This window comes from Prosopis cineraria, unplaced genomic scaffold (genome assembly GCF_029017545.1).
Source record: "Prosopis cineraria cultivar Desert tree isolate PC_DT_omini unplaced genomic scaffold, ASM2901754v1 PC10, whole genome shotgun sequence".
Classification (NCBI taxonomy): Eukaryota; Viridiplantae; Streptophyta; class Magnoliopsida; order Fabales; family Fabaceae; genus Prosopis; species Prosopis cineraria.
In genome coordinates this window covers 27116234-27188322 of record NW_026555341.1, presented here as the reverse complement: position 1 = coordinate 27188322, position 72089 = coordinate 27116234, and the positions used below count along the sequence as shown (strand labels likewise).

General features: G+C 28.8%; 1 protein-coding gene across 4 annotated transcripts; it reads right to left on the bottom strand.

Moving 5' to 3' along the window:
* Positions 1-43442: 43442 nt before the first annotated feature.
* LOC129322167 (uncharacterized) lies at positions 43443-51227 on the bottom strand. 4 transcript variants are annotated; one of them, XM_054968271.1, is made up of 8 exons: positions 50976-51227; positions 50787-50850; positions 48641-48692; positions 48146-48383; positions 46818-47798; positions 45831-46043; positions 44943-45125; positions 43443-43837 (listed from the first exon to the last, which is right to left on the bottom strand). In XM_054968271.1, the coding sequence occupies exons 3-7, from the start codon at positions 48679-48681 to the stop codon at positions 44994-44996; spliced, it is 1605 nt and encodes a 534-aa protein (XP_054824246.1). In that variant the 5' UTR covers positions 48682-48692; positions 50787-50850; positions 50976-51227; the 3' UTR covers positions 43443-43837; positions 44943-44993. The 4 variants fall into 4 exon arrangements, with proteins under 4 accessions (XP_054824246.1, XP_054824247.1, XP_054824245.1 ...); XM_054968272.1 differs by having other exon boundaries at positions 50787-50832; XM_054968270.1 differs by lacking the exons at positions 50787-50850; positions 50976-51227 and adding an exon at positions 44473-44524 and having other exon boundaries at positions 48146-48491; positions 48640-48698.
* Between the last annotated feature and the right edge of the window lie 20862 nt (positions 51228-72089).

The following is a 72089-nucleotide window of genomic DNA, read 5'->3' as shown; positions in this document are numbered from 1 at the left end:
AAGAGGTTTAGAAGCATTTTTGCAAGCCTTGAACTTAACCAATTAAGCACTCAATATCCATATTATTGGGTTTTCCTCTCATGCAGAAAACTCTTCTTGAATTGGCTCGAGTTGGGAGTAGTGATGATTTTTTTTTTGGGAGCCTTCTATGCTTGAAAATTTCCTTTCCAAAACGAGTAAAATTTTGTTTGTGAAAAATGTTGAAATTAATTTTAGCACTCCTCTTTTAGATAAAATTTCAGTTATGGCTCCTACATAATGATTTTTGGATTCGTCCTTGGTTGAAAGAATTCCTTCAAGTTGACATGGCTGCTCCCTCTGGCTTTATTGTTGTTGTCGTCATCGTCGCTATTTCTTTATTAAGCAAGTTGAATTGAGTAGAATAAGCTTAATTAATTTCTTTTAAGATTTAAGTTGCAAATATTGTAAATAAGAAATTCATGTTAAAAGTTTTATCTACAATTGGATTTGATGAGGCTTAAATTATAGTTTAAACTAAAATATGATTTTTGCTCCAAACACAACTATTTAGGCTAACAATGGCAATTTTGGCTCAAGCCCACTTTAGCTTTTGAAATAGGGGTGGTTAATGAGAAAAACTTGATCAAGCATGCACCATTTCATAAAAGAAATAGTGGAGGAGATTCTAGAAAAAACTGTAGCCACTGGTCCTTAAAAAAGAAGCATGGAGTCATCGGAAAATTATTATTTCGTGCCTATAAAAGGGAAGCCACCACACACATACGGGTTAAACAATTTCTTTGAACACTTTAAAACCTCAATCTCAAATCTAATTGCCCAATAATGCAAAACTCACACCTTGACTATTCATTACCCTAAGCTTGCCCAATGCAGCCACCTTTATCCTTCAAAAAATTTGACATAGCACCCTTAATGCACCACACATTCAACATGTGTACCAATGGCACCACCATAAGTTGGATATTTTGAATGCGAGGATGATTTTTTTGACCTTGATGACTTAAAGGATTGTCCTGAGTATTAGAATCCCCAAGAGCTGACAATCTAGGAACTATAATACCTAGCACCATATATGGATCATCACCTACAGAGATTTAGCGATCCATATTCCAATAGAGCCATGGATCAATGCACCTATGAAAATAATGACCTAGCCTTCCAAAGAGACAACAATATAAGCACTAGAATACCTAAAGGTTGGCTCTCTAATATAGATATAGACCAGTGCGCCCTTAGAATCAGTGACTGGGCTCCTTAAGAGCCAATGATATAGGAATTGGAATCTCTAAATACTGATGCTCTAGCAAAGTTGTGGATTGGTGCACTTATGGAATCAATGACCTGGGCTTTCTAAGAGCTAGTGACATGTGAACCAAAATACCTAAAAAACCATGCTACAAAGATCCGTACTCCAAAAAAGTCAAGGATCTAACCAAAAAGGAACCATGTCCTGGTTGCACCAACATATAATGGCACCTTTGAATGAAAAAAATGATGAAAATGGTACTAGATCTTAGGATCTAGAATGTCATATTGCAAGTGTTGTACACTACTCAACTTTATTACAGTCCATGAACAAGTATGATGAGTAGAGCTCTAAGGCGTAGGCCAACTTGTCAATTGCACATCAGAACCTTGAACAGATACTAGGAACCTTACAACACAACATACATCATCAAGTAGGGATCTAAGATCCTTTATTAAGGCAATGCATCTCGACTTTAGATAAGTACATCAAGTCTAGCAATAGTGTATTGGAGGAGCTTGAGGCACCCTTCTTATAACTTTAAAGATGATCTATATAGAGATGAGGAACTAGAGGTTGACTCTTGGCCTTTAAAACCAATCTTATTTGAAGAGCTTGAAGGGCCACCCTCTTATAGCTTTGAGGATGAGCTTAGTAAGGATGATGAGCTAGAGGCCAACTCATGGCCTTTAGAACAAAGTGTATCTAAAGAGCTTAAGGGGCATTCCTTGGATGACTTTAGGGATGAGCTTAATGAGGACAATAAGCTAGAGGCCAACTCATGGCCTTTGGAACCAAGCGTATCTAAAGAGCTTGGGAGGCACTATTTTGATAACTTTAAGGATGATGAGTTAAAGACCAACTCATGGCCTTTGGAACTATTTACAGATGAAGAGCTTAAAGGGCAACTTCCTGAGAACATTCAACTATCTTAGGTTGATGAACTAGAGGTGAACTCCATGCATTTAGGATCAAATGAAGAGTAAGATCCACACCCAAAGCCCTTCATTAAGAATGAGCCAGTTGACAAGGTTAATCACATATTTGTCAAAATAATACTAGTTATAAACCTAATGTAATATAAAGTCAACCTTAGGTCATCTCCCTAGTGAGTGTCTCAATTTAATTTTAAAGTTATTTAAGTAGACAAATTACCTAAAACTTTTGGAGAGATTAGCTACTAACTAATGAATTAAAATGCTAAAACCTAGACTAAAGAATGAATGAAGTGTTTACCCTTTTAATGAAGTGAAACCTTAGAGTTATGATAGTGGAAGAATCATTGTCTGTATCAATGTTCATTACTTATATAGAAACAAGACATGTAAAACCATTATGATAACCAAGATTAATTAAATTTCTTATATTAGGTTATTATAACATAAGAGTTTTAAGAGTAATTTAAAAAATTAGGATCCTAAGAAATTTTTTTTTGAAATGATGTCTGAGCTTAAACAATGATTTAAAATAAGTATAGAAGTAACAAAAGTATGGAAAACTAAATAACATCACAATAAGCACCAAAGAGGACAATATGAACATTGCAATCCTCTTATTATGCAGTGCGCCACGATGCACTCTTACTGTCATAATAGCACTTCGGGATCACCGTTTGGAGCATGCTATTTTACCATCCAACATTCAATTTAAACGATTCAAGTGTTCACATATAGCTCTTAGAGCCACTTAGTTATTAGCATTGGTTTCACATCCACATGCTTAACTATTTAAAAGTTGGACATTCAAACACAAAATTGATCATTTTCAATTCAAACAATCAGAAGGGTGTCTAAACTCACCAACCTAATGTCAATAATCTTACAACCACTTGGACTAACTCAGATGGACTATAAATGACCTGGTTGAACAGTCATACATCAACAATTGCAATCTAAGCATATTTTGGCCATGAAAACCCTGATTTCACATATATCAAGGGGTGTGCACAAAAATCAATATAAGCATCCCAAGGCCATCCACACATATCAAATCACAATAACATCACTTGTATTAATATCTCAACCTCTTACAACATTTTCATTACCAATACATCAATCTAGGTCAAGATACCCTAAATACATAATGTCATGCAAGTGAACCCAAAATCAATGTATGATCTTAAGTTAGCATAATTAATACATATAATTCATTACAACTATAAAAACAGAGAAAGAAAAAGGACTATACAAACTCAAGCCTCTCAAATCTTAGTGTCATTTTCCTTTGTTTTACCCTTATAAGGGCTTTCACCTGTACAATATAATCATAGGAGTGAGTCGAGGACTTAGCAACCAAATAATCTAACATATCCACAAGCATAACAGAATAATATAAGTGTGTGAAGTAGTAAGTAAAATAAGTTATCAGATATAATTCAAACATATATTTTTATATAACATTTCGTACAATGCATCATCAATACTCTCTACCTTATACCCTCTATGTTACCTCCAACTGATTCTGTGGGCTAACAACATAACAAGACCTAATCTATGTGAGTGAAATAACTTAAGCTCACTAATCATGGAAGGCAACCTTGGCTAAAACCGCCTTTGCTACCACAGATTTTCCCTTTCCTTGAATATATGGGGTGTCATATGCCTAATCTATCTTAGATAGTATTGGGACTTTCAAACAATAATAAGACTGTGTACCGAGGCCTCTATAGTGCTAGTGTACCATATGAATTTCATACAAATAATTCTTAACAACTTTAGGGTGAACTCTTACCCTCTTACAATAATTATGTTCAAACAATGCCAATAGTATATGTCATTCATAAGAAATGATCATACAACGCTTAACGATTCATGTTCGTATTCGATTAACAATTTTTACAAAAACATGTAAAAAGGGTTTTATGTCTAGAGTAAAACTTTAACTCAATACCAATTCTCACTAGTTTTTCAAAACTAGTAAATCATACATAATTCAAGTTTTTATAATAATACATAATTATAATTTTGCAAACCCATAACCACTCCAATATATAAGTAAAAGGATTAAATTATCTCGTTATCTCAACTCTTTGATTACAAAAAGGTTTACTGTGGCCGAATTATAACTCCACAAGTATTCACTTGCGTAACAACACCAATCAATATTTAATCTACATGATTAATACTAATAATCAATTATAACTCTAATTAAATCTTCTTTTTACTAATTTTAGGTACCCACTGTACCCAAACTTTTACATTAACACTATTAACACTTCCAATACACTCCACTAATTCCATTTAACACCTCAACACTTAGATAAACACAAATTTTCACCCATATTTCACCCATACTCTCAAATTTCACTTAAGGTTTGTCCAAATCCTAATTAAAAAAATCTCAAATCACTACAAAACCCTCAAATTAAGGTTTAGAAGCTTGATTTGACTCTCCATGACCTTAACTAAGCTAATAAATTCAGTCAAAACCTAAGGAAAAATGAAATCAAACCTAAACACTACCTAAACCTACCTAAAATTTGCATAGAAGAGAAGGGAGAGGTATAAGAAGCTTGCCCAAGGATGACTCTTACTCAAAATGCCTGCAAAATGCACAGAAAACAAAGCCCTTGTAGGTCTCAAGCCCCTCTATATTGCCCTTTCGCATTTTTTTTTCTCCCTTGTATTTCAAAAGCGTGTGTGATTTGATAAAATTAAATTTTTGTGCATCTGCAAAGGCTTATAATGCGTCTACCACAATAGAAGTACAAAGAGATAGCACCATTTGGGTCTCTCTCTATGCCCCAGTCTACTTGAACTCCAATTAATTCTTTTCTAAGACTGTCCAATAATCCAATAACTTTATAAGTATTCCAAAAATATCATTACTCATTAATTACTAACTTTTACCATTTTAACCTTTTTAAACATTTAGAACTTTAAAATTAAAAAATTGAGGATGTTACATTTATGGCTTTAGTGGATTGTTTCTCTTATTGGCCTTGTGGTAGTTCCTCATAAAGACTATTTTAAGAAACTTGATCTAGTTAGTTTAATTCCCTAAGTCATCAACTAACATCCTTAGGTTATTTCCCTAGTTTGATTTTATAATGAATAAGTGTTTAGATTAGAGAAACTTTAGTGAAACCATAGCACATCAATGGTTAGATTGAACCCTAAGACTATGGTAGCTCTCTCTAATGTCTTAACTTTACCCACAAGACTATGTATATTTCTAGAGATAGCTGAATCAACTAAGAGAATTCACAAGAATATAATCAATCAAACAAGTATATCTCATTACTTCAATATGAATTTCAACTAAAATTACAAACCAATGATAGGATAACCCTAGACAAAAGTGTTAAACATTAAAACAAATGAGAGAAACTAATAGACTAAGAAAGTCTTAGCCATTAGAAGATCATTGATTCATCCTCCATCCATCTTCCTTTTAGGATCCATTGAGAAATATAGCAATCCATCATCATCTTTAAAGCTTCCAAGAAAGAAAACTAATGGCTTTACCTTTTAATCTCCTCCGAATAATGATGTGAGACTTCAATCCTTGATTTGATTAGAGAGTTTGGATGAGAATAGAGAGAGGAGAAGAATGAACGTGGTTTTGTATGATTTGTGTGAAAAAAGAGAGGTATAGATGATTGATTGGATGGAGAAATTGAAGAACAAATGAGAAAGTGAGAGAAAATATTTAAAGATGGGAAAATGAGTAAGAGATCTAAATGGTAGGTGAAGAGCACGAAATTGGCTAAGAGAAAATGAGAGAAAAGTGATGGCAATATAGGCAACTCATCTGGAAAAACATTGGGAAATTCTTTAACTATCAAATTTGTTCCAAATTGGAAATTGGTTTCTCGATATCCTTTACCAAAGCCAAATACCCTTAGTAACCCTTCATCAAAAGTCGTTGAGCCTTTAGGGTTGAAATTAGACTAGTCAATCTATTAATTTGGCTCCCTTACAAAATAAAAGGAGTTTCTCCAAGAATCTCAAATCTTACTACTTTCAAGTAGTAGTCAATAATGGCATGACAAGAGGCTAACCAATCCATGCTCAAAATTACATCAAAATCGGTCATACCTAATATCATCAAATCAACTAAGATTTCTCTACCCTCAAGAGATACTTCACAAGATTTATATCCCTGTGTAACAAAGAGATATTCTCCTATTAGAGTAGCAACCATAAAAAGATCATAAAGTTTGATAAGTTCTTTACCTAACTTCTTTGCAAAGTACACAAAAACAAGAATGTGTCGAACCAGGATCAATCAATGCATATGCACTTTTAGAACATACAAAATAATACATGTAACCATATAATTTGAAGCTCGAGCATCCTGTCAAGTTATAACATAAACATATGCTTGTCCTTACCCTGAAGATTATCCTTATTTTTCAAATATTTTTCTCGACACGCCCTTGCTAGCAGTAGCAGAAGTGCTCCTATAAAGGTAGTCAAGTAGGGAGGTGGTCTAACAAATCCCTGAATAGACATCAATTGAATAAGAGGATAATTTCTTCTTAAATGACCTACTTATCCACACTCAAAAAAAGTACCAAACGCCTTGCGACAAGGCCTAAAATGAAAATTCCTATAAGTAACGCAAGGAGATCTAACAGAGCTTAGTTGATCTAAAGCTGGTTGAGATTGCAATCTAGGACTCTCAAAATTACATCTGGAAACTGGGGCACTAGTAAAGGGAGGAATATAAGATCTAGATATCTACTACTTTCCACGAGAGTAAAATCACTCATGAAATTGATCACTTTTAAAAAAAAGAACCCTGAAATCTAACTTCATCCTCTCTCGTACTCTTCTCAAATACTACCTTGTTTTCTTGATGCTTCAACTCAATTCTTAGAGCAGTATCTAAATGGCTAATAAAGATCTCATGAAACATACCACACATTTGGACATCTTAAAGTTTGACACCTCTTTTCAATTCCCTCAAGAAACACCACTAGGTTTTCTTTTTTGTTAGTTCCAGAGAAAGTAGGGGGATTCAACTTGATAAAATCAGTCAATTTTGTGATAGTTGTCTCTTCTCTAGCAGTACTAAAAATTTCTCTTTCAGTACCATGTGTAGATGAGGAAGCACCCTCATAAGATTGAGGGTTCAAAGGTTCGATCTCAAATAAAATTTCTTAAATATGCTTATCAGTTCCACCACCTCATCCTGGCTCACCTAAGACCCTACCCTTAACCACGAAAGGGCGATTCATTTTATAGAGTAGAGGACCTATTAGATGTCCTACTGCTAGTAGAACTTTTACTAGAAGGACAATGCCTAGGTGGCATTTTTACTATATAAGGAAACATAAGAAATATTTAGTTCAAAACATAGTAGTTAAATAGGAGGCACAATAAATAAAGAAAAGGAGAACTTTTTAGAACTTCCTAAAAGGCCTTCAATGAAGTCTCTATTATTATTATACTTGAGTTCATAATAACAATTAGGACTTCATGGAAGAATTCTTACTCCACGTAACCATAGAAACCTAGGCTCTAATACCATCTATAACACTCCAATATTAAAGGTATGACCACTAAGGAATATAAGATGAACTCATATTCCACAAGCCTAGATTAGCTAAAAGTTATCAGTATATAAGTTTATATATATATATATATATATATATATCTTAAAGTTCATAACATTTCAAATGTTTTGAAGAAATTTTGACATAGTCTCTCCTCTAAATTAGAGCTCCCTAAAATTTCTACTATAACAAAACCTATCAGCCAAACCAAAAGGAGACTAACTCTATTTTAGCAAATTATATACCAGCAAAAAAAGATTAGGACCTAACTATGGTATACATGGAGTACTAAATTATGATCATATAATACAATACAAGTTTTCACTAAAGAGATTATCAAAAGGTGCTTCCATTATCCAAAAAGCTATGGGCCTCTAATTGATTAGTAGAAGGCATAAAATCAACTATAATATCTAAGACAAAAAAAAAATTTCAGTGAGTAACGTTCCAATTCAAATTATAATTAAAAATATGAAGATAGTAATAAGTAAATTTAATTCAAAATGACTTAATGAAATAATGAAAAAAAACACTTAAGCTAATAATAAATAACGAGTTTCCTTAATAAGATAACCATGAAATTAAACAATTCTATTAAAATCACATAAATGTTTTAAAATTTGTATTACTCATAAAATATAAAAATCTCTAATAGCAGTACACTTCGATAAAATACTTTCATAGAATTAACAGAGAAATGATAAATTTAAATTTAAGAGGGCTTTATCAAAATAAATAACAAGCATGGACCTACAGTCCACAAAGGTAAATAATTAATTAAACATGGACACATAATCTACAAAAGTAAATAACTAGTCAAGTATGATAGAAGCCACGAATCAAGTGTAAGCATGAAATCCACGAAAGCAAGCATGAGTACGATACTCATGAATAACCATCCCTCCATTTCATATGCGTTGGTGTATTATAGCTAGTCAAGTAAATAGCTAGGTGTATTATGACATGTCAAGGGCTAATGAAATTGCCGTTAGCATCCATCGACCTGATCTCAATCCCCTTAGTAAAATCAAGTCTATATGAATTAAGAAAATAGTTTTCAAATTTTTCACTTTCAAACATTGTTCAACTATCATTTTTCATTGTTCAAAATTTTTATTATTTCCTCCATATATGAATCATTGCATTAAAACTTTTACATCTACATGAAATTAAGTAATTAGACTGCTTTTGAGAATAATCTTATTTATCATATATCTGGTTCAATCTTTACTTATCAACAATATAAATTATCAATAAAATCAATGCATTTTCATTAATGAAACAATTATTAGAAAAATAGGATTAACAAGAATATTTTGTATAATTTATAAGGGAATAACCATAAAATTTAAATAAAGGGATTTTATAAACATTTACAAAAAAATTGATTTGGAATGCTACCCACTCACCTAAACTTCTAAAAATCTTATAGTCAAACTTTTTTAATTTCTTGCTCACACTAATGATGCCCCAAATTAATTAACACATGTTATATCATCATGATTTCCATTCTTAATATAAATAAGCAAAATTAACATTCAAACTCTTCAAATATTCTTTAAATGTGTCTCATTAATCCCTTAAATTTTCACTAAACCTTTCAACAACTCTTATCAAATAGTTAATAACACTAACCAACAATCAACGTCAACCATTAGCATAACTCTTGTAATATCCTCCTTGACATTACCAAAATATAGAACACGAGACACAAGATGCCATTATGATAATCAGGATTAATTAAATTTCTTGTATAAGGTTATCATAGCACAAGGGTTGAGAAATTAGTTTAAAAGATTGGAATCCCGAGAAACCCTTTTTGAAAAGACATTTGAGCTCAAACTATAATTTAAAACCAATTAAACAAAGTAGCAGAAGCATAAGAACCCAATAATATCACAAACAAGCATTAAAAAAAGTATTTTGGAGCACCCTCAAAATGCTCCATCTATTACGGCAGATGGCATGAAGAGCTCAAAGCTCTTACTGTATAATGCATTGTGGCACAAGGTAATATAATCTTGCTATCATAATAGTAATAAGCTATCATGATAACACTCTAGGACCAACTTTCGGAGCACACTGTTTCATCGTTTGATGTTTGATTTGAGTGATTTAAGCATTCACACATAACTCATTTGGCCTTCTAGCTATTGGCATCAGTTTCATACTCATATACTATACCATTCAGAAATTGAACACCTAGACATAATTTAATCTATTTTCAATTCAAAACCACAACATGGGTGCCTAAAACCACTAACCTAGTACTAATAGCCTTAGAATCACTTAAACCAACTCAAATACAAAGAACATGATAAACCAATCACATAAAAAAATAGCATTCCAAATACAAATTGGCCATTAAACCCTATTTTGCACCATAATTCAAGGAGTAACAAGAATTCTATTAAACATTCTCTTAGCCATTCCAACACATAAACAACATAAAAGCATTACTTGCACTGGTATCTTAGTCCCTTACAACAATTTTATTAAAGTTACAACATTTTAGGCCGAGATACCCATAATTACACAATATAATACAAGTGACTTCAAAACAAGACATGTTCCTAAGTTGGCATAAATATCAAATAATATTCATTACAAAACTACAAGATAGAGAGCTATATAATACAAGTCTCAATTCTTTGTGGCACGTACTTTTCCTTTTCCCCTATCAGAGTCTTTACCTATAAAATATAACCACAGAATGAGTGAAAGACTCAGTAACCAAATAATCTAAATAGACCACTCATGTGTGAGAACAGTTAGTGAGTATGTAAAATGGCATTTAAATATATACTCTATTTATATCAAGTAACATCTACACATGACTATACAATAGTGATATGCATGATTAATACACTATCTTATATCCTCCTTATTTTCTCCAACCAAATCTATAGGTTAACAATTTAATAGAACCAAATCCATATAACTGAATTGGCTCAAGCTCACCAATCATGGAAGGTAACCATGACTAAAGGCGCCTTTACCCCTCATAATACCAACTTCTAAAGCTTCTTTCCAAAGCTTAAATGGTGCCAAAATCAATGGTTTACAATCAATTTACAAGGATATCATCATCATCTCATTCTTGGAAATTTACCAACATTAGACTCCACATTCTCCATTTTTATTAACCTCATAACTTCACTACCATCATACCTAATGGGTTTACTAGGTCCCATTGACCCACATTATCACTAATGAGTCATTAAAATATCATTAATGAGCACCAAATACTCCCAACAACCTCATTTATTTCAAAAATCGTATATTAATGGCTCCCAACTACTAACCACTTATAGAACTATTAATTTTGGGTTTAAATACCTTAAACAACTCCTTTAGTATTCATTTTAACTAATGAGTTTGGATCCATAAATCATATGGACCAAAAATTATCATTAACACTCAAACCTTAACTCAACTCCTCATAAATATGGTAGAGAAGGAAAGAGATAGGCATAAACTACCAACCTTGGGTGTTAGAAAGCTTTTAAATATCCTTAATAGGCTCCAATGTTATGCCCTAAGAGAGCCAAATTCGTGTTCTTTATTTTCCAACTTTCTCCTCTTTTGATTTTACACACAGACATGAACTAATAAATGTAAATTTTTGATCATGTATCGCGGCGCATGCAACCTTTTGCCACCGAGTGTGACATAAAGAGCTCCAGTTCACATTGATGGCCTCCATACATTGACGCGGACATTCCTTGCACCACAGCATGTGGCATAAAGGACTTTTCTTCAAATTTTCCTCCTCCTTCCTTACCCGAATGACCCAATTCTACTTTAGACCCATATTTAGGACTGAAATCAAGGCCAAACACACTTATTAGACCTCTCTAGCCACATACTTCATTAATTCACTAATTATCCTCGTTAAACTTAATTAACTATGCTTAGATTTCTAGGATTTTACAATTTGATTTTAAGCATAGAGTTAGAAAGGATATAAGGTGTTGTCATTCTAAAATATGATTTGTTTAGTTTTGTTCATATATCTATTTTTTGGAAATTATCTTGTATGTCATACTTAGCAATTGCATAATAAGTTGCATTACATGAAAGTTGCATATTAATTTTGATTACTAAGGTTTTTACGTCTCACTCCCTGTGGTTAATGTTTTTATAGGAAATAGTTCAGTGGGAAAGCACCGAAAGCTTGGCTAGGGCTGAGTTGACACCATTTGGCCAATTCGGCCCTTTTTGGTTTAGTTTATATACATTTGCCAACCTTAAGGCATTTGAATTGATATTGAGCATGTGACTCTAATATTTTGATAAAAACTTGTAATTGATTACCATGAGGTTAATTTTTATGACGTTCATGGCTTTTAAGTTTTGATTCATGATTACCAAGTTTTAAAGTGAAGGCTATTGCAACTTTACCGATATTATGCAAATTCTCTTTTATAATTGTGTTGGGTGACTGTAATCTAACTATAAGAATATCTCATGCATATGTATGGTGACCATGAAATGTTGTTGTTAGCATAGTGTGTGAGTTAGTCAAGTCTTCTATAAATTGATTGAGGCTTTGGTTTTGGTTCAAAAGTATTTGGTGTTTAGAAATTAAGTTTTAAAATAAAAATGGGATTTGGTGGATAAAATCCTCATTTGGTGGAATTTTTCTACCAAACCAATGCCATTAGCTAAACTTTTAAATAAACTTCATGTGAATACTTGAATCACTCAAATTCAAATTACATATGAAAAGTTGCGTGGGTTTAAAGTCAATTTCTATCAAATATTGTCACTATTACTAATGCACCTCATGTGCCACGGGCATGCTGCTGTTTGCTATAACATGAGGCACAGAGGAGGAAGGCATTCTTTGTGCCATCTACTACGACACATGACACTTTAACCACAGCACATGGCCATCATTAAGGCCAGAGTCCTCAGTGTTGTTTATTGTAATGATGACATTTTATGCACGACAAACGTGTCAGTTTTTTCCATTTTGCCCTAATTTGATAATTAGTTTTTAGAATGTTCCTTTTTGACCCTTTTATATTTTTTACAACTTAGTTTTGGACAAGTTATCCCCTTAGGAACAATGCCTTACTTCTTATTCAATTGCGAAATGTTTTTATTGATAATTCATCACTTGTTTTCAATAGGATCCCATTAGATACTCCTTGATATGGACAATTCCTAAATTACCATGGTAAAGTTATTTTACTGTGTTTGATACTTTCTATCATGGTAGATCCTTTTATATCATAGTGATCTAAGTGTGGAATGTTTTAATGTAAAAAAAAATTATTTTTCTATCATGGTTTGTTTCAATGATAAATGATTTATTTCTTAATTTACCATGGTAGCCTCTTTTCTATCATGGTAAGATTTGAAATTTACTATTCAAAACTCTTTCTACCATGGTAAACTTTTATTTACCATGGTAGGGTTTTAAACAGGAAGTTTTACTCTTTATTATTATGATAGATTCTTTTCTGATAACGATTCATGTTATTAAAATGGCTTATTAAACTATTGATTTGCCAAAAACCAAATTCATTTAAATCACAAAAAATGACAATTATTTGAAAACCTTTCATTTTTTGTGAACCTCATCATTTAATTTGACTATTAGAAGACCAACAATCTCCTGGGGAAAACCAAATATGACGGCTTTTTATTTACGTTGGAAGATTTGTATGTTAATATGTGATTTGAATCGTGAACTATAGGCCCAAAAGTGATTTGAATTCTAAACTTTTAAAAGGTAAATTATGAATCCTAAATAATTAAAGTTGGGGTAATTTTGCCCCTATCATTAAATTTCAATAAACATTCATTAGTTTTTAAAAAATTGGGAGCTAATGTCATTTGAGAAAAATTACACATTATGCCCCATTTTGACGAACATTTGTTTAAATTTAACAGTGAAAGCAAAATTGCCCCAATCTTAATTATTTAGGGTTCAAAATATATCTTTTAAAAATTTAGGATTTAAATCGCATTTAAACTTATAGTTCGAAGTTTAAATTACATATTAACCCAATATTTTTTATCCTATTTATAAGTTATGTCATTAAATTTTTAACACAAATTTTCTCTTTTTTTCTCAATTGAATATTAGAGAGAGAAAATATATTGTTAAAATATATATATTTAATAAGCGCAAGTTTGAAAACCTATTAAATTTTAAGATAGAGTTAATAAATTTTAAATTTTTTTAATTTTAGTAAAACATGTTAGAAGTGATTTATAAATAGAATGAAAAAACATAAAATAATTTAAAAAAATTAAAATTTTATTAATGATACTTTTTAAATATTACCCTTTAAGTGAAGATAGAATTTAAATAATATTATAATGTAATGATTAAGAATGTGTAGGGGTATTTTTGAAATTTTATAGTTTTATTTTAAGAAAATAAGTTTGTGAAATGTTATTGTTAAACTTTATTAATATATATATATATATATATATATATATAATCTTATTTTAAATTATCTTATAATTTAGGAATTTGGGACCGACGACGTAAATGAATATGTATGTATATGGGGATCCAAGAAATATCTGTTAACTTTGACTGAATAGTCCAATCCAATAGAAAGGTCGTAAAATGGCAGGAAAATGACGTATAAAAAAGTGAGATCCTGTGAAGACAAAATGATTGTGCGTGTGTGAATAAGTGCCTGATAGGTGAATTCTATAGATGACTCTCCGGTCTTATTTACAATACAATGAGTGATTTTTATCCAATTTATAAATTATATTATTAAATTTGTTATAATTTTTTATCTTATTAAATATTGATTGAAAAAAGACCATTATTAAAAAAATATATATATATATATAATAAAGTTTCAAGTTTATTAAAATATATATATATAATAATAATAATAATAATACATTTTATTAAAATATATTTGAAGTGATTAATAAATAAGACCAAATAAAATGAATATATGTTGCTACTTCTATGTTCACAAAGAAAAAATATGTTACTACTCCAATTCTAAATATAAGACCTAGTTGAGTTTTTTTAAAAAAAAAAAACTAAATACAGGATCTGTGTCTTCTTTGTCTTTCTCATTTAATAATTTTTCCATATTACCCTCGTTAATTTCACAGTTTTTTCTTTCCCCCATTATTTCTCACATTTAATACTTTAATTAAAAGAAAGGTATTTTCGAAAAAGCTTTTCACATTTTTAATCTCCTCGATTAAGTTAATTAGCTCTTATACTTAAGATCGAATGGTGTGATTTTTACCTGAGACAAAAAATATCAGCTTCTCATTATTTTTTTTGGGTAAATACAAAAAGTATGCTCTATCCATTAGTAGAAAATATCACTGTCAACATATACAAGAGTTAGAATTCAAATCGCCAACTACTTATTTGAAGAGCGAGGTTCTATCACTTACACTAATTTTAATTAGTTAATCAATTTCTTACTATTAATGATGGCATTTTTCTGTTCGGCAATGCTGTTTCCACTCTCCATTGTCCCCCATCCTTCATTTATTACTCACTCTAATTGCGTTCACTCAAGATTCTTGTTTCCATTTTTATTGTCATTTCCCATCAGCAAGCATTTTGTTACTTATACTCCACTCAAGTTCACTACTTATCCTCTTTTAAAATGATTTTCATTCAAAATTATGTATATAAATCAAGGCATTTATCAAATAAATCAATGTCAAGGCGAATTTTAATTATTAAAATATTAAAAATATTATAGCATTGGAACATCACCTGCCACAATTTTCAGTAAAAAAGGCAAAAAAATGATATAAAATTAATTAATTTTTATTAAAATTTTAAAATGATAATTATTTAAAAAAAAAGTAAAAATTAGTTGTAGCAATTATTTTGAAAAATAACCACAACAATTTGCATTGATAGAAATTTATAATATATATATATATATATATATATATGGATAAATGAGTAAATTACTTCCTAAATTTAAATCCAGTAATATCATAGATTTTAAATTTTTTTATTATGTAAATTCTTTTCTCAACTTTTAAGAATGCTATCATTTAACCCCTGTCGTTAACAAACGTTAATTTTAACTATTAGTTGATCAAAAAATTAAAAAAATAATATCAAAAATTATAAAAGAATGATAAAATTTTTTTATCATTTTTTAAAATTTTTGGATCTTTATCTATAATTTTTGAATCTTTTATTGTAATTTTGTATTTTTTTTGATAATTTTTGAGGCCATTTTCTATCATTTTTTAGTTAAATTTTGTTAATGGCTTGGGCTAAATTATGCCATTTTTTAAAAAATAAAAAAATAATTTATACAATAAATAAGTTTAGAGTTTATGTTGCTACTTGACTTAAAGTTTAGGAAATAATTTGTTTATTTACCCTATGTATATATATATATATATATATATATTCTCTCCAAAATTTAAAGAAAATCAAGTTTTGAATCTACCAAATTTAAATCAAGTAGGGCTCAATAATATTATTTAAATAACACAAGTGTTTTTTTTTTGGACCATGAAAAGCATAGCTAAATTGAACTATTTATAATCTACTGTACATAAAAAGATAATTTAGTCAAGCGCCTTTTGGATACATGATTTGAATGAGCAACTTTAGGCACAACCTTTTTTGTGAAGCTCCATGCATGATTTGATTCGACCATGCCTCCCAAAGTAATTAAAGTAAGCAATAATGGATTTGATGTCACACAGTAAATTAGTGGATCCAGTTTGATGAGTTTGCAGTAATTATTGTTCCTACTCCACCATCAATGCCATTGCCTATTCCTTAAACCTTTTCAACCGCTAAAGCATGACTTCAAAATATTTGTAAGAAAATATAATTTTTAATCCTTGAATTACAATAATTTGTAAAACTCAATTCATATAATTTTTTTGATTTAAAACAACTCAATCTTTATAATTATTTGATTTAGTATAACTCAATTCTTATAATTTTTTAACTCAATAAATTACAATGACTAAATTTTACTACATTAAATGTTAAAGATTAAATCAATAATTGTAATAAAAAAAGTTAGGGATTAAAAGTTATACCATCCCAATACTTTAATTTTTTCATTAGTTTTAATTGTTACATTGTACTCCCTGCTTTGTATTCAAGTATTCATTTTGTCCCATTTTATAAGACATTTTTTAAATTGATTTGATATTCTAAGATATAAGACATTTGAAAAAAAAACCATTAATGATAATTATTTCAATATTACCCCCATTATTTCAATCTTTAAATAAATTATTTTCCTTCTTTCTTTTATTAATGAAAGATGAGAGTTTATCAAAAAAATAACCACTTTTTTTGTTTTCCTTTCCTTTCCTGGTAAAGTCATTGAGAGTAGTCGTGCCTTAATTAATTCATGATGGTTAGATAAAGGACAAAATGGGAAAGGTGCAATACTTAATTACACCACAAACTTCTTCTAATTCTTTTATATTTTGGAATAAAATAAGAACCTAACAATTATAATCGGTCACTTTTAGCATCTTCACCTAAAAAAAAAACTCTAAGCTTAATTAATTCTATCTTAAATTTTAATAAATTTTTAACTTTAATCCTGTTAAATATACATATTTTAAAATTAAAATATTTTAACATTTAACAGCCTTCTCAACATTTAGCAAGAAAAATAGGTAATGATAAATATAATAATTATTGAAGTATCCTATAAATATAACTAAAATAAATACTTTTTATTTGTTTTATAAATAGAATCAGAAGAGTACATAAGAATCAATTTTTGCATTGTCAAGTTTGATTGAAAATAACTCTCCTTGTTATTGTAATTTTTTCCATCTAACAAGATTCAAACCTTCAATCTCACATAAATGGCTAGGTGGAGAATGAGAGATTGCCGCAACCATAAATCATTGGATCGAATTTTATGATTCAAATTTAATAATGTTTAAATATAAAATTAATATGTTAAGTAAAAATTTGATATGAGTAGTGTAGAATTACAATAAAAAGCCAATGACTTTGTGACCTGATGATATGTAAGTTTTTTTAAAAGTTAAAAAATTATGAGTTCAATCTATTTGTAATCTCTCAAGCCGTTCATGCATGTCCCTTTAATTAAAAAAAATGGCTCTAAAAATGCATTAGAGAGAAAGTGATATTAAGTTACATTGTTTCTTATAGCCAATTACAAAGGAAATTAAATTCCTCCTCCTCAACGTCTCAACCCAATATTGATTCTTTGGAGAATTACTTACTCCCTTCATTTAAAAATATAAAGTATTTTTAACTAAATCTCAACCTTCAATAAAGTAGTTACTTATTTTTAAACTAACTTTATCTTTTTATATTTATCCCTATTAAACACCCTACAATAAGTATAAAATTATTTATCAATAAAGGCACTTTTGAAAAAAAAAAGATAATGATTATACTCAAAAAATTAAAAATATCTTACATTTTTAAATATTTATTTTTTAAAAATATTTTATATTTTTGAACGAAGGAAGTACATTATTTCATGGAGCGGAAGTTTTTGACCTAAAATGATGATTTGACTCGATCTGTTGGCCCAAAAAAAAAAGTTAAAAAAAAAAAGATTCGAATGGTGATGGAATTAGGCCTAATACATTCTGACAAATGAAATGGTTTGTTGAGCCCAATTTGGAAAACTAAAAAGTTATCACATTGTTTAAAAGGAAAAAAAAAACAGTTTATTTTAAATCCTGAAACTAAGATATCAACGAAATGTATTCGAAATTTAGGGAAAAAAAAATCCGTGTTGCATGTAAATAGAGGTGTTCACAACTTGGGTCAGGAAAGGCTTAGCCTGAAACGTCCATCGGTCTAATTTTTTTTTTTCCCACTCAAAGACAGTGTTTCGAAAAGACCAAATTAAATGATCAAAGTCATGAATAACTCCATTTGCATCAAAAAACCTGTTTTGATGATTGAATTAGATTGAACAGGAGTTGAATCTTTATTAAGCAGGAAATCAAAATAGTTTTCAGATAATCTGATGGCTTTAAATATAATATTTAAAAAAGCTTAAAAAGTTTAAATAAATTAGAAAAATTAAAAAATTAGATCACTACTAAAAGATAACTTTATTTTTGAACAATTCACATGTATAAAATATAATGTATGACTATTTTTTATAAATTTGTTGACAATTATATGTACAAATATATATACTTTTGTATTTGCTCATATTTAATTTAATCAATATTCACCTATATTTAACAAGTTATAAAATTATAATTTATAATATTGTTAACTTACAATCATATTATGCCATTTTATTATCATACTATAGATTTGTTTCTTATATTTATATATATATATATATATATTTAATATTATTTTTATTTAATTATTACATCATCGATTTAGTCATTGGTCTAACCAATTAGACTATAAAAACTAAATTACTAACTTTTTTGGTTCAATGTCTAATGCAACTTTTAAAACATTGCTCAAAGACACGCGAGCAAGGATAAGTCTAGTTGAAAAGTCTATCAAAAATAAATTTATAAATTCTAATTCTATATTTTAAAGATAATTTTTTGTGTGAGAGAGAAAATCTAATATTATTTATTGAGTTATATTCAAGTATATTAAAATTGAGTTACATGATTATGTCATGTTGGCAAAATTTCAGTGAGTTACATATTTAAGCAAAATAACTATTAACCTTTCTACTTATTTGTAGGGTCGTGTGAAGAAGTTTTGAGGTTTAATACAAAATTATTTAAGAGACTTAATATATTATTATTTATTTATTTTTATATTATTTTTTCTAGCTTTTTGATAGGACCCTATCTCTAAAATTACATCAATATTTTTCCATTGCCCCAAATCATAAATATTTCATAAACAATTTCTCCCATTAAATCATCTTCATTTAAATTTTTATCATCTTCTCATCTTTAATTGGAATTGAAATTACTAATATTTTCACCATCATCTATAAGAGATTCTTCTATTACTTTTTCCATCAATTGAACTTGTTGCTACATCTTTTTTATTATGAATAGTAATAAATTTATTAAGAGCATCACCTTGTCATTGAATCAATTTTTCAACTTTTCTCTTTCTTTTTTAATTTACTAAAACCATATTTAAATTTTCTATTTAATATTTTTGACACTTCAAATCCTATAAAAAATTAAAACAATCACAACTTCAAATAAAAAGTAAAAGAAAAACAAACACACTTGATATGGCCAATATTTGATTTTATAATTGGTGTTTTTTGTTTATAAGCAAAACTCCCATTTTTAAATAAAAACATATAATTAAAACTAATGCATAATGGAAAAAATAACGACCAGTTACATAAAGTATAAGAGAAGATTTTTGAAGACCTAAGGCAACAATCTCAGTCACTTAAGAACACACTCGATCTTGCTTATCTGCCATAACTATCTTGTCTTTTTCTTTTTGAAGCCCCATCCATTCTGCATTTAAGGACTTTGATTTAATGTTTTGATTTTTTTTTTTTGCCTTCTATTCATTTTTTATACAAGTCAACATAATTTTAACAAGTCAGCACAATAAGCAGTATAATTCACGTACACGGTAGCTATTATTAAATCCTCATCAAATCATATTTAAAAATATATGGACTAACCTTACAGATAAATGAAACTTAAAGGACTTGGAGTTGGAGCAATGAAAAAAGTATAAAAATTAATACCAAAACATCCTAAAAATATAAGGATATACAATTTTATATATATATATATATATATTTTATATATATTTTATAGATAAGATATAAAATCTCATCTTGCTCAAGAAGAATCAGGTTCTTTTTACTATACTCATACTCACTACTCAGCGTGAGCTCTTGTTTGGCACGAAATATTATAAATAATGAATCTCATCATTTTTGGTTTATAAGTTATTGGATTGGTTATATTTTTAGAGAAACTTACATCTAAATCCTACATAAAGCTGGCCAAAAAAAAAAAGGATCTTACATAAAGAAATTTATTATAAAAACATCCCATAAAATTTATAAAATATTCTTAAGTTTTAAATTTTGTATATTTATAATTTGACTAAAGTATTAACAATTGAATAATAATCATTTATAACTTATAAAAAAAATGATAATTTATAACAGTAAGTTGTGAACGATTGTTATTCAATTATCAATGCATTTAATCTAATTAAAAATATGCAGGATTTATAATTTAAAAGTATTTTATAAATTTTCATTATACTTCTTGATAATAACTTCTTTTCGTGAGGTTTAAATGTAATTTTTTTTTATTTTTTTTTATTTTTTTAATACTAATTTATAGTAAAAAATGTATGAAAAAAAAGAGACTAGAGGAGACAAAAAGTTGGGAGGTGCAAGGCGATGAGTGCCTCGTGCCTCCCTTGAAAGGCTGAAGCACGACACTTACCAGCAATCCAAATCATTGAGGTTTCCATTAATTAAAAAAAAAATATTTCTCTATTTTTACTTTTCTAGATCATTTATCATTCCAAATCCAATCCTTCTCACATCTGGAAGGCCCGGCGAATGACGCTCACTCTCAACTATTTATATTTATATTTTTTAAAAAAAAATTCAAATTTGGGCAAAATAAACCTGATCTTTACAATTATTTTAAGAAACTGACAATTCAAGATTTTATAAAGATATTAATGATAATAATTGAAGATCTTAAAATTTTAAAATATCAGATCATGATCTTTACTTGCAACTAAAACATTTTTAATTATTAAAATAATTAATAAAAGATCACTTATAAATTTAAGAAAAATTACTTATGAATATATGGAAAGTTATTTATGAATGGATAGATAGTTTCATAAATAAATATATATATATATATATATATATATATATATATATAATGTTACTTGTAAATTTAAAGAAAATTGCCTGTGAAGCTTTTGAAAGTTATTTGTGAATGAATGAATATTCATAAACATCCATGAGAGGGTCTGCAAATCATTAATTTACTGTTAAGACCATTCACATTCATTTTTTAATAACATTTCATATATTTGCAATTATCATTCCTTAAATTTACAACCCTAAATCGTAAGCAATGCATAAATTTAAAAATTATACATCCATTCACAACTAAATTTTTATAAATTCAAAATTGACCTTTTTAAAATTTATAAGTGGCTGTCCTTAAATTCACATGTGATGATATGCAAATCCATAAAAGTAACTATTCATTTACAATTAATTTTCTATTTATTCACAAGTAATATTATTTGAATTCAACTTTAATTGAATTTATGAGTCACATTTCATTAGTTATTTTAATACTTATTTTTTAGTTAGAGATAAAGACCATTATCCTTCCATAGTTACATGACGTTTTAATAATTCAAGGTCATAAATTATCATCAATGTCTTTAATTACAAGGTCTATAATTGTTAATTTCACTTAATTTTAAATGTGGTTCACATATATGATATGGAATTTAAATTAAGCCACCCCAGTGTGGTTTGTTGTAATATAAAATATAGATTAGGCAGATTCTCATGTATCAGGGAGAGTTAGGATGGATTGTATTATTCATAATTTATAAATAATACTATTAAAATTCAATATCATAAAAAATTAACACGTGTTGAATCTAATGAAAAGAGTTAATTCCTCATATACAATGTGATGGATCAAGTTCATACCTGGCATCTTGTTATGCTTGGAATATGATTAATAAAATGAAAAAAAGGCTCGATATCACACGTTAGTCATATCACTCTATAAAAATTACTTTTTCTGTTAATAAATATAAGGTATTTTTTAAGGAGTTGGATATTTAAAAATATAAGACATTTTTAATCTTTTAAGATGTAATCATTGTTTTTTTTTTAAATGCTCCTGTTGATGTATAAATTTATACTTATTATAAACTGTTTAATAAAGATAAATATAGAAAAATAGAGTTAATTTAAAAGTATATAATTACTTTATTGAGAGGTGAAATTCGGTTAAAAATATTTTATATTTTTAAGTGGAGAGAATATTTTTTTTTTCTTCCTCTGATGGTTTTAACTTCTTAGCTGTAATTAGAAAATTTGGGATGGTTAATGATTCCCAAACAGCAAGCCTTGCCAACCTTTGAAACCCTGATTTCATTGAGGCTTCTTATGATATATATATATATATATAAATGAATGTTGTTGATAATTCCAAAAAAGGCAGGCCCCCACTAAAGTTGATTCGGATTCCTGGCTCATTTTTTAGATGAGCATGAAAAGGTTCATGCTTTTGTTTTTGTTGAAAAAAGCTTACTATCCTTTAATATGAAAAAGGTTTTTCACTAATATTTTAATTATTTTTATTTCAATTGGTACAAAATATTAAATAAAAAATCATTTTTTACTGTCAACCTCTACATGAAAAAAAAAAAACGAATTTTTAACAAAAAAGTGTCCAAATTTAATTTAAACGATTCATATTGAAACATGCACCAAATCTTAAGAAATTGATTTTATCCAGCTTCTTAATATATGTATATATTAGAGCCGGTAATTCGGGCCGAGCCCGACGGGCTAGCCCAAACTAGCCCGAAAAATTTTAGGACCGGGTTTTAAAAAAGAGATATTTTTTTTATGTTCGGGTCTATTCGGGCTGGCCCGAATAGGCCCGAAAAAATTTGGGCCAAGCCCCCGAATAAATTTTTTTATTTTTTTAAAATATATAATATATAATAAATATTAATTAATTCTTTAATTTTTAGGTTATTTTATATATTTGAGTCCTAGACATCATTTAAGTATTAAAAATATATATTATATATTTTTTTATAAAATAAAATAATTAATTTTAAAGTAAAAAATTAATTAAAAATAATTTTAAAAATAAAATTCGGGTATTCGGGCCGCTCGAAGCCCAAAAAAATTCGGGCAGGGCTTAGCCATTCGGATTTTTAAAAAAACGGGTTTGTTCGGGTTCGGGCCTGTTCAAGCCGGGCTTATTCGGGTCGAGCCCGAATAGGCCCAGCCCGCCCGAATTCTCAGCTCTAGTATATATATATATTAAAAAAACAATAACATGATCTCAGATTAATTCAAATCCATCAAATATCTTTAGATGTAATAAACTGATCCAGAAGTATTGTGAATGAAAATTTGTGTTCCAATAATATGAATGAAGGCAAAATGAAGTCTCCATCAGGAAGATTATTTGTTGTAGGCATGGGGGAGTGAAAAGAAATTGACTTTGGTGCATTGTGCTTGCTCCATTGCCTGCAATATTATGACCCCTACACCTTCCTCATGAACATTTTTTTAAATATATATATATATATATATATATATATATATAAGTTATTTATTTACTTGTTTGTTTGTTTGGGCATGCTAGGAACCCTAGTCTTCAGACTGGTCCACGCTCTACGCTACAATGGAGACACCCAAGTCTCGCCAATATATTCTAAGCACAATAATTAAGAATTAAGGTAATTTGCTTACCAAAAAAAAAAAAGAATTAAGGTGATTTATTTTTTTAATAAGCTTTAATTATAGGTTTTATTTCATATAATAATAATTGCATGTCAAGGCTAGATAAGACACTGGAAGTAGGATGTGGCATGAGTAGAGAGGGTCAGGGTTTAAAAATGTTAAAGTAACAAAAGAAATATGTTTTGTGTCTTTTTTAAAAATGAGTATAAATGTAAATTAGCCTCTAAATTATAAGTCCAGAACATTTAGGATTCTAAATTTCTTTTTTGGTATAATATACTCCTTCAATTTGTAAAAACAATGTAATCTAGTTCTTATTTCTAACAAAAGTTAATTTTAACCAATAATGGATGAGAAAATAACAAAAAAGGACCTCAAAATTACAAAAAAGATCAGTAAAATTTTCTTAATCCTTTCTATAATTTTTTGGGTCCTTGTTTGTAATTTTTTAAACCCTTCATTTTAATTTTTTTGACATTTTTTGTAAATTTTGATATCTTTTTCTATTATTTTTAGTCAATTAATAATTAAAGTTAATTTTTTTGTTAATAGTAGAGCTCAGATTGCACCATTTTTAAAAGTCAAAAGGGAACATTATATAAAAAATAAATTTATGATCCCAAACACTCCTGAAGCTATAGCTTATATGCTAATTTACTTTTTTACCCTTTAAAAATTTTACATAGATCTCTTATATTTGTTTTAAAAGTATATTTTAGTTTAATTTTTAAGTTTTGGTAAAAAAGTTTTCACTAACTTAAATACATATTGAACATTTTTTTGCAAAAAGGATATTTAAAAAAAATAGTGAGATCTACTCTCTTGGATGGTTCAAGTTAAAAAAGAAGGTATTTTTAGTTTAAAAATAGTATTTATATTAATGAAATGTATTTTAACTATCATATTTGAAATTAAACTAAAAATGTAACACAATGTTGATGGAATTAATAATATTCACCATGTATGCATTATATAGGATATTCAGTTTTTTTTTTTTTGAAGTATAAGAACATAACTCAAAATGTATATGATATCAAAATTAAAAAATCTACTTAAATGAACAATAGATGAATGGAGCTTATTCCCGATGCAACTCACTTAATATAATAAATAGCTGGTGGTAAATGATTTTAATTTTATGTAAAATACTGATTATATATATGATTTGATCATCCAAAAAAACACATTCAGTCTAGTTTTTTATAAAAAGAATGCCAAAATAAAAATTAATGGAATTCTTTTCAAAATTTTAAAAGAAAAAAAAATAAAAAAACATATCTTCATTTTCTTTTGATTGAGAGTCATAGTTGTCATAATCATAAATAAATATGTAACCAAGGGCACTTAAAATATTTGGAATAGTAAATGTGGTACATGAAAAAACAAAAAGCCTGATAAGTTATTTATTACTATTATTTTAAGAATATGATGCTTCTGAAAAAATACATCATTAAAATAATGTAGTCTTTTATGATTTGATATGTGATAAGTATGTGGTCATCATTCACAAAAGTAGACACGTCAATTCAATAATTGAAATGAAATAGCTGTCACAGTGTCAACACCATGCGTTAAGCAAGCCAAGGTTTTGGTGGGGGTCACATGTAAAGTAAGCACATTATATTTTTATAAATAAATAAATATTTAATAATAAAAAAATTATATATTTGACATAATGTAATATATATATATATATATATATATTTGATTTTTTACATCTATTTTCTTACTGAAAAAAAATTAATCTTTTAATTATTTAACTTTTAAATTAATTATAACTCAATTTCTCAACTTTTAACTAATTTATGATTCAATTTTTCAATTTTTATTATTTTTTTTGTCATGTGAGTTTAGATCCTGCATCAAAGAATAAGAGGAGTATATTTTAAAATAAGATATGAACATTTCTTTTATTCCTCTTGTTTGATAAGGATAATTTTTTAAAAAAATTTAAAAAATAAGGATCAATTATAAATGAGTCATAAGTTGAAAAATTAAGTTGCATTAAGTCATAGTTGAAAGATTAAATTATAACTGAGTTAATAGTTAAAGGATTAAAAGATTAATTTTTTTACATTTATAATTATTTTATGCTTTAATTAAAATTTTTAATATTTTACATGCTATCCATTATTTTTTACTTAGCTTATCATTGTCAATGTCGGTTTTAGTGAAAAAATTATGAAAGAATTCAAAAGGGTTTTAGAGAGAGAGAGAGAGAGAAAGAAACACAACTATTAATCCTTATTATTTTAATATATTTTGTTATTAATTTTTATATTTTTTTATATTACTTTAAGTTCCTATAATTTTTCTTGTATGTGAAGTTAGTTGATCTATTTTTAAATATACCGAGAGATGATAATATAACTAGCATCGTTTCTCTACTTATCAAAATGTTAGGTTTTATTTTGTTCATATTTACATAATTCAAACTTTCTTTTGCCTCTTTTAATTTCATTTGCTACATCAAGATACTCTGTTTTTTTCTTCTTATTTTGAAGCCATTGATTGTTTTTTCTTCGTTAATGTATGTTGATGTTAAAGTTTATTTTGTCTTCCTGTGCTTAAGTATAATCTTCAATTTCTTCTGCTTGATTTTCACAACTCTGTGTTTTCTAATTACTCTATTTTTTCTTATTTTAACATTTATCACAAAATGTAACATAATTAGTTATATGTCAGATAATTTAACAATATTCATGTCATATTATTATTTCTTTGAATATATTTAAAAATAGAAGGATTAGGGGAGAAGATTTTTGAGAACTCGGAATAACAAAAACAAAAGTACAGGCCAATAATAAAGTCCAATAATATTACAAGGATCTATAGTTGCTTTCCTTGGGGTAAAGAAAAAAGTAAAACAATCACTTGAAAAAATTGAAACCAGTCATAAAAATTTGTGGTAAAAAGCGTTGTCCAATAGCAACAGGTAGCCAGGCCCAGTAAAAAAGCTGACAGCGCAGACTTTAAATTTAAACTTAACCTCATTGGCTAAAATAATATAAAGTTACAACAAAAAATGAAGTATTGTGTGGGTAATAATTTAGGATGAAACTAACAGTCAACTGCAAAAAATATTTTGTGGTACGAAAATAAATTCATAATAATATTATATTATTGTTAAAAATAATGAAATATCATAACTTTTATTAACGACTTTAAAATATTTTTTATTTATAAAATAAAATTTGACTAGAGTGCATGATTAATATTTTAACTTTATATAATATTTAATTTTTTTATTTTATAAAGTGTTTTTTAAAACATTTAATTCTAATATTGTTAGTTTCATCAATAAAAATTTTTTATATTAAACTTTTAAAAATTAACTAAATATTTTTAAATATTAATGTATTAAATTTATTTTTTTAAAATAATAATGGTTGATACAAAAAAATTATTTAAAATTAATAATATTAAAATTAGAGAACAAAAAAAGATACTTTATAAATTTGATAGAACAAATATAACTTTCTATCCTGCACTTTTTTCCAATTTTATTACAAGTTTTTGCACTTTGTTTTATATTCTAGGTTATTTTATGAACAATATTATATGGATTTAAAACACTAAAAAAATAAATATTTAAATATTTATAACACTAAAAAAATATAAAAATTTATAATAAAATTTGAATAAAATATAAAAATATAAAGCTATGTTTTTTCAATTTAAAATACAAAACTAGAATCATTGAAAGTCATAGGCGCAAATATTTAACCATTTTTTTAAATTTTTTTTTTTTAAATGCACCAACAGCCAGGAGGACAGGACAGCGGAAAGGACTAAATGGGTATTATACGGTTGTAGGAAGGGTTGATGCGTAAATTCACGACGCCATTGGTGTGGACGCTTCGGAGATTCCAGGGTTATCCGTACGCATGTCTCTCAAATCCCCATGCGGATTTGCGTCCACGAATCTAGGGCTTCGCAAACGATCTGACCTGTCCGCATGTTGAAATGACAGATTCGCCCTCGCCTATGCCCTCTAATTACGGGACGTGCCAAGGGGCTCTCGTCCCGGGAAACGATGAAAAAGCTTTCAAGCGTGGCTTTATCGAGAAAGTCGCTATTATTATTGTTATTATTATTATTATTGTTGACAGAGAGAGACCAGAGGGGCCTGTGTTTTTTAGCATTCAAAGTTTGAAAGTATGCTTTTTATGGTAATCTTCAAGGCTATTCTCTTTGCCTTTACTTTCCCACTTTTCTTCCTTTAACATTCCAGTTTCTTCCAGAACTTTCCCGCTTTCCCTCCTTAAATCCATGCCTTGTTAGTTATAACATAATTTGTAAAAATTAAGGTAGAATAAATTTAAAAAATTTTAAAATCAAGTTTGAGAGTTTAAGTTTTTTTATTCTCGAGCCTGAGTAAATCCCAATACTTGAATTTTTTATTATTAATAATGTGAAATTAATATTCATCTCAACTTTCACTTAGCTTTTACAAAACTTTTTTAAGATTTTCAATTCACACATTTTTCCCTCTTAAATGAAGTTTTAATTTAATAATATTGTTTGTTTTGATTTTTTTGAAAATATTTAATAAATAAACTCAAGTGGGTTAATTCATATGCTTTCCATTTTACCCTTTAAGTGTTTGGCTTCACTTTAATAAGGATGGAAAAAAAGTATGTTGTAGTATTATGTTATTTGAAAAATCTTTATTTTTAAGATAAAAATTGAAATTGGCTCAAAAAAAAATAATACTATAATATTTTTCAATTGGGGTATTCAAGCCAGCCCAAAAGTCTAAGGTGTTAGGATTGAACTTAATTATCTGTATTTTTTATATGTTTAGATATTTTAAGCTAGTTCAAATAAACCTGATATTAGTTAAGCTGATCCCTATTGAATTACTAGTTCTAAATTTAGGCAATAATGAATGCATTTTTTTTTTGCAAAAATCTTTCTAAAAATACTCCCTCCATATCATTATATAAGATATTTTGAAGGTGATTAAATATCCTAAAATATAAGATTTTTTGAAAAAAATAATATTTTATTAATAATTATTATTCCAATATTACTCTTCATTATTTTAATTTTTCAATAATTTGATTATCTCTCTTATTAATAAATAGTATTTTTGAAAGTTTATAAAATATTTAAGATGGTAAACTATATTTTATAAATTTCAATCTAGTTGATCGAGAAAGAGTGTGAGAGAGAATGAAGTATTAATGAGGATATTATTGAAAAAAATGGGTACTTCCTTAGTTCAAGGTTATAAGATAATTTTAGATAAGATTATGTATATCAGTAAAGTTTATTAAATATATTTCACAATTTTATTTTTTCAAAATAAAAAATAAAATTTAAAAAATTACCTTCATTTAATATTTCATTTGTAAAAGAATATTAAAGGAAGAGAGAATATAATGAAAAGAATAATACTAGAAAAGCATTATTAATAAAATTTTATTTTTATCAAATTATCTCATATTTTAGGATATCAAATTATCATCAAAGTTATCTTCTAAATTGGGAGGGAAAGAAATGAATTAATTTTTTTATGTATGTAGAACAGTTAATTTTATCTTATAAAAATATAATTAGAAGGAGTATTAAGTTAAATGTAGCATCCTCACTTAAGATTATCTTAATTAAACTCGTGATAAAAATATAAACTCAGATAGTAAACTCGTAAGAGTTTATCTCTATTAATAAATAGACATTAAAAATATATAATTAAATAATTAAAATATAAAATATAATTATAATTTAATTTAAATACATTTTAAATATAAATTATTGACATTAAATCCATCTATATTGATAGATTATTATACAAAACATAAAAAGTTTAAAATTGGGTAACTTATTTTTAGTATTTTTTTCTTTCTTTTTTATTAATATTATTTTTTACTTTTTAAGTTTTCCCCCTTTTTGAACAAGGTTTTATCACTTCTATGAACTAAGTTCTACATAATATATCTTAATTGGTTCAACTCAGTAGAAAATCAACAAGCTTAATAAGTTTAACTAAATTTGCATCTATTACGAGTTTATGAGTTAACTGATACGATGCTGTGAGATAAAAACATAAAAAATAATAAACTTGGTAACTTGTTTAAATAAGTTTATATCTAGTCTGAGTTTATAAGTGAGTTAGCATGATTATGTGAGCTAGAAACCTAAAAATGTGAAACTCAAAGAGTCAACTTAGGAATTTAACAATTATGTACTCACTGATATAAAATACGGGATAAAAGGGCAAAAATACTCATAAAGTAATCAGTAAGGGACATTCAATAGTCTAAAGTGGGGAAAGGGCATAACTAGCCATGACATTATGTGAATGGGTGCAAAAATGATCAAACTATTAATTTTGCCCTAATGTTGTTAGTTTCTGATATTAAATGTTAATTATACATGCTATATGTCAGTTTTTGCTGACGTAGACTAAAATAGGGGCAAAAATATTCTTGAAGTCGTTGGTCAAAAGCATATTGTAGCTTAAAGTAATAAGAAAAAAGGGCAAAAATACTCATAAGGTTATTAGAGATAGTGCAAAAGTGATTAATCCATTAAATCTCTTAAATGTTGACTATTTAGTTGATATTTAAGTAGAAATTGACTATTTTTTGCTTATGTGGACAAAAAAATATTCTCAAGTGAATTTCTGTGGAGATTAATCAGCCATCATAAGACTATTATGTAAAAAAAATATCATTTTGATGAATATCAAATTAAATTGCTTGCTTCTTTGTAACAGTGGCAAAAGCTATTTGAAAATTTTAAACCCATCATGAATGAAATTGCTTAAAATTGTGACAATGTTCTTAAGGTAAGGCATCTTAGAAGCTATGCTTAGTCTCGATTTTCAATTGTGTACAATTTATCTTACTATGTTGAATCTCAAATTTACAGATAAGATGGGTACTCATATGATGATCAATCAACCTCCAAAGAAATTCACTTGAGAATATTTTTTGTCCATGTGAGTGAGAAAATGGTTAACTTCTGCTTAAATGTCAACTAAATAGTCAACATTTAAGGGATTTGATGAATTGATCACTTTTGCCAACTCTGGTGATGTTATGGGTAATTTTACCCTTTTTTCTTACTTTCGGTTGCTGGATATTTCTAGCTGATAACTTCATAGGTATTTTTATCTTTTTTTAGTTTACATCAGCAAACATTGACACATTGTATGCACAATTAATATTTAACACCAGAAACTAACGATATTAGAGTAAAGTTAACGGTTTGATCATTTTTGCACTTATTTATATAACATTAACTTTTTATAAAGTGTCATACATTTCTAATAAAAAAAATTAACTTTTTAAAAATTTTACGGGAGTAAGTCTTATATTTTGAATAAGAGAAAGCATCTTGAAATAGAATTATAATGTCTGTGGATGTAATTAAAGCATTTAAGGGTTTAATTTTTTTGACATGAAATTTGAGGATTTAATTTAAATCCTCTCACGCGCATAAATGGTATGCTATGCCATGACATGATCATGCAAGGTTATGTCCAAAAACTTGATAGATTTCTACAGAATTTAAATTCAGATGTATTATTTATAAATTATAAATAGTAATATTTATTATAGAATTATGGAAAAAGACTTCGCACCACACAAATGCTCATGTAATGCCAGCCTAGTGGAAATAATGAACGGGACCCATTTCGACTTGTAATAAAGATTATGGCCCAATAATTAAATTATGGGCCTTTCTTAAGTCTTATTGACCTAGGCATTTGTACACGGACCACTTCATTTCACCAAAATAAAATAATTATTCTTTTTTATTTTGTTTTATCATCTATGTATGTTATAGGATTTAAATTTAAAATTTTAAAATAAGTTGATTCGACCACTCAAACCAAGTGTCCCTAGATAGAAATTATTTTTTTCATTTAAAAATATAAAATATAAAATATTTTTAACTGAATCTTATCCCTAATAAAGTATTTTTTTATTTTTAAAATAACCTTATATTTTTATCATTACCCCTATTTAATAGGGTGTTCCACCCTAAAATCAATATAAATAGATTTATTTAAGAGAGATACTTAAAAAAAAGATAATGATTATGCTTTAAAAGATTAAAAATGTCTTATATTTTTTAATATTGAATCCTTCAAAAAATGTTTTACATTTTTAAATAGAAGGAGTATCATTTTACCATTGTGTTTGATATATATATATATATATATATATACATATATATAATCTTAACTATTAAATTGGTAATGAATATTTTTAGTTTTGAATTTATACAAATAACTCTATTCCATTTCCTAGTGGATTAGATCAATCAAGAGACTTGCTTATGCATGATTTTTTTAAGAAAATCAAATTACATTAAAATGAAATAAAATAAAAGGAAATCATTATACATCCAAGGGCATCTATATATGGAAACAACTAATTAAATCACATACCAAACAATACAATTAATATAAATAAGATGTTTGAGATTTATTTATTTTTAAATATCCATATTAATGGTTTGCCACAGTGATTGCATATTTGAGTTGATGATACTAATTTTATGAGAGTGAGTTAAAAAAAAAAGAAAATTTTTAGTAAATACACAAGGTAACAAGTAGTTGTTTCTTAGATTTAAGTTTAAAAAATGATTTACTTTATTTCATATAAAAATGTTTGGAGAGAGTATCTTGTAATTTTTAAATATTAATTCTTTAATGAAAATAGCTTTATTTGTATTTGTGTGATAATCAATTTTTAGTTTTTTACTTATTACTATTGTTGTTGCTGCAGAACTTCAAGGAACAGATTGATGAGCAGGTGTGATAAGCACTCCATCCATTTTTATATATAAAAATAAATTTATATCATACAGTTTAAAAAATTTAATTAATTATAAAAATTATGTCCAAAAATAAAATAAATAAATTAAAATATTTTATATTAATTAACATAAATATATATTAATTATTTTTTATTAATATAAATTATAAGGAATGATTTAATAAATGTATAATAAATGTTTATTAAAATAAATAATTTTATTTACAAAAAAATATAAATAAGAAGTAATAATTTTTTCAATAATGAAACATAGGGGGAGTAATAATTTGATAGACTTAGAAGGTCAAATTGGTAATTTGAAGTAAGAGGTCAGTAGGGATGGTGGTAAAGGGACAATGAAGTTTGGATCTGACAGCTACATGGCTACGTCTATAGACTACAACTATAATGGGCTCTGTCACGGACAAACACTGATTTCTGATAAAAATAATAATAATAATAACAGTAGTAGTAGTCTGACTGATGGCTCCTTCCCGTCATTTTAATATGCGCACATGAGTAAATTAATTGATGGAAGATTATTTCTCTTCCGTTACAAAATATAAAAATATATTTTTTAATTAAAATTTATTTTTTATATTTATTTTTATTTAATAAAATATTTTATTTTAAAATAAATATAAAATAATTTATTTAATAAAGATACTTTTAAAATAAAAAAATAATAGTTATATTTTAAATAATTAAAAATATCTTATATTTTTAAATATTTAAATTTTTATATTTTTTAATAAAGGAGTAATTATTTTTGTGTAATTTTTTAACTTTTAAAAATAATACAATCTATTTCTTATTATTAATAAAAATTAATTTTGATTATTAATTAACTATAAAATTAATTTAAAAATTATAAAAATTATAAAATTTTTTTAGTCATTTTATTAAAAAATTTTTATTTTAGGATATTAAATTATTTTTAAAATTGTCTTATAAAATAGAATAGAGGGAGCATAAATTTTAATTTAATCCAAATTTAAATATATCTTATTATAATTTTTTTAGAATTTCAAATCTTTTGTACTATATTTTAATTATTTTAAATGCCAATTACTGTCACATTCTTGTTTTTTTCCTATCTTCATTGACTCTCTTTTTCATTATTTTTAAATGAAAAAATATATTTGTTGATCTTTATAGTTTTATCTAATTTTAAATTATGTTCCTATATTTTAGTTTATTTTAATAAGATCCTTATAATTTGATTTATTACACATGCTAAATCTCAAGGATTAAAATTAATAGAAAATTTATAAAAATTTAAAAAAAAACTCTTGGAGTTTACAAAAAAATTAATTTAATATTTTTAGCCAAAAATAAAAAATATTTAATATATTTTTTATATTTTTATTAATTTTTTATGAAAATTTTATATATAAAAAATTTAGAAGACAATCTAATTATATAAGTTCTGACTTATAAAAATTATTAATTAATTTTACGGTTATATAATCATTTAATGAAAAAATAAATTTTTTTAAATTTTTTAAAGAAAAATGTAAGAACTTTAAATTTTATGGATTGCAAAAAATTTAATTGATCAAAATATAAGGATTTAATTAAAATAAAATAAATAGTAGAGATTTAATCTAAAATTGAGTAAAATTGTTTGGACTTGCAAATAATTTTTTAAATTTAAATTTAAATCTAATAACTAAAGTCTAAACAAGAAAATGTATAGAGTCCCTTTGGGGACATATGATAAAATTGAAATGATCAAGAAAAAAAATTAACGTCATTTCTATGCAAGATTGACAAGCTCAAATCGAGAAAATATATGAACTCTATTAGAAAAATAGTACATTGATCATTGTAAAAAATAATAATAAAGTATTGAGGCGGGGTCAGAAACAAAAGGGCTACTCTACTTTATGCAAACTGAATCCAATGCCCCTTGACCAGTGATATTGGGCCCCACTCAATCTGCGATGACGCACTCCGCCGAACATAATCCCCTGCTTGCCCCTCCTACCCCCTTACTCTGCACCCTCGGCGACACTATGCTCTGCTATATTGTCTTCCCATTTTTTAAAGTGGGCGGTGTTAAGTTAAAAATAAAAAAACTAAAAATTGAAATAATAAAAAATAGTATCTTGATTAAAATCATAAAAATCAATTTATTACCATGAAAATATAAAAAACTAATACTGTAAAGCAATTATTATTCATAAAAAATTTTAAAAAATTGAAAGGATATACATATCTTGAAATATGCAGGCCCAACTTCAGTAGCCCAATTAGAATCGAGTTTATTGGGCCTCATTCAAAGTCCTAAATTCCTAATGTCCAGGTGTGAGGCGTCCACTTACAATTAGAATTGATTTTAGGATTGCACTAAAGACTAGACTTTTAAATTGCCAAAAAAAAAAAGACTAGATTTTTGTAATTTTCTTCTAAAGCTTTTGCTTGACCATGTATATGGGAAATAAAAAAGCATAACCCACACTACAAAGGCTAGAGAGAGAGAAAGAGAGAGAATTACATAATAGATCCTATATTTTGCAGTAGGAATTGTTGACCAAGTGCAGGTTATAAAGAGATGCTTAGAGCCCGTTTGGTTTAATGTTATTGCACGTGTAATGATAATCAGTATTGCATTACCATTGGGAGAATAGTTAGCTTTTAGGGTGGACTCATAGAAATCACTATCACACATTATTACTAAAATGATGATAATGTTGGTTCATATATCTTCCTCAATATGAATCTTCATTGCATCCCATTACCATCTCTCCATTCCAAAATAATGTTAAGATTACATTGCATTCCATTGCATTGCAATGCATCTTTTCAAAAGAGTATGGAATTGAACCAAACAGGCCCCTATATGCTTTTTGTCTTGTGCTGAGGCAGAAAATGAGTCTGAGCAAGCCTATGGAGTCTCATTTTTTTAGAATGTTAATCATAATGGAGCTCATCAACAAAATGAATTGCTTGGGAGTTCCTCTTCAGCATGAACAGGTGAATAAGGAGACATCAATTTGTGGTGGATAAAGTGAAACAATGACTGAGTAGCTGGAAGGAAAATTCTATTTCTTTTACCGGAAGGTACAATCTTGCTAAATCAGTTATTTCAACTGTTCTTCTTTATTCTATGCAGACCAGAGACCAGGATGAGTGTGTGCCAAGAACTTGAAAAAAGTACTACAGAGGATTTTTGCGGGGCTCCAGTAATAAACGACGAAGGTTACATCTAGCGGCTTGGGATAAGGTGTGTAAGAGCAAGAAAAATGGTGGCCTTGGTATGAGACATGTAATGTTGCAAAGTAAGGCTTTTATGATGAAATCGGGATGGGGATTAATCGAGAAGAATGACTATTTATTGGCACAAGTTACACGAAGCAAATACAAACATGGGAATGATTTGATTCCTAATATTGAGGGAGCATGTGTGAGAGTCTCCTATTTGACGTGGTTTGAGGGCTAGTAATTGAAATCATGTGGAGAAAGGTTTGGAGAAGACTCAAAAATAGAGATGGGAATGAGATTATTAGGTGGAGAGCCAACAAGACTGGGAGGTTCAGTATTAAGTCAGCTTATAAGATGCTTTGATTGGAATGCTAGTGGACATGATCATCCTATCTAGCACCGTTTGTGGAAATTGAGGATACTTAGATGTAAAATTTTTGTGTAATGAATCTTGGGCTTTAAAGGACAATATGAATATAAAATTGAAGTAATAGAGATAAGAATGTTAAGATGGATATGTGGGTATATACAAAAAGATAAAATTTAAAATAAACATATACAGTGATATTATATCTTGTTTTATGAAAATATTGTGAAGTGGGATAAAAATGTATATATATGATGATAATTATGTTCGGAAGAATATGATTTGTTTGGGATTATAAATATTATTCAAAATTGTGTTAGTTTTATAAACATGTACACAAAACTTGTTTGTATTTAAAAGGGTGTTTGGGGATTTTATTGCTCGAAAATTGTCTAGTACCACGTGATACACCCTCATTTAGATGTAGTGAGCGGCTTTGTCAGGACTTGGGCCAACTTACTTTTGATTGGGCTATTCAGCACCAAGTATGGAGTGTGGACTTAGGTATGGAGAAATGAGGAGATAAGGTTGGTGGTCATGAATTAAAGGTTTGTGAATGTTCTGAAATGTGTTTATATTTATTTTGTATGTTTCATTTAACAATCACATAATTAGTTACATGACATGAATAATTGCATCTTAGTTTTGGTTTTTGGACATTTGTGTCTCACTTCATGTGGTTAACATTTTTATAGGAGACAGTTTGGTTGCAAGAGCACTAAAGTCTTAGTTTGGTGCATGGACACCATTGTTGTGTTTAGGCCTCATTTTTGTTTAATAATGTATATTTGCCAACCAAGGGCATGCTTCATTGTATTGAGCATTATGACTTCATATTTTGATTAAACTTGTCCATGGCATCCATGAGTTTGGTTTTGATACTCATGGTCACATTGGAGTAAATAGGATGCTTAAACTTTGTATGAGGATTATTACAAATTTATGGGATTACTATACTATTTTTATGCAAATTATTGGGTGGCTGTAACTCAACTGATAGTTTTAGTGTATGTGGTTAAAGTGAAGACTTATATGAGTTGTTTTGCATGTATTGAATGTGGTAAAGTGGTCTATTGTCTAGTATTGGCTTTGGTATTGGGAAAAAAGGCAATTCGTTTGGAAAAAAATTTGTTTCGTTACCATAATGGTTTTTGGTGGATAACTCTTTTATATGATAGTATTTTTGTGTCAAATCAAAGCTAATAGCTTGTTTTCTTCACAAGTTTTATGTGAAAACTTAAATCGTCTAATTTGGATGTCTATATCAACAAAAGGTTGATTCAGTTAGTGAGAATAAGACTCATAGTCGACAAAGATGTGGGATCAAATTGCACTACCGATGTAAAGATTTTGTTGGTAGGTAATTTGTAAGTATATCTGCAAGTGTTCTATTTAAATTTGAAAACGTGCCCAGGCCCCAGTGAGCCTTGAGGCTCAATTCACCCAAACTTTTTCTTACCCAAAACAGTTAGTAATTAATGTTCATATTGTCAAAAAGATGATATGATGCCATGTGTCATGACCAACATTACATGTATTGCAATGCTCGGCACCATTCAAGTTGTTTGATAATATGAATAGTATTATTAATTAGTCTTTCTATGTTATGCGACATGGCAGACAAAGCCTTTGCTGCAATGCATGGCCTTTGTGTCACACGTGTCGTGTGACACATTAGCCGTGATAGATGTTATATATTTTTTGAAAATGCCCCTACTCAAATTTTTGCTTCTAGAATGGTCTCTTTGGACTTTTATATCTTTAATAAATTTGTTTTTGGGCCAAATTACCTAAGATACTCTGTTTAAATATTATTTGTAATTTATTTCAATGTTTGGATTATAAACTTCTATTTTGTTATGGGATCTCATTTTGGGTACATTTAATCTGTTCATAAACTTTTTAAATTATCATGATTTTACTATAAAAGACTCTTTTTTATCATAATAGTCATCATTAAAATTGTTTTCTTATTTAAGAAAAATTTCTTTTCTACCATGATAAGATTTTTATTTAATGAATTTGACTCCTTTTTACTATGATGATGGTATTTTTCAAAAAAGTAGTTATATTTTTTTTATTATGATGAATATTTTTCTACCATGGTAAGCAATTTTAAAGGATGAGTTTTGTTTTAATTATCATAATAGACATTTGATTACCTCGGTAGGGCTAAATAATTATGCTTTTAAAGAGTAATGTGTTAAACTAAGCGCGTGGGGCTGAGACAGAAGGTAGTCTTCATGTGCTCGTTTATTGCCCAAAAGCTCGAGATATCTGGATTAGATTGCTAGAACCTAATATGATACAAGTCGTCTCCTTAGCTTCTTTAAAAGATTGGTGTTCAAGAGTGATTGTGCATATGCCATTTATCTATTCAAGAGCTCGAACAGTTATAACCTTCGTGAAGAGTTCAATATTATAGAAGAGATGAAGAACTTGATACAGAGGGAGTGGGAAGTTGACGTGATTAGAGTACTGAAGCAGATAGTTTTGCTAAAAGAGCTGAGTGAAAATTATCGAGAAAATCTATTGCAATGATGAGTTTGATAAAATTAATATTTATTTCAACTCTTTTTTAAAACTTTCACATTTATTTGATATGAGTTTTTTAATAACCAACTTCCTCATTAAAATTACCAAAAAGATAAAGAAACTTATCGTGAGAGATTATATAATCACGTTTGATTAAGTTTTTAACTAAGTAAATAAATGTATTGATTGGCTTCCAGCTTGGAAACAATAATTTAGACATTAAAATTCTTGATATTCCATCCAATGGGTGCATGACTTTATGGTACTTTGACATGACCTTTTTGCAGGGACTTTATCTGCGGCTCGTTATTAAGAAAAAAAAGGGCTATGGGTCTTCTTTTGGGATTTCACACCATCCCTGTGTCTAATCTAGGTAATGTTACTCCAACTGGGCAAGTGATTTAGCCCTGTTTTTTCACTTTGTTTTGTTGTTTTTGGTTTTATTTCTACTCTATTAAAAATAATAAACTAATTATTTATAGGTTTTGTCGAATAGTAAATACTGAAATTTAACATGTAAATATAGAAATTTAACTTTTAAATGGATTGAAGAAATAATTATTATTTTTAGTTGGGACAAAAGAAAAAGCTATACTAATTACCAGTCGATAAACAGTAACAGAGATGATACACAGCACAGCATGAACTCTATCTCACGTCCAAAATGCATAATTAAACGAACCATCATTCATCACAAGAATCTTTTTGACAAGTTAATAATTAATCCTATTTTAAATAAAGAAACATAGCCATGTTCAATATATAATAGTCTCTACCTTCCAGCCTATTTGACGCTTTTAGAGGTGATTTAGGCCTCTTTTATTTTATGTTTTTAAAAAATATTTCTTGTTTTTGAAAATAGAAAAAATTTAAAACTTGTTTAGATAAGTGTTTTTCATTTAATTATTTTTAAAACTGTTTTCATTTTTTAAATAAAAAATAGAAACAATTTCAAGTTGTTTTCATTTTATTTTTCTTATTTTTAAAATATGCTACATTTAATTATTAAAAATTATTGTTGCTCTGACCAATTTTTATCATTAATTATCACCATTAACTACCTATAACTATCACTATTTATTTATTTTTTAATTTTAAAATTATTTTTTAGTTGACATAACCACACAAATTTTTATTTTATTTTGTTTAAAAAATAATTTTAAAAAATGTATTAGAAAACAATTTTTTAAATGAAGACAATTTTTAAAAATAAGATTGTACAGTCTAGTTAATGAATTTTATTGGTATATATAATTTTTTGAAAATATAATTATATTCTCCTTCCGTTAAAAAATGTAAGGCATTTTTTCAGGAGTTGGATGTTAAGTCTTTCAAGGTGTAATCATTATATTTTTTTTTTCTAAAAGTGCTGTTATTGAATATATCACTTTATATATTTTTAGGGTGAAACACTATTAAATGAGGGTAAATATAAAAAAATAGGGTTAATTCAAAGACAAATAATTACTTTATTGAAGGATAAAATTTAATTAAAAATGCTTTATATTTTTTGAACGAATGTAATATATAATTATACAATGTTTTTAACTACTTGACGTATTTTTTGTTTTAAAAAATTGGTTACAACTTTGAACTCAAAAAACACCAATATTTCACTTTTACCTTTAATAAATGAAAGACTAAACCGATTACCGGATGATAGATGTTTAATTAAGTGAATAAGGGGTAAAGTAACACATAGGTTTTTATATATTATTTTCATAATGATATCATTAGATAATTTCAGGATATTTGTCTTCTTATATGATACATCTAAATATAGATATACATACCAGGCCAAAAAAAAATCATCAAATATAAAGCAACTCATGATTTTTAATGAATTTTTCCTCCTTTCATTTAGAAAGAAAAATAAATGGGAGCCTTTATTTGACTAAAACAAAATGGTAAATTTTTCATTTTCTCCCCTTCTAACCTTCCCCTCCAAATTAGAGCCCTTTTATAAATTCATTTATTCTCTTTCCTTGTCTTTCATCCATTAAAGTTTGAAAAATGATAATAAAATCTCTTTAACTTATACAAATAACAATTTGATCCTTTAAAATGCTATAATTTCACTGAAATTCTTAAAATTTTTTTATCATTAATGAATTTATATAAATGATTAAATTATTCTTGTAATAATATCAGAAATTTGACATGCAAAGTTATAATTTTTCATTACATTGTTGTGAATAGAAAAAACAAAGTTGTGATAATTGAAACAAAACTTGTGATTATTACTTGTTATTTTCAACACTTGTAACAATATCAGAAAGTTAACATGTGAACTTGTGATTTGTTGCTGTTTATTGTGAATATAAGAAAGAAAGTTGTAATTAGTTAAACAAAACTTGTGATCATTATTTGTTATTTTTAACATTTGTAGCAATATCAAAAATTTGATATACGAAGTTGTAATTTCTCATTGTATTATTGTGAATATAAAAATAAAAATAGTAATTATTTAAACAAAACTTGTGATTATTTTATTTTCAACAAAGACAATTTAATTATTTTTATAAATTTATTAATAACAAAAAAATCTTTAAAAACTTTAGTAAAATTATGATATTTTGAGAGATTAATTATAATGTATATAATTTTAAAAAAAAATTTCATCATTTTTTCTTAAATTTTTTCCCCCTTTTCCCTTTCCATTATACGATGTTGTGTTAATTAAGGGATAATAGGAATGTTTCCTGTAGCTTTTTTTGGTTGAGTGAGCCTTAGGATCTGTTTGGTTTAAGAGGAAGGAAGAGAGGGGAGAGAGGCTCCCTCCCTTCCAAATTTGGAAGGAGAGGGAGGTTTTGTAAAGGAGGGTCCTCTCCACCAAATCAAAGGAGGGGAGGGTAGGGGAGGAGCTCCCCTCCACCTAACCAAAAAGGGGGGGGGGGGGAGGGGAGGGACCTCCCCCCTAACCAAACATACCTTTAAAATTTTTTTTGCTTACCAAAAGTAAAAAAATGCCTCATTGATGAAAATTAGTTTATGAGATTAGGTCATTTGAGCTAAATTTAATGAGTTAGTTTGAATAAACCTAAAAAGCTATGAATTTGGCTTAAGAGCTTAGAATTTTTTTTTTCTTTATTTCAGGTTTATTTGAGTAATTGAAATAGACCCAAAAAAATATTTAGACCAAGACTAAACCTAAATGAGTTTTGCTTGAATACTTGAATTCATTTTCTTGTATGAAAATTTTGAGGAGGGTTGAGTCTTGAAAACTCATTAAAACTAGAGGTATAGACTTAGAGCACTTATAAAGATATTTAAGGATCGTTTATCTATAAGGTTCTTACATTAGCAAAATTTGAACACATGACTTTATAGATTATGAATCAAATTCTTACTAACCATATCAACCTTTGTTAGTACTTGAATTCTTTTGTTATTAACAAAATGAAATCAACCTTTGTTATTAACCAAATTTGTCCTATAAATAGAACCACATGACTAATTTTATAGCAAGTTTAAAAATCTGAGACTAGGCATTTAAAATTGTACCACCCTTTCCACAAGCCCAATAACAAAGTCAGCATGTGTAGTAAGTTGGTTATGTTAGAACCATGTTTAGACCAAATTAATGCGCGAGTAATTTCATTTCAAAAATTACGAAATTTCATTTAAAATTGTACCACCCTTTCCACAAGCCCAATAACAAAGTCAGAATGTGTAGTAAGTTGGTTATGTTAGAACCATGTTTAGACCAAATTAATGCGCGAGTAATTTCATTTCAAAAATTACGAAATTACTTTTAACTAGTTAACAAACCAGTACCATATCCTAGAATCGAAATTAACAATAGAACTTGAATAAAAGAGCAGAACAATAGAACTCGAATATATTATTCAGTCAGTTAGGTGTTTACCTATCCAACAAGATCACTGCAGGGAAAAATCAATTGCGAACTTTAATTGAATATAATAAATTATAAAAATAATTAATTAAATGATAAATTTTAATCATAATTATGCTATAACACAATTTATTTAGATACTGTTTTTCTAAAATTACTTTTAATAGAATTAAAAATGTTTAAATAATTTAATTAGAATCAATTTTAATTATATAAATTACTATATAATTTAATTCTTAAATATAAAATATTAATTTTTTTGAGAATATAAAATTTAAATTTTATTAAGAAAAAAAAAAGAGAGAAGAGAAGAGAGTTTAATTTTATTTTTATTAAATTATGTGCTTTATTTGTAATTTTTTTGTGGCCCTTCTCTTGTAATTTTCTCCAACATTTTTTATACACTTTTGGCAAAAGCTGATTCCATCTGGAAAACACGAATAATACAAATTGATTTTTGTCCTTTTTCAGCCGTTTGGGTAATTTCATTTTAAAAATCAATTTCAGGCACAAAAATTGATTTTGAAGCCTAACCAAACAGGCACTAATTTGTTAGTAATAGGAATCAAAAGACGCAACATTTATTCATTCCTACATGAATTTGTTTCCCAATATTTGACTTTTTTTATTCTGATTTTACCTGACAAAGCATAAGCTTGAACCTAATAATGTATTAAAACTCAACAAGTAGAACTTGAACTGATTGTTCTATGCAACCCTATTTTTAAAAGGAATAAAAAAAACAACACAAAAAAAAGGAGGGGGTAACTCTAGGATCATATAAAACGAACTGAAATAGTGATAGGAATGATTGACGGGCTGTTTTTTTTTTTTTTAACAATAAAAACTTTAAGCATATGAACAGATTCTCATTGTGTGTGCGCGTGTGAGAGAGAGAGAGAGAGAGATGCATTAGCATCTGGGCAGAAGCAACCTGATTTCATCTTATCTCCCTCCGTAATCATCTGCAAAGAAATGGAATGATCATGAAGTCTCAGGAATGCTAAAATACAATTTACTTTAGCACGTGTCAGATCATATATACGTGATTCATGGCATAAAAAGCTAAACAACTGTTGTGGGCTTCCATTTTGTACAACAAATTAAGGAATATTCCAAACACTAAGACAGCATTTGGATTGATAGACTTTCATCTAAATTTTAAATTTAAAATTTCACATTTCAAATCTTACATTTAAAATTCATGTAATTAAAATATCTTGTTTGGATAGCCTAAAAATTTTTGACTGAAACAGATTAGATGAGTTTAGATTCCAAATAAAATGAAAAATTGAAAATGACAGGCTTTAATTGACAAGATACAAAATAAGAAATGAAAAAAGATACAAGTCATAGAAGTATCGATAGTAAAAATATGGAGAACAAAATGTTTGAAATGATTAAAACTTTAAATGATTAGGATGTAGAGGTAATTTGAAATTACAAAGGAATTATAATAAGAAATCGATTTAGATTTGAATCAAATCTAAATTTATAAATTTTTGTGTATCCAAATAAGAGAAATGGACCAAATCCAAATTCAAATTCAAATCCTCATTAATCCAAAAGCACCAAGAATTTCAATTAATTTCATCTCGACCTTGGGATTTCAGATAAGCAGTATGCAAAGAGGCTTGACGTCATTCAAGATGCTGAAAAGCATACAACAACAACAACAAAAAACTTTATCTCAGTAGGTATGGTTGGTTACATTGATCTAACAATGTCATTGTACTTTATCAACAACCAAATCTTTTGATTCATTGTTAACCAAGGAATCTCTTTTCAATAGCATCATTATTGAGTGTTCCTTTTAGCCTTCTGTAGGATCCCAAATTCTTGACCCTCAATTTCACTGCACAATTTATATAATTTCTATGACAGTTTTCAAATTTCACAACAAGTATCAGAATCTCATATACCAATCATATGTTAGACCTTGGTATCCCAGATAGCAAACAATTTGATAAATATTAGAACAAAAATTTGGACATGAAATGCCACTCATTTGCACATATCATATTATTGTATGCTAGTGGTAGCTTTTTCTGAGAAACAGTATAGACTCACATAGCAGTCGTAGAAGAAGGGTGATTCCTTTGTACAGTTGTGTGCTTCGTACTACTTTGAGCAGGAGACGCCCTTTTTTTTGGGATCTCGATTGGTATAGAAGTCATAATCATCCAGCAGAGATGTTTTTGCTAAGAACCTCTTGAAAATATTAAGCATTTCCATGCCCTGCTTCAGTCCAACCTACAATTTATATAATAAAAAAATTAGTTAATAAAACAAGATGTTTGTCCAGCCACATGCAAACAAAATATTGAAACAGCATAATTCAATTTACATTCCATTCATCACAAACATCTAATGTGAAGTTTACTACCCTCAACTGGTTATTAACTTCCAAAGGAAAACATTTGAATGAATAATTACTTTATACATACAAAGGATAAAAGATCCTTATTCAAGTTCGAGGATAAAATTATATACACTACCAACCTTGACAATTATGCATACATGGTAGTATGATCCACTTTAGCTAATTGACTGGTAAAAAAAAAAAATTGATTGCAGGTGTTTCAAGTTAATCTAATGGAAAGACATTATGCTCTTTGCCATCAATATATGTATCACAGTTTCTCAAAATATTCATGATCTAAAGTTACCATATCAAATTAATGAATCATATTCCACTGCACCAAGATTTCCACTTTAATATAGTAAAATATTATCAGACCAAAAGCTTCCTCTTTCCTACAACAACACTGATATTGTTTCCCCATTACCATCTATGTAAATAAAATAACTGAGTCAGACTGTAGGAAGCAAGCAATCATCCTAACATCAGAAAGAAAGAAAGTGACGCAGTAATGCTAAGTTTTGGTCCAAAACTAGCAGAATTCAACATGAAAGCATTCACAGGTGCCCTTTAATAACTTTGAAAGTAAAAGCTACCTCTTGTGTATCCCTACTGTAAGTTACGGGCTTGTTATCATTGTTTGGAAGGACAATGTACCGAAACTGAGTGTTGGGCACGTCCTTAATTATGTGCCACCTGATTGGAAAGAAACCATAGAATTTTTTCCCTTTCCAGAACCTCATATCTTTGTTGAAATCTACTGGTCCAATCATCTCAGCTACTCCAACAAACTGTCCACTGCCATTGACCTGATGATTTGAGAATTTATGACAACTCATCAATTAAAGTTTCTAAGATAGACCTCATCAATCATTTAATATATATATATATAGGTAAGTTGAACATGTGTATTAAAAAGCGTATTGACATGCTTACATGTCTCTTCACAATGGCTACTTGTCTTTTGTTAACTGATTATACTAAACATTTTCTTTCCTGGATAATTATTTAAAGACAACACTTACAGAAAAAAGTAACGTGTAACAGGCAGCATGAAAGGAAAATAAAACATAAAAGAAACACGTGTAATAATTGTTTAAATTTAACGGCAACAGTTTAGCTAAATGGTTATAGCCATTAAATGGAGTAAATTATTACTTCTTTTCACATAAAATCCAAGAGAGAATTTTGATTTAGGCCGATGTCTATATTTTTCTATTAAGCAGTAAAGATATCATTTCAGATTTATCATTTAGAAAAGATAAGACATCTCAAAGAAAGATTAAAATCCACAATTCATATCAAAGAAGTTTCTTTCCTATGTAGTTTCTGTATATGATGAGTTTATTTTTAAGTGACGCCAACAATAACATAAGCATCCAACAAGACAGAATTATTAAGATCCTATTCAGGAGCAGGGATTTCTTATCATAAAAATGTGAAATTGCCCAAAAGTCCAAAACACCTACAATATAGCACTTTCAACACATTAATAATAAAGCAATACTAGCATAAATTTTGACGGCCATAATTATAACAAAAGTAAAATTAGAGACAATTACTGGAAAAAGATTTTAACTCACAGAGAAGAAGAGGAATACTGGACACTTCTTGCCTGTCTCCCTTGATTTAGCTTCAGCATCTAGGAAAGCTGCGTTCAGCTTCTTATTTCCAACTGAAGTACTTGTCCAAACATTATATTTAATGGACTTATGGATGTCATCTTCATTAAAAGATTTCAATACATAGAAATTAGCATTTTCATATTGAGTCTGAAATTCTTGAAGGTTATATTTATCTCTAGAGATTGAAAAACCAAACGTTTGCTTAACAGATGATGGCTCTGACTGCAAGTTCCTGTCATAACACCTGGGACCACGAATTAGTTCTGGTGACATTTCAAGTTCTGTGCTCCAACTTGGTTGATCTTTTGACACGGTTTTGTCACTCCACCCAGGTCTATCATTTGTACTCTGTGTTCCACCCCATGGCTGGAAATCAGGAGGGAGAAAGACATGCTTGTCGCTGGCCAATGAAGGACCATAAGTTAGTTCTGGTGACTTTTCAAATCTTGCATTCGAATTTAATTTATCTCTTGACAAAGGCATAGGTATATCGTTCAAACTCTGTGCTCTCCCAATTGGATGGCAGCTAGTAGCGGGATAGACATGTCGTTTTTGGCTAGCAAATGAAGGACAATGAGTTGGTTCTCGTGTCTTTTCATGTTGTGGGTTCCAGGTTAATTTATCTCTTGTCATGGGTCTGTCATTTATACTGTGTGTTCTTCCATTTGGCTGGGAGTTAATGGGGGGTAAGACAGGTCGTTTTTGGCTAGCTAATAAAGGACCATGAGTTAGTTCTCGTGACTTTTCATGCTGTGGGTTCCAGGTTAATTTATCTCTTGTCATGGGTCTGTCATTTATACTCGGTGTTCTTCCATTTGGCGTGGAGTTAATGGGGGGTAAGACAGGTCGCTTTTGGCTGGCTATTGAAGTTGATTTTCCTATTGGGTGTTGGAGCCTTGGTAGGCCAACTGCTGAGAAGTTAAATTCCAAAAAAGGCACCTGCAATAAAATATTGACATTAAAACACTGAAGTTTTAGAGAAAGTCCTTGCAAGCAGGGATATGTATAATGCAATTGATGCACATTGTTTCTACTTTCTGAATTGGAAAAGTAAATGGAGTGACAAACAAAATACTAAAGACAATATGACAACTGGCGCAACCGGGGAATCTGAAATACAGTGTAGATAAACAAGTATAATGATAAACTATAAATTAATTTGTATCCTTCATAAATTATGTGAACTAAGGAGCTGTACGGTAATGCAATAACAACTGCAGTAACTTGGAAAATGGTTATTATAAATGATGCAACAAAATAAATATCCACAAAATGAAACAGATAACCTTCATTATTATTTTCTTCTCCATTTTTGTATCAGGTATAGACTCAGGAGATTCACTAGTCAAGTCGTCATTTATGTCAGTAGACTTCAAATCATTCAAGTTTTCTGAAGTAAGAGATTTTGGACTGCTTTCTGCACTTGAGATACTACCGGTGGTTCCATTTTGGACATCAGAATCATCCTGTGAATTTGATGGCAGCGTTTCTGATGTATAGTAAACAGATTGTTGAAGATATCCTGTGGAAAGACAAGTACGGCGATTGAACACAATAAATATCACCATCGACAAGATTCACATATGCATACAAGTTGTTGGCAGGTATTTAGAAGTATTGTCTTCACATACCCTGTAGCCAAACCAAGGAAAGAGTGTTAATTAAGGATACTGGTATTGGCAAAATATAAACCATTGTATAGAATATTGACAAATCGCAATGTTTGATTCATTAAAAGTTTTTAGAAGTTAAAAGATCAAAGTAAATAATGGAAACATACTTTATCAGGACAATTTGCATTAACAACCGAATCAGCATGCATCTCATCAAATCCTGCAAAACATTGTAGTAACATGAGACTTTCCTCCATTAAAACACATCAAACAATATTTTCCACACAGTTGCCCTTACTACGGTAAGAGAAGCTATAATACTCAAAGCCTTTGGATCAAACCACCATCATCGAGGATTTGAAGAACATTTAAGTTCGCTAGTATATCTATTACTGATATAGAGATGGACCTTTTATTCAGTATTGACTGGAAAGTGCCAGTATTATGAACCAGAAGATTTCATCTTATCTTTCTTCTAATTCCTACTCTTAGCCAATCCAGTATCCACTGATTAGACTTGCTTTGTTTCCTCCATTTTAATATATTTACCCATGATGAATGGTTGGGGACTTGGGATATATTGGAGAAAGAATTAGTTAAACAGATTCATTTACTTTATAAGGATCAAACAAGAAAAGCTGAATTAAGCCAGCTGATTATATTTTTAGAATAATATACAAATGAGTATGTGTGTCTCAGATTCTAGTAAATTTATACTACAATAGTTTTGGATGGTGATGATTAAGAGGCCAATTAGAACATTGAATCTCTATGATTATTACTCCAGCCAATCAACATACAAGCAAATCCTGACTTCTCTTTCATTCTTACTCTTGTGGAGCCCATCTAAATTATGAAATGCTAGTTTTACTAGCTTAATTATTGGTTCCTAATACTTAAAAGATATATAATACTATAACCCTCTCCTCCAACCCTAATCCAAAAGGGAACCGCAAACTGCCTACGTATTAAATACAGCTACCAGTCACTATGGCATTTGAGTTAAATCAATTTCCACTTTATAGAAAAGTCATTCCTAACTGAAGTTCATAGTACTTATAGATTCTCTGAAACCATATACTCATAAAATAATTACAATAAATGGTCTTGAGACAATTACTCCAATTTAAAAGGCACAACATGCACAGTGCACGCATCACCATGAAATCTAATTCAAGCTCCATTTAAATGATTAGGCAAAAGTGGCATGCATCTCTTAGTCAAAAAAGATTTCAACATATGTGCTGAACTGCCAGCTTTCAGGTAAAAGGTATAGACATAGGAAACCCTGGTATCACTCCATGATGCTTAAGCATAGGTGGCATGCATTTCTATGTCAACATAAGTGCTGAGCTGTCAATTTTAGGTAAACGTTCAATTTTAAACACTTTCATCAAATATGCATCAACAAGGAAAATTACACAGCTGCATAAATTTTCATAGCATGACTCAATGCTCAAAAGCATGAGGGTTAATCATAATTATCAGTTATACAGCATATCCAAATCCGTATACAGGTAAGAAGCAAATGTAAATATCATATATCTCATGAAGAAATTAGAAGAATGAAATATCATAGTAGTACGATCTTTACTATAAGCCATTCAGTGAGCAAAGATTAAAAAAAAAAAAAAGAAGTAATAAATCCTGCAAAATAAAGATAATACAGCTAGCCACAAGAAAAAAATTTATAACAATAACAAGAAGAAGCCTCATCCAACTAGATGGGATTGACTACATGAATTGCACGACAATTGTGTGCTTTGTCATTTACCAAATGTTATTAAGTAAGAAAAAATATATAAATAATCCAACCGAAATTAATGAATCATATTACAAAAAAAATCATACAAGCATAATCCATAATAATAAAAGAGCCGCTCCACAACAATCATTGGTCATAAAAATTATCCCCTCCACCTTCAGCCACACCTGAAACAACTGAAAATCTACATAGCATCGCAAATTTACTCATTTAATCCAGTTGGTTGATCTACCATCTAAACTACTAAGAATCTGGGAACTTTCTTATCATCAGGAAGCGATCCCCTTTTATGTGAAAAGAACATGGAACAGCTTTGAAGACTGTATTTTACAAAGATGAGGTCCAAAAGAGTATGAAACAGATAACGAACATGAAACAGAACCATGTGTGACAAAACATAGAAAGAAACAGAATTGGATTTTCACTTATACAACAGAGCACGAAAAAGATACAGTTTTTGTATCTATCCTGTTACGGGGAAATAGACGGATGAGTCCTGGCAGAAACATCACCAAAAGCAAGTGAAAGTATCATAAAGCTCGAAATTACCTTCAACTCTTCACGACGACTACAGATGAAGGTCGAGAGATTACACCTGAAAGAACAAAAAGAACTTCCAAATCCACCAATTCAGATGAAGGTCGAGAGATAAAGCACAAAAAATTGAAAAGAAAAAAACAAAAGTGAGCGACGACGAAAGGGAGATGAAGGTCGAGAGACACAGATAGAATAGAATACCAAGCGGATCGACGAAGGAAGACAGAAAGGAAGGTAAGGACAGGGAGACGACCCAGAAAGGAAAGCCGTCGAGCTCCTCGGATCAGAGACGGAGAAGGCACGCACACGTAAGGCTGAGTGAGAGAGAGAGAGGAAGGTGGATTGGGGCTGTCAGTCAGTTGTCGTGACTCGCAAGGTTTAAACTGAATAAAATAACAAGATCGCATGAGAGAATTTTAATTGTTTTTTTGATAAGAAAGAAAATAAAACACGACCCAAAACCACAAAAACCAAAATAAGGCAGCAAAAAGTCCTAAGGTTGACGCATTTAGCCGAAAGAATTGGATCCTCCTAAGAGAATAAATAAAGCTAAGGTTGGAAGTCTCAGGCCTTCTGTCTTCCTTTTCATCGCCAAAAAAAAAAATTCTATTCTTTACCAGCACATCAGCTTCAACATTAAGCGCCCGTGGCATGCACATTAGGGATAAGAACCGGGTGTGCAGTATCGCCTGTTTAAATATATTTTTATAAGAATTTAAGTTTTAAAAAAATTATAATATTAAAAGAGAGAGAGAGAGAGATTTTGAAACCCGACTCTCATCGGTCTTTAAAAGAGAAGCTTGAGCTTGAGCGATTCATTTAAAACTCATTCTTGTTTTATCTTCAGAAAATTTAAACTTTAAAATATATATTTCTAACTCAAAATTAGAGTTTTAATTATTTATTTATAATTTTTTAAGATGATAATTTGTATTTTTAAAAAATATAAGATATTATGATTGAAAATTTTAATTTTTAAAAAATAAAAAAATAATAAAATTGGATTTACGAGTTTCGCTCTAAACTTTTTGAATAAAAATCAAATTAAAAACTGATCATGTTTGGTGCAACCGAACTTATAATCTTGAGGCGACATAGACTGTGCACATAAAGAGCCAGGCCATATAGAAAATTCCTGACTCTTAAGAGTCTCTTTCCAGTGGTCATGAAAGTCAATATTACCTTTCAGTATATCTTTGACCACCTCCAAAAAATCACTTCAAGTGGTCATGGGAATTTTTATTTATTCGCGTAATTTTAAAAAATCAGTTAATCTTAATAATTATATTTAAATTTAAAATATTTGAACTAAAATGTATTTATAATTAATGTTTACTTTTTTTAATTTAGTGATAATACTATCTATTTATGAGGAATAATATAAGAAAAATATAACTAATGTCTCTTAAATTTTGTAGTTTTATTTATAATAAAAAATAATAAAATATAGGATAATTTCTTTTATGATAAAAGATTGAGGGGGTAGTTTATACATAGTACACACAGGAATGTCAAATTTTCTAGACAGACAATCAAGTAGGGTTAAAAAGTCATTCCCTGCCATCATTGTTCCAAAACTGATAAGCCGACTTTCTGAATCTATCATTTTTATATTTATAAATTAAAATTAAATATAAATTTAATTAAACTTGTAAATAAATTAGTTAAAAAATTAAATATATACTAAGTTGTCATATTTTAAATTTTTTATATTGAGCATGATAATATGTCAATATAAATAAATTTAATTTCAATAATTTTAATTTAAAATATATTTAAATGAAATTATAATTGATTAATTAAGTATATATTTTTAATAATTATTTATTAATAGAAATAAATTCTTATAAATTTATACCTTACTGTGGAGTTACTTAAATTCATGAATTTTGAGAACTTTGCATGTCATCGTATAGGAATAAGAATATCAAGAGAGATAAAATAAATGAAATATCACCAAAAAAAATTACAAGAAATAAAATCTTAAGTACAGTGACTGCAATGGTATTATATGCGCGCGTGCGTGTTTTCTCCGTTTGTCCGGTCGACTCACATTCAATGGCAGTAACCGAGGACCAGTCAAATTTGTTGATGTCAATCATCTTTTGTAAAAAGATTTTGGCCAAAAAAGAAACTGTTCAAAAAGCTTTCAATCTGGATATGAGAAAAACAATCTTTTTAAATATACTCTTCATTAAATGCAATTACCATTTTTAATTGGAAATAAAATAAATAAATAAATAGTGTGAAGCACTTTTTTATTTGCTAAAAGCATTTTTTGAGATAAACAAATTAATTACTTTTATCATCATATTCAATAAAAGCATGTGTTCTTATTAAATCGGTGTCAAAAGTAAATAAGTTTTCATCTTTATCGTTAATTAATGATTTTACTTTGAAGATCAAACTCTTTCTACATTAAATATCCCAAAAATTCATGCCAAATAACCAATATTTGGAAATTGGAATCGCTCATTACCTTCTAGAACATGAACTAGGACCGTAGATGTAGAGTTTGGAGAAATTGCCTCCACCTGAGTACAAATTTTTCAAAACAAAGCTTTTTGGAGACGATAGAAGTTATTGCATAAAAATTTATAAGGTGAAATTATTTTATTTTACATATTATTTTTTAAACATAAGGACTTTTAATTAATTTAAAAAAGTTAGTTAATAACATTTAGAAATGTTAGCTCTCTAAAAAGGGTATTCTACTAAGACCTTATTTGGTATGCATGCACCAATTTAAAGGGATTGGGATTGTGACTAGAACTACAATTAGGATTGAAATTTTAAAAATATGTTTAATAACGAGTAATATTTGGATGGAATACTTATAATAATTTTATTTTATAATCAAAAGAGAATAATAACCCATATTGCAAAAAGAAAATACACAATTTGAAACTCATTTTTGGAACTCCATTTGAGAACAAGTCCAGCCACAAGCTTGAATCCAAGCATTCTCAATCTCATACACACAAAAACAATTTAGACTAGATCTAATAAATATATCTTAAACACAATCTTAAACCAAATCTAAAGGCAAGTTGATTCGAACTTGAACCAATGAGAGGCAGACGGAGGGAGAAAGGAGGAGACACAAAAATGATGGGGACGTGATCTAGAGGGAGATGACTTGAGACGATGATGGCAATAAGAATAGCTTACGTCGTTGAAGGAGATGACGGCATTAGTGGAGGAGACAACATCGGCATCACATCTTTGATCTCCTCTGGATCTCATATTTGAGGTCTTTGATTATTCATGAGGTGTTGGTGGAGGAGGCGGCAGTGCCGTTGGAAGAGGTTAATTGAGAGGAGGGCAGAGGGTGAGAGACGACATGATCGGTGCTCGACTAGAAGCAGAGGAAGAGAGATGGGGAAGAGAGGAGAGATGCGGACATTTTTAGTATGAAAATAATCAACTCAGGATTAAGTTTGGTGGGATTGACCAATACCAGGGGTGGATGAGTTTTAATATTTTAAGTGAGATTGAGTAATCTCAAGTATTAGTAAATGCCTAATATCAAACATGTAAAAGTCAGGATTACTCTAACTCAATCCTAATACTTACCTTTAAATGTTACATACCAAATAAGCCCTTAATTCTCTCAGGGCCGATTGGTTGTTGAAGTTGTATTCTTGTAAAACTTGATTGGGCGTCAATAATTCCTCCTTTAGGCCTAGTGCACCGAATTTGGTCTAAACAAATGTCATGTGCATTTAATATAATGCAATTAATGCCCTGACAGGAGAGTGCCAATAGTATTAAAATATTAAAGGCATTGTTTGTGTAAAGAACTTTTATTTAAATATCCACTTCCGAAAGTAATAAAATAGTATTGATATAAAGATATACATTTTAAAATAAGAATTGAAATTGTTAAATAGAGATAACATGTTTGAAGTGAAACAATTTTGGAATTTTTGTTAATAAAACTAATAGTATTAGAGTTAGAATATTAAAAAGACACTTTATAAATTAAAATTAAAGGATTAGAATACATTTTGTATGAAGTTAACTGATCAAGCATATACTTTTGCCAAAACTAAACTTAGACTATTTATTGAATCAAGCAAAATATTATGTAAAGATAAACAAAGTTATACTTAAATTTTTTTCCAAATAAAAATAAAATTAAAAAAAATTAAATTTGAGTAAAAGTAAGAGGAAAGAACATGGTTTAAAAAGTCAATAAATATTACTAATTTAAAAAACAAATATATACTCCTTTAATTTATAACTTTATTAGCTTAATTTTTTTAGTTCCTTAAAATTATTATATGCAAGACATCTATAATATCATTAGTTTATAACTTTATACTTTATAATTGGGATAATAAAACTTTTAGTCCCTTAAATTTATCTCAATTATTAATTTAGTTTTTTTATTTTAATTTTTATCAATTTAGTCTTTTATATTTGTCTCAATTATCAATTTGGTCTTCATTGTTTAAAGAGGAAGAAAAACTATTGAAATATGTGACATGGATGATGGAATATTTGATGACAATTATATAGATTAATAAAAAGAAGTGTAATTATTTAAGTAAAAAAAGACTCATAAATAAAAGAAAAACAAAATACACAAAACAATGTAAAGAACTAATTAATAAAAAGTAAAGTAATTTGATGAATAATTTATTCTCATTTTAGTTATATAAACATATCAAATCATTAATATACTTTACATATTATATTAATTTGAGAGTTAATTCATGTTTTAAAACTTAAATGACTAGTATGGTAATTTAAGAAGATATAAGGGATAAAATTAATAGAAATTAAATTTCAAGAATTAAATAGAGAATTGAAACAAATTTAAGATATTGAAAGTTTCATTATTCTTTTATAATTTTAGAAAACACACACATATTTGCGTTCATATTTATTGTCTACTAGCAAATACTTTTTAGTTCATAATAATTGCTAGATATAAACATGTTTAAATTATAATTTCAAAATATAGATTAAATTAAAAGACAAAAAATATATATATACTCTCTTGATTCTTATTCTAGGACACATCTAACTATCTCACCAAAATGAAGGAAATATAGTTAAGTCATTAATTTTGTCTAAAAATATAGTAAATTTTTAATTTTATCTTTATTTAAATGAAAAATTTTAAATTTGTATTAAATTTCTCTCATAATCCATAACTTATTAGTGTAATAAAAAATACAATAACTATTCAATTAAATATTTTATATTAAGGATTAAAGATTTTTTTGACAAAAAGGATTAATTTTTTTTTCTAAAAGACATCTTATAATAATAATAATAATAATAATAATAATAATAATAAAGGTATGAACAGTGGTGGAAGACCCTGAGCTATGGGATGCAATATTGTTAAAATTAATAATTTAAATATAATTAAAAATTTTTTAAACTCAAAATCTTTAAAATTTGATTAAAAGGTGCAAAATATTTGGGTTAAGGGGTGCAAAATATTAAAATATATGAATTTTTTTGTAATGCAAGGGTGCATTTGCCCTCAGCTGTAATTAGAGTCGGTAATTCGGATGGGTCAGATTTATTCGGATCGAGTTTAAAGTATTATATCCCTTCTAAAAAGCTCATATAGCCAAACTAAGCTCCAACACCTTCGAGCTTATTCGGATCAACCCGAATACCTAAAAATTTTTTAAAAATATATTTTTTTATTTTTTGAATCAATTTTAATTTTTAAATAATACTATTAAGCATAAAATATTATTTTAACTTTAAAAGAATGAAATAAAAAATAACTTATCAACTTTATACTCAAGTAACTCTGTTATTATTTTGTATAATTTATTCATAAATGTTTCTTTTATTTGTAAATTAATGTCTTAATTGTTTAAGTATTGCTCTTATCATAGTCATATATAAATTTTTATATATTTTAATTAAATTATATTATTTTAATTATGATTTAGTTGATCTCAACTCAATCAGACTGCTAACTTAAAATTATTATCTTGATTAGTTTAAAATTTTTAATAACTTTTGAGTAAATTATACCTTTCATTTTGATGAATATTAAAAAAATAGCTATCATCATATTATATAAAGCAAAATTATTTAATTATAAGTAAAATATTTTCTTTGAAATCATTTTTATTTAAATTTTTTTATTATTTAACTCTATATAAGAGATTTTTACTCTAGTTTATTTTTAATTTTTAACCAAGTCTAACATGGACAATAACTTAGTAATTATTTAAGAATATTATTCTATTTATTATGTTTATCTAGTGGTAAAATCAAAAATTCATACATACCCAAATTTTATTTTTATTTTAAAATTAATCATCAATTTATAAAAAGTATAAAATTAATTTTTTATACGTAAATGATGTATCAGACTCAAATTTTTTTTAAAACAATTGGGTCTTAAAATATAAAAAATGTTAAAATATATTTTAAATATTATTTTTAAAATATTTTATTAATTAAAAATATTAAAAATATGAAGATATAACTATTTTTAATATTTTTAAAAATAACTATATTAATATACTAAAATATATAGTATTTTAGTGTAAAACAATATAAAATTTAAAAAATTAATTAATATTTATTATATTTTATATTTTTTTTAAAAAAAAATTATTTTTTTATTTGAGTATTCGGGTTAAATTCAAATTCAATCAGGCCTAGTTTGAATTTTTTTTGATTTATTTGAATCACTTGAATAGATTCTTAAATAATAAAAAATATTTTTTTGAGTTTAATTTTAAATTTTTTAAATAAATTGGGATTGATTTATTAAATTTAATTTAAATTATGGACTCTAGTTGTAATGTAGGCTTGTTTCCCATGGGTAGTAGAGTAAATTCATGACTCTCCGTCCTAATGGTCAAACCTTACCTGGGGATTAGCGTGTTTGCTTTAGCTCCGGTGTGATTTTCCCGAGATTAAAAAGTCGGCCAGATAAAGGAAAATTTGGGATAAGGATAACATGCTTTAACACGTGGAAGGTTCTCCAAGGGCTGCCGTTTCACCCGACAGCCACGAAGATCTCGTTTCCTTCCTGGCGAAGGCATATCACATCGTCCCCGGCATGCACAGGAATCAGTCATTTCCTGATAAGGCGGGCCTCGCGTTTGCCTGCAAGCTGATGAAGGGAATATTGGTCTAAGAGGACCAAATAGCCCCAATATTGGAGAAAAGGACCAACATTTTGTTTTTCTGAAACGAGGAAATATTTATTAATGATAAAAAGAAAAACCAATTAGGGTTGAACTGTGATGAAATTAGTTAGAATTAAATTAGTATATTTTAAAATATATATAAATTATTTTACATGAAAAAAATAAAGATATAGCAATAAATTATAGATAATAATACAAATTAAGTGAGATATACGTAATTTAACAATAAAAAATAATAATCTATATGCATAAAAAATAATAATCTGTATTGAAAAGTATATATATTAATAATTATATAATTATATATGAGATAAAAATAAATGAACCATTTAAAATTTCACGTAAGGGTGAAGAGTCTTTTGAGTCGAATCTATCCATGTGAGACTGTTGAAAAGATTTCTTCTCTTCCTATCCCCAACTCGAGCCAACAAGATAGATTGACTTGGAAAGGAGGCACCTTTGGCTCGTACAATACTAAAGACGACGGTACATTAATTTTTTTTGGTTCAGGTGGTTATCTCCTTGATGACATCCCATGGGATCTCTTTTTGAAAATAACGACATGTTGGATTTTTGTCCTTAATTTTTTAATTTTAAAAACTATTTTATGATACAGTTTTTAAAATTATTTTTAAAATAACATAAAATGAAAATATATTTGATTATGAAAATTAAAAAACAATTTTAAAATTTAAAAATGAACTATCATAGTTATAAGCAATTAATAATAGTAATTAATAATAAAAATCAGTCAAGATAATTATAATTTTTAATAATTAAATGTAGTGTATTTTTAAAAAATAAAAAAATAAAACGAAAATAACTTAAAATTGTTTATATTTTTTTATTTTTTTTAAAAAATGAAAACAGTTTTAGAAATAACTAAATAAAAAACATTTATCCAAACAAAATTTTAATTTTTTTATTTTTAAAAATAAAAAAAAATTTAAAAATAGAAAAGAATCATGTCCTTAATCTCCCTTGGAATGTTTATTTGAAAGCTTTTCCACGAAGCATTTCTTACAGGTGACATTCTCAAAAAGCATCGTTTGCTTTTTAAGAACCTATGTTCTTTTGGATGTCAAGAAGATGGACTGATTCCTCATCTTTTTTTCGGTTTCCCTTTTCCAAGTGCGTTCTGGTTTGGTTCTTTATCATTAAAGATACATTTCCTGCGAGCGATACCACTTCTCAAAGACTTTATTAAAGGGTTAATATTGAATGAGAAAATTGTTCCTCTAGAGAAAATCATAATTTTATCATACAATATCATAATGGTCACAAATTAATCCTATGCGGAGAAACACACGGGGATTTTAACATTCCTACTCCTCCCCTTAAGCATATTTGTACTTGGAAAGAGGAGGACATGCATGCATCTTACCCAATTGCTCATCACTTTTTAGATCCTCAGTTGTGAGTGATAGAAGATTTCCAAGTTCACAGAGATGTGAATGGCACTTGATCTGCACCAAAGAGAAAAGGAGAACTACTATTCTGATAGATATTCTAATCTTGTATCAAAATCAACAGTTTGTGAAATTCTCTTGCTCGTTATGCAAAGCCTCATATTTGGGTGATTTTGAATATCTTTGCCTCTGATCCACCTTACATTGGATTGTGTCTTGCATTCTGAACATCATAGCAGATACTCTTCTAGTCTTATTTATAAAGTAGAGAGAAGAAAAAATTTGATCCTATTTATAGGACACTTGCTAGTTTTTAATGCTCCTCTTTATATTTTTGCCTTATTAAATGCTTTGAATAAAAATACTAATAATGAGATTTATGAATATTTATTAAGGGTAAATGTGAATGATGCTCAATTTTGAGTGAACCTTAGGTGGTTAAGAGTTGATTTTTGATGGTTGGTAGATATTGATGTTGTTATTTAAGTTGAGGGATTTAAATGAAGGCAATAGATGATGTAGAATGTGATGTTTATGAGAAATACAAGAGGTATGGTATTTGGGTTGGTTATGTTAAGTTGGAAGTGTGAAATTGACATGAGTTATTTATGATAATTGTTGTAAATTGTAGACTAGTGGCATTGACTATCACTTGAACTCGAAACTAAGCTTGGAAAGCAAGTATTTGAGGAGTAACTTTTAGAAACCTAAAGGTCTGAAATAAATGAGGGATACTATTCTCTTTAGCTAATTATGGGTATTGTGAAACTATAACTTACATTTTTATGAAATTGTTATACTTTTGTGTTTTAGAAACTTGATGTAAAGTGGGTGTGATTTTGTGAAAGAAGTGACGATTAGAAATTATTATTAATGAAAATGTTATATGATGACTTGTGATTAATAAATGCGAGTTTATGAATGGTGAATTTAATTTATGAAATTGAGTAATGACATGGCATGATCAATGATAATGAGAGTTCACTGTGGAGAGGAATACAAATCTATGTGGTATTCACCAACACCGTGAAGTCTTGGTGTTTGGCCTTTGATTATTTTCCCTTAAATCCCACCAAGTGAAGGTGGTAACGAGGTTTTCCCTTAACTCCAACTAGACGAAGTTGGTAATTAACAGGGACATAGGACATTTTTGAGTTTAAAAAGGAGAAATTCATGGTTCCCAACTGAGCGTGAAGCCTTGGCCAAGTTATCCCTCACAATTATAGAGTTTGGACTAACCCAATTACATGAATCTAGTTCATAATTCTATGGATTCAGCCTGCAATGATGGGAGGTTAGGGGTTATGATCATTGCCAAATCATGAAATATTCATCACATATATGTATATATATATATATATATTATTGATTGTTGTTGAAGTGCCCACTTTGCATGCCATTACTTGCTTTACTTGCTTGTGATTGATTTAGTTGATTTTGGTTATTAAATAATTGTATTCACCCCTATATTCATATATTGTTGCACCTAGATAGTGATTTTCCCATAGAGGGAGACTGATAAATGTAGGAAAAATGAGTCTCTGCCAAAGCTTTTAGAGAAACCTTAGCAAATTGTATAAAGAAAAAGTTTGGTATGCAAAAAAAGATTTGAGAGTCGATTGTGTGAAGGAAAATCTTAGGCACTCCACAATATCTATTTATGAGAACGGTTACCCTCAATTGATTATATAAAATTAAGTTAGCCTTTTAATATCTTCAATTACCCTTTATAATCACATGCAAAATAAAAATAAAGACATAAATAAAAATAAATTATTTATTTACATGGGAGAACTTGACCTAGGATGAAGCCTAGGGCATATGTGCCCTGTAATGGGATCAAAATTCACATAATTTAAGTATTATTATTTAATTAAAATTTTTATTCTTTTAATTAATTTTTTATGAAAGGAATGTTATTTTGGGTTATATAATTATATTTTTTTAAATAAAAATTTGTTCCACAGAAGTACTTTTGGAAGAGAAAAATAACCAGTATTGAAATTTGTGGTAATTTAGTATTACTTATAGTTTGCTGATTGGCATCCTAAGATCACATAGTGATTTATTATAACTCATGACAAACTCTAAAGGAATTTTCAAAGTGAATTTTCTAGATAATAATTTAATTAAAAAATTTGAATACAAAGTTTAATACCTATGATGACTTAGTGTTATTCATGATATCATAATTGATAATTTTAAGGATCCATGGTGATTTAATATCACTCATGATATAGTCTAAAATATGTCAATAACTTTATTATTTGTTCACATGCATTCACTTAGTGTTATTTACGGTATTTCATTTGAGGCTTTTAGGTATTTACGATAATTTAGTATCACTTATAGTGTATTCTAAAAAAATGCTAATAAATTTTATTATTTTTAAAATAATATACAGAGAAAATTTTCTCAACAATTGTGGTGATTTAGTATCACTCACAATGTGTCAAATCCGCCCAATAATTTAGCACCACTCATGGAAAATCAATCAGATTATACATCACAGGAGCTCAATAGAAATCCATGTATTTTTTTTTTAACTAATGAATTCAACGATTTATGAAACTTTTCCACCATTAAAATATATTTTTTAAACAAACAAAACAGGGTAAATCACGGGAACATACTGGCTCCAAATATTCACATTTAATCATCTTGACTAATATGACCGTGTAGTGGATGGCAATGGATTCTCGACACAGCCAGTGATAAGAACAAAATTGAAAGACCAAAAAGAAGGGAAAAAGAAACGCAAAAGGGGGAAAAAAAACATTGACACAAATAGTGGTATATTCCCACACAAACGAAAGAAGACAGAAAAAAGATCACCACTCAAATTTTCAGACTTGAATGGTAATAAGGGGGTAGGTTCGCAATTATCATGGTGTGGGATGTGCACAATGGTGGTGTATGTTCTACAACGGTCCCCACAGAATAGGAATGAAAGGCATGAAAGAAATCTTTGTATCTTTACGGTTTCACTGTTCTACAATGACTCTTATTTCACCCACACCCTTTTTGCCTCCAAAATTTCCTTTTCCTCCTTTCCACTGCTCTCCCTTTATAAGCACAACTGAGGTTTTGTTTCTTCAATGATCCAGTCAAGATATAATCATCTCAAATCAGAATGTGATTAATTTCTACTTGACTTTTCCCTTAATTAAATCAAAATTTCAAATTTTTCATTAATTAAATCAAATTCAATTAAGACCTAATCACCTCAAATCAGAATCTTATTAATTTCTATTTGACTTTTCCTTTAATTAAATCAAATTTTCAAAATTTTTCCTTAATTAAATCAAAATTTCAAATTTGCATTTAGGGCACCTAATTTGATGGGAACATGATTAAGTGGATTTGGGGTAAGAAAAAAAAGGGAAGATTCTTCTTTTAAAATCATTATATTTTTTTTAAATCATAAAAAGCCTACTTTTATTATGTTTTTTATTTTTCAATTTACATATGAAAACCTAGACAAAATACGGTGTTCACACATATTACAAGTGATAAGCCCAGTAGAAACAAATGGGAGGGATCATCAGCAAAGGACTAGTGCAACATCCTCAAATTTTAAACTTGAAATTTAAGTGTTAGTAAGGGTGAATTGTTAAATTTGGATGATTAATAAATTAATGATGTTTTTAGACTACTAATGAAGTTATTGGATTATTGGACAGTCTTGGAAGTGGACTAGGATGGAGTTTGGTCAATCGAGCCCATGTGTGTAACATTCCAACTTTTTGGCTTAGAAGCTTAGGAACATGCCAGAATTCAGTAAGCTACTAATCCCAAGTAATCAAGAGTCCCTAAGGTGACTTGAAAAGAAAAAATGATTCTTAAGGACCAAATTGTAATTTTAAAGTCTTTCTTCAGTGAAAATGTAATATTTTTAGAGACTTTAAGGAAGTGTCCAGAACAAAGAAATGACCAAGTTAAAGTTCAGAAGCATCCAGGATAGGCTGAAAAGGGAATAAATAAGGTCTAAGAGAGTAACATAGGTATATAAGATCAGTCTTGGAGAATAATTAGTAAAGTTGCCGGATTAGATAGATGTAGAGTTATTTGACAACTTTATCCTCATGTCCTAAGTCTTCTAGAGAAAGATCACAGTTAGATCCTAAGGATCATAATAGATCCAAAAAGGGCTCAATGAGATCACAACTAGATTTTGAGATTGCAGTTAAATCTCATGGCGTAATAGACCTAGTAGAAAGTTACTGAGCCACATAATATACGATAGTTCTCTACGAAGATGATGGTCTAGGACGGGTTTAAAATATAAAGACCTCTTAAATTTGGATAACTTTTATAGAGATAATATCTTTAACTTTTTTATATATATCTCAACTATTATTAAGGCCAAGAAAAGAAAAAGAAGAGAAATGAATAAGAGTAATAGCCTATCTAGAGCCAAATTGTAATTATCAACGTTCAAGGATAATTATATATACATAATATGATGAGATTATGAGAAAGTATCCAAAGCTAAAAATGAACAAGGTTGAACATTGACCTGAAAATGTCAAGCTCAACTGGGCTCAAAATGTAATTTTTAAAAGTTTGGGTCTTAAAGTATAATTATAGAAAATTACCCAAAATTTAGGAAAAAATTAAAAAAATTAATATATGAAAGGAGGAAATATTTGGACGAATTATACAAATTTTATTTTTTGGGAATTACTCAATAATTACTTTACAATTTAAATTGCTTTGGGTTAAGATAATATATCAATTTCCTGTACCGAGAGTCTAATTTATTAAAAGTCCACTTTGAGCCTAATTGTGAAGAGGGTGCGTCACTTTTGGATCAGACTGGGAGAAGGAAATTCATATTTTTCATAGCCACTCATTAGTTAACAATATTTTTGAATTAAGGAAAAGAAAGTGGCAAGTGAAAATTGTGATCAGTGGATTTGAGAAAACATTACAATTCCATTAATATTTCCACTCAAACACCCTTATATCCATTTCATCTTCATCATTTTCGGTCAGACCAAGGAGATAGAATTTCCAAATTCTTCCATGGATTTCACATGAGAAGTTTAGAGAGAGAAAAGAAAAATCAACTAAAATCTTTATCAAAACCTCATTTCTACCTCAAAATGCCTTCTTAAAAGCTATTCTGCTCATCAAGAGGAACATTTCCATGGTTTTAGTTTTTTAAGAGGATGAGTTTGAAGTGACATAGATGGAGGAAGTAGTGAAGAAAGCAAGAATAAGTTAGTGTATTGACACGAGATATGGCAGAGCCTCTTTTTGAGCTATTTTTCATAATTTTTACTTGAGTTTTCATGATGATGAGATGCTGCCCTGTTTTTCTAGAGACAATAAGGATTGATATTTTGATGATCAAATGATAGGAAATGTCTTAGAAATTTTCATAGATATGTTACTTATTGATTACTAATGAATGGTAGCTTGATTTCAAGCTTGTTGTAGTTTTTGGATGGCCAATTTTTAAGGGGAAATGCTGCCCAATTTTCCAAAGAATTAAGTAGCTACTAGTTAAGCATTTAAATTTATGAAATATGAGCCTTGATACATGTACATATGAAGCATGAAAATAGCTTGGAAGAAACCATAATCTAGGGTCTCAAATACCTATAGTTACTGTCAAGAATGGTTCAAAGAGAAGGAGTTAGAATTTGTCAAATTTGAGTTTAAAAATGAGTTCCTTATGAATCATTGAATGGGAAAATAATGATACAAGATTTTTTTTATGTCAAGGAAAGTTCATGTGAAAACTTGAGATAAAGAAATCAAGAATTAAATAAAGAGTAAGTTGTTATGTATTAATAATGTGATTATTGGCTCTAACAATTGTCATAAATATTCTGATAGCCCCCATGGCGCGGATGACATGGCATTAATGGCAACAAAGCTTGAGGATGGTAATCATGAGCATGGTGACATGGAAGGAGCCCAAGGCAAGGAGCAAGGAGCCCAATACTTTCAATCCAACGTACTTAAAGACCCATTACAACATATTAGAGGTCCAATGATAAGAGCCCGAACTAAAGCCATGAAGCAAGCCTTGATTAGTCTTGTGCAAGAAGTCCAAGAGCTTGGAGAGCATTGGGACACTCCTCTCAAGCCCAAAGGAGAGCATCTATATGTGTATAATGTGCTTAAGATCCAAATCCATGAAGAGCCAAGCCCAAGAGATGCAAACCTTAGCCCAATGCAAGGAAGACTACAAGTTGAGCCTCTTGCAAGCAAGGAAGCATGAAACCCTAGTGAAGAAATCAAGGGTGGCATGATTTTGAATCTTTTATGATCCCTTGATTATCTCCTTAATTATTTCCTATTTTAGTAGTCCGTTGACTTGACTCTTTTTCTTAAGGAGCAAGACTAGTCTTAGTTTTCTATTTTGAGTCTAGTTAAAGATTAGGATTAGTTATAAGTTTTGTAATCCCCTAATTTTAGGATCACATCTCCTAAATTATGTAGCTGAATATTTTCTCATTATTTTATATTATTTTCTTTCTCCTTTTAGTATTAGGAAATTAGGGTTTTAATTTTAGGAAATAGTCTTCTCTATGAGCCTATATATATTAGGCATGCTCCCTCTTGTAAACAGAAGAGAAGTTGAATGAAATTATTCATTTTAGAGTTTATAACTCTCGTGAGCCTTAGTGCTTTATGGTGGCATCTTGTGTGAGAAACATATGTGATCAAGAGCGTGATCAACTCTTGTGGTGTCTTTGAAGGTTGAGGTTCATAAAGGCAGGTGTTCTAGAGGATCTTCTCCTTGATCATTATCCTATTGTTTACTTCATATCTTTCTTTATTTTTGTCATAAATTTTGTCCCTTTCTTTTTGTTCTTGTGTTTTTGTTGTGTTTCAAGGTTCTGTCCCTAAACTAGCACGATTCTGCTTCCGTGTCCCCTATCATATTCTATGACAAATATTTAGAGTCAATGAGTGTCATGTTGGGTCATGTGTTTTGATGATTATAAAACCAAGAAAACAGGTGTTTGTTATGTGTGTAGAGAAATAAAGAATCATGTATAGGGATAAAAACCTCAAGAACATGAAGAATCAAGAGAAGATGAAGATTTATAGGACAAGCTATTTAATTCTCTCAGATTCAATATGAAAACTTTGAGAGCTTATTCACATATCATTATCATCAAAATGAATGCATCAACTTTAGTTTATAAGTCTTAATTATGCATATTAAGACTTATCTTAGTACATTTAAACTTGCAAGTTATGTCATTTTAACTTGTAGTAGTTCATAGAAGTTAAGCTTTTCACTATCTGAAGAATCACGCATGATTTTGTATGGTCACATGTGTGATTTGTCATGTTAGGCACAATAATTGACGTTTCACACCTGAATCAGAGAGTGATCCATGTGTGATTTTTCACTTGTGTTACCTTGACATTTCTTCTATATTCCAAATCATGCAAGTAACCTTTGGGTATGTACACCTGAATTGTCAAGTTGTGTTTCATTGCACTTTGTCAAAAGCCATTTCACATGTGAAAGTAGATGGTAACCACGTGTGATTTATCATTAGTTCTTTTAAACACATCTTGCCAAATTGAGTCTTAAGCCATTTCAAGCCTGATTCAAACTCGTATACTTGCATGATCTGTCATTCATTGTCCCATATCTCTTAATCATGCAAAACTTGCTTGAGTGCATAATGGTTTCACATGTGATATATATCTCAGAATGGTTCAAGTTTGGCAACTTGTCATTTCATGCGTGAGTGTTATTGTGTTCCACGAGTGATCTGTCTTCCTAAATGGTTTGGGTTTGGTATAAGCCATTTCACATGTGATAGTCTATTGCTTCCACGTGAGTTTAGTTATACAAAATTAGCCTTGGCATTTTACTAGCCAAACCATGCATGAAAGCATGTTGGTTCCAAGTAAGTTCTGTCATACAGATTTGGCCTTAGCATTCTGCCAGCCAAATCATGCGTGAGGACAAGTAGGATGCATGTGAGGTTTGTCACATAAAACTGGTTTTGGCTTTTTGCCAGCCAAACCACGTGTGAGGGCATGATGGTTGCATGCGGGTTTTGTCACACAAAATAGGTAAATATTCATATACTCCAGAACACGCAGGAGACACCCTCAGGTTCATGCTTGGATTGTCAAATATACATGTTTGGAACTTTGATACAAGCCATACGTGTGATATGGTAGGATGCACATAAGAAATGTCACTAATGGCTAGTAATACTATTCTAACGGTCTGTCAATAAACTATATATGTGATACAATTCAAGTCTAGAATATAACTTTTGATTCTTGAGTGAACTTTTCTTTATCTGAGCATTCAAAAAGCTTTTAAATTATACTGAAACATTTAGCATTCATTTATCATTCTTGATGAAGTTTATGAAAAGATCTCACAAGTTTATAAGCTTTCATTTGTAATCTATCTAATCTTTAACAGGATTTTTTTGTGAAAGTTTTTCTTATTCATCTAAAATCTTGAAAAGGAGTTTTTCAAGTGATTGTAATAACTTGCTAGATTGTAGCAAGGACTGTTGTTGAATCAAGACAAGTTAAGTCTTGAAGATTGTACTGTGGTGGCAAGCACCCATTGAAGCTTGCGATTTTAGTTGAAAATCTCAAATGTGATCTTGAGGATTGGACGTAGGATAAGTTTAGGCTAAACCAAGATAAATCTCGTGTGTTTCATCTCTTTCCTTCTCACTCAAGTTCTTCATTCTTTAAGTTTTCAAAAATTGTTAAGTGTCACCCAATTCACCCCCTCTTAGGTGCCAACCTATCCAACATGTCATGTAAAAGGAATTAAAGGTTTGGTCATGGGGGATCAAATGAAAGCAAGGAAAATAAAGAAGAAATAGTAAAGCCAAAAGGTAGTAAACTTACCCTTTATTGCATGCTTGGTATTTATGCTTGCATGATGATATGTATGATTAGTTTCTTTGATTCTATGAATCATGGATGAATGTTTGAAGCTTTGTTTTTAAGTATCCCATGTATGTGTGATGTATGTGTTAGAAATTGTGCCATAAGGCCAATTATTATACTATGCACATTGATATTTAATGATTTTTTTTGTTATCATATCAATTGCATGTTCACTATGATAACTGTATCCTTGGACAAATTATAGTGATTGTCTTAAATGTCCCTGGTTAGTCATTTATGAAGGATTATAGATAAAACAAGACTAGTATGATTTTGATCAATTATAGAGACATAAATCAAAGTCATAGGCACTTGAAAGAGTATAAGGTGCTGGATCGACCCGCTATGAGAAGGCTGTATGGACCAAGTCATAAGTTTATCTCATATGTAACTATATCACTAAGCCCTTTGACTTGAGATCATCATTGATTCTTACATGATGACCACTGAACTTTGACCTAGTCAAAAGTCACCTTTGACCGGGTGATTATAAAGGCTATGATTGAGTTTAGTGATATTCATGTAGAGAAATATGATTGGTCAAGATAGAATTTGTCCCTCATGTTAATTAAGAGATATTACTGGGTCCCTTGATGAGTAAGATTGAGAAAATGTATGGCTATATTATAATGGAAAGGGTTTTTCTATTGTTATAGTCAGTCCATTTAGAGATCAAGAAAGTAATGGTTAGGTAAAGGAGAATGACAATTTCGTCTCATACTTGACCGAAATATAGCGTGACAAAAGGGATGTGATATGGTCACATTATAGGTTACATCGGATCATCAATCCCTATATGAATTGGGTAGTTGCAATATCTTACCAGAGGCCACTTGTAACTTGTGGGCTAGTAGTGTAATTAGCCTATCGCCAAATTTATGTGAGCCTACATGGTCACACACAAGAACAGCCTAACTCTAGCTAAAAGTTTAAGTTTATTAAATCTAGAGTGTGTCTAGAGTCAATGAATGTAACGCTTTATTAATGGTGAATGAATTATATATATATTTGAATATTTATTTGATAAATATATATATATATATATATTTATATGAAATATAAAATTAAAAATATAATTATATATATATTTGAAATATATATTCATGTGTGTGTATATAGATATTTGATATACATTTATATGTATGCAGATGATATATAAAATTCAAAATATAAATGTATGTGTGTGTGTGTGTGTTTTCGTGCATACATACATACATACATACATACATACATATATTATAATATGTATATATTATATTATATTGTGTTAGTTTTAAATTTAATTTCATATGATAGATTAAATTTAATAACTAACATGATGTGAAAGAATATCATATCAGTTCTATAATTTAAATTTGTAAGATAAATTTGAATTAGATATGATATCATAAATTAAATTTTTGTTGGCTCATTAAAGAAAAAAAACCCTAATCTATATAAATGATAGATAAGGGGATGTGCTTCAGATGAGACAATTAGAAAAGTCTTAACGGCCAAATATTTTAAGAGTCATGAAACACCATAAAGAAAAGAAGAATGACGTTTAGAGATGAATGGACGTTGGGAGCGCTAGTATGTTGTTCAGGTTAGAGAGCTGTTTGCGTGGATACAGGTAGAGGGAGTATATCTACATTGTTGTCTCTTGAGATCCAAACTTTTGAAGAGAACGCGCATGAAGTTTGAAATAAAAGGTAACTCTTTTGTTCACTTTCATTTAAATGAGTTTGTTCGGTCCACATTGAGATAGAGATTTAAATTTTTATTCTTCTGTTACGCCTCCCTAACTAATAGTATGAGCATGTAACATGTCAATATGTTAGTTATTAAGTTATGTAATGTAAGTATATGTTATGTATGAAAACTTTTGCCTTACGTACTTGAACGGTATTGTTTACTATTGAGATTCTCTCAAATCTCACCCCCAATGACTAACCATGCTAGGTTATAAGCTTTCAAAGGAAGGGCTAGAGCAAGAAGCAAATGTAAGTGGACTAGGGGATAATTTTTCCTATGGCATTACCTTTATAAAGATGAAAAATATATAAATGAGTCCACATGAAACTCTTCAGCCCTCTAACTAATGGCACTGGTCTCAAACTCAATTTCTTAACCATTAAAAAGAAGGACACCTAAATTCAAAAGGGTCCGTTTTCATTTCAAAATGCAATCAAAAGTGTCCAAATCACACCACCAAATGCCATTAGCTCTGAAATCACTTTGACCAACTCAAATAAACCACACACAACATACTTGACTAATCATATCACACAAATAATCATCCCTACTCAAATTAACTACCAAACCCCTAATTCCAACAATACAAAGGGGTGGATAAACTTCAACTAACATATAGTTTTGGTCAATCAACATATAAACCATTACAATTATATTATTTGTACTAGTATCTTGGCCGCGCACACTCATTCAATCACAATCACTACAGGTTTAGGTCAAAATACGCGCACATTCTATAAATCCTTATACAAGTGATTACCAAAACAAATGAAATGCTCATAAGTTGACATTATAATATAGCATATTCGCTACAAACCCAAAAGAGAAAAAAAAGGAGAGCTATATAACAATGCTCTTTACTCTTAATTCTCCCCTTCCTTTCCCTTGCCCCTACCAGAGCTTTCACTTATAAAAGATAACCACAGGGTAAGACAAACATCTCAATAATAGAATAATTTACTACTATTAATTAACATGTACAACCAAAAGTGAGTAAAGTTTATATACTTTAAAAATACTCTTTTATCATATTCAACATATCATTTTCATGAACACAAGTCATTTACCACTAGCATGATCATTCTACTGTTCGAGCCTCCATATTACCTTGACTGAAACTATAGGCTCTTAAACTAAGTACACATTCACAGTGGCCTGAGCTCACCTTCAGTGGTAGGATCACCTGGTCAAAGGTGTCTTATCCCACTTTTGGACTATGGTCTCCCCTAATCACACACTAATTGAGGTGTTGTTACTCCAATATCACATCACTGATACTAAGGAGCGTCACTTTCTAACACCGTATCCCACATGGATACCAAGAAGATAATCTCCACCACCATGCCTCACTAGGCACTAAGGAGATACATGCCATATGAACTTTTACTATCTTTTCCTATGGGTGAACTCCCACCTCCTAACATGAGCATGCTTATACTTTCCATACATTTCACACACTTATGAAAAATCACGATCTTTCTTATATAAGGACTAAAAAATCTTTTTCATTTCAAAAGTAGTTTCTAATGGACAAAGAAAATTATTTTTGCAACATGCTAAGTAGAAAATTATTTTTGCAACATGTTAAGCTTTCAAAACACGTAAACAAATATATTTATCTACTCACAAACAGTTAAGCAATATAATCAAATAGTATAAATTATTCCATTACCTCAATCCTTTATCACAAAAGGATTACTATGGTTTAATGTTAGCTCCACACGTCCTCACTCGCACAACAACACACGACAACCCTTAATCTACACAATTAAGTGATAATTATCAATTATCAATCCGGTTAATCCCCGAAATCACTAGATTTCAAGTACCTAAAACTCTCAAATTCCTTATTTAACAACACTAAGCCTTTGAAAATACTCTAATAATCCTATTAAACATCCAAGTATACTAAAATCATCATCCAACCATCCATATTATCCAAAAACTCTTTAATTATACCTAGGGTTTGTCTAAACTCTCAATAAAAATTCTAAATCCAAATCAAACCCATAAACCTAGGGTTAGATTTAACTCCTTAAGACCTTAAATAAGTCAATGGATTCGTCTATTACCTAAGAACAACAAAAAACAAGCCTTAAAATGCCCGAAAAGTTAGAAAT

What these genes read in the sequence shown, in the direction of transcription:
- LOC129322167 (XM_054968270.1), bottom strand. Translation starts at nt 48,427, where the DNA reads ATGGTGATATTTATTGTGTTCAATCGCCGTACTTGTCTTTCCACAGGA. An exon ending in AGAAGAAAATAATAATGAAG is followed by an intron (nt 47,799 to 48,145) that starts GTTATCTGTTTC and finishes ATTTTATTGCAG; the next exon opens with GTGCCTTTTTTGGAATTTAA. An exon ending in ACAGTAGGGATACACAAGAG is followed by an intron (nt 45,126 to 45,830) that starts GTAGCTTTTACT and finishes TATAAATTGTAG; the next exon opens with GTTGGACTGAAGCAGGGCAT.